Source organism: Nymphaea colorata, chromosome 5, assembly GCF_008831285.2.
Source record: "Nymphaea colorata isolate Beijing-Zhang1983 chromosome 5, ASM883128v2, whole genome shotgun sequence".
NCBI classification, from domain to species: Eukaryota; Viridiplantae; Streptophyta; class Magnoliopsida; order Nymphaeales; family Nymphaeaceae; genus Nymphaea; species Nymphaea colorata.
Window position 1 is genome coordinate 16,339,235 of NC_045142.1, and position 72,089 is coordinate 16,411,323.

At 36.8% G+C, this 72,089-nt stretch overlaps 3 protein-coding genes across 4 annotated transcripts; 2 read left to right on the plus strand and 1 right to left on the minus strand.

The window, feature by feature from the left end:
* The first annotated feature begins 4,593 nt into the window (after positions 1 to 4,593).
* On the plus strand, positions 4,594 to 19,089 carry LOC116254277 (omega-3 fatty acid desaturase, chloroplastic). 2 transcript variants are annotated; one of them, XM_031629549.2, is made up of 9 exons: positions 4,594 to 4,747; positions 16,131 to 16,395; positions 16,535 to 16,624; positions 16,929 to 16,995; positions 17,102 to 17,194; positions 17,293 to 17,478; positions 17,578 to 17,658; positions 18,380 to 18,517; positions 18,639 to 19,089. In XM_031629549.2, the coding sequence occupies exons 1-9, from the start codon at positions 4,705 to 4,707 to the stop codon at positions 18,825 to 18,827; spliced, it is 1,152 nt and encodes a 383-aa protein (XP_031485409.1). In that variant the 5' UTR covers positions 4,594 to 4,704; the 3' UTR covers positions 18,828 to 19,089. The 2 variants fall into 2 exon arrangements, with proteins under 2 accessions (XP_031485409.1, XP_031485408.1); XM_031629548.2 differs by lacking the exon at positions 4,594 to 4,747 and having other exon boundaries at positions 15,379 to 16,395.
* A 12,175-nt stretch (positions 19,090 to 31,264) lies between these two features.
* Positions 31,265 to 38,237, minus strand: LOC116254569 (uncharacterized). Its single transcript, XM_031630039.2, has 6 exons — positions 37,837 to 38,237; positions 33,249 to 33,377; positions 32,407 to 32,527; positions 32,258 to 32,339; positions 31,820 to 31,973; positions 31,265 to 31,733 (listed from the first exon to the last, which is right to left on the minus strand). Exons 1-6 carry the CDS (start codon positions 38,104 to 38,106, stop codon positions 31,602 to 31,604), a joined length of 888 nt encoding a protein of 295 aa, XP_031485899.1. The 5' UTR covers positions 38,107 to 38,237; the 3' UTR covers positions 31,265 to 31,601.
* A 26,617-nt stretch (positions 38,238 to 64,854) lies between these two features.
* LOC116253917 (PRA1 family protein B4-like) lies at positions 64,855 to 65,879 on the plus strand. Its single transcript, XM_031628910.2, has one exon. The coding sequence runs from the start codon at positions 65,014 to 65,016 to the stop codon at positions 65,623 to 65,625; it is 612 nt and encodes a 203-aa protein (XP_031484770.1). The 5' UTR covers positions 64,855 to 65,013; the 3' UTR covers positions 65,626 to 65,879.
* Positions 65,880 to 72,089: the final 6,210 nt, after the last annotated feature.

A 72,089-nucleotide genomic window follows, 5' to 3' on the forward strand; every position in this document is an offset into this window, starting at 1 on the left:
TCCCACCTGAACCGTTGCACCAACCCCTTCAAGAATTGATTAGCTCACATTACGTAAGGTTTTTAGTAGATAAAAGATCGTTAATATCAATGTCTAATTGGAGGAATTAACAGAGAACGCCTTAAGAAAACACATGACCCATGAATGGAGAAGTAAATGATCTAAGCTGTGGGAAGCTATTTCTTAATCTCCTTCAATTCTTGAAATGATTATTGAAATCATGAGTCCCTCACATGTATGCAATGAGAGAGAGTAATGCATGTCACCCTATGTACACAACGATCATGCACCGAGGTGAATCTTACTACCAATATATGAAATTTCAGTCTTAACATTTGTTAAGGAGAAAATACAATGTACATATTTACTTCAATGATCTAACATTACCGGGGCATAAATAATGCATCTTATAGCATCTAAGATAACAAAAACAGAGGGATTAAATAACACGTCCTACAGCATTTGAGATAAGGAACTGGCAGGACGCCTTATAGCGTATGAGATAATAAAAGGGGTATGAGATAATGAAAGGAGCAAGACGAAATAATTCATTTTGTAGCATCTGAGATGACAGCAGGGGTATGAGATAATGAACTGAGTCTTATAACTTCTGAGATAACGGTGGGATTTGAGATAACAAAACAGGTCTTATAACACTTGAGACAACGACAGGGGTACGACAATGAAACAGGTCTTATATCAATTGAGATACTGAAATGGGTATGAGATAACGAAACAAATTCTATAGCATTTAAAATAACAAAATGGATATGAGATAACAAAAAGGGTATGAGATGACAATAGAAGTATGCAATAACAAAAGAGGTGAAACCATAAAATGAAGATGCTTCTCTGCCGGCCGCTCAAAGAGGTTATGGAGATACAAACTACACAATCGTTCCCGCCTTCACTATTGGGGTATTATTGGTTAAGTAAATTCATTGGCTGTCGATCTTGATTCTATTGTCGAATCCCAAAACCTTTAGTCACAATGTGGCAGCATCAAAGGCCTGTGCATGAAATTTTTGTGCAGCATAGGGATGTACGTTACCTGCCTCGATACACAACCTCCATCTGTGATGCTTGACAAAGGATGAGAGAATAACAATATTTCTTCAAGTAATGTCAATCTTTACATAGTTTGGAGATATATACTTCTCTATAGTCAAACCCCAACAATTATGATAACTGATTTTTAGGAAGTATATAGTGATTAGTTTGGCATATATACGCTCTTTTGAGCATTATCTTTGTCATCCAAAAGCTATCACTGATAGCTTCTCCGGTTGTATACTTGTCCTTTACATAATGTGGTTTAGATATTAAAGGTATTGATTAAGCTATCAAACCCTAATCTGAGGTTCCTTATGCGTCCCCCTTGCCACGCTTCAAGAAAAAAAAGGGAGGGTGCCATTTTCATTCCAAAAAAAAAAAAAGAAGAATATATATATATATATATATATATATTTCTAGTTGTTTGATCCTTCATCCAACCATAGCTGCCCGATGCAATGTAATTGCATTGGGTGATATGTTGTGAGAAGCCGAAGGATGTCTCCGTTCCGATGTCTCAGACATACAACCCGATGCACTGCAGTTGTATACACTGTGAGTAGTATGAGACATTGAATGCTTATCTATATATATATTTATATATATTTATATATATATATATATAACCTATGATCCAATTACATCTTTTTTAAGATCAACCTAAACATCCATGTTTCATTGTTGTGGGTAAGAAGCTAGCAAATATGCCATCTAATCGTACGGATGTTCAGATTGGCATTATAGTTCATCTAATCATACGAATATATATATATATATATATATATATATATATATTGGTGCCAATTTGAAAATCCCTGTGGTTAGATGAACTATAATGACAATCTGAACATCCGTACGGTTAGATGGTATATTTGATGGACTAGCTAGTTATGCACAACAATGAAACATGGCTGTTTAAGGTTGATTGTAAAAAATATGTAACTGGATCATAGGTTATATATATATATATATATATATATAACATAATGCCAATTTGAACAACCCTTCGGTTAGATGGAATATTTGCTGGACTGGTTTGTTATGCACATCAATGAAACGTGGCTGTTTAGGCTTCTTGTAAAAAATGTGTAACTGGATCCTAGGTTATATATACGGATGTTCAAATTGGCATTATTCTTCGTTTGAGTAAGTTTTCCAAGTTCGAATCCAAAATGTTCACAAACACACTGTTCATAAAAAGGAAAACGGCTAAAAGGGTCATGCTCGACAGATGAAATGTATAATATATTCGTGAATAAATCAGAGAAAATTAGTGAACCAATGGTAATTTCCTGGTTTTGGAGAGTCTAGCCATGAAAACAAAGGGTGTTGCACCACCTGGAGAATCATCGTTCCTTCATTTTTTTCTCTCTCTCTCTATTTTTCCAAATCGTTCTCCGATCCTTGGACCGTAACATCCGTTCTTCCTTCTATTCATAATTTTCAAAGTAACTCCGTTCGCTGGATAGGTATGCTCCGTCACCCTTTGGGTTAAAGCAGGTTTCGCATATGACTATACATATATACGCAGTTCAGCAAACGCCCGGATATTCTGTTACCTTGTTGAGTGCTTCAAAGGATGAGATTCACTACAAATCTCTTTTCATTTTTCATTTTACGGCATATCATAGCTGCCCTGAAATGGAATCTAGCTCTAGAGTCTTAGTCTTGCCTTCAAAAGCTTATATGTGATTTCAAACAACTATACTTGGGTTCAAGTGCGGAGGCGGAGCTAACAATTTTTCGTCACAAGGATGGAATTATAGGGATTTGAAATTTTCGTAGTTACAAATAATGTCTTGAAGTTTTAAACAGTGGGGTGCAATATGGTGAGCTTAAATTTTTAAAAATATAAAAACACAAAGAAAATAAAATAAGTGAAAAATTAATAAAACAAACATATAAAAAATAAGTAGATTTGCAACAACTAAAAAAAAAACTATTTGACATTAAAAAAAGTGAAAAAAAAATGAAGATCATTTTGATATTGACAACAAGCTTTGTCTCATCTTTATGAGCAACATCATGGGCCTTTTGAACATCCATGTTCCCATCTCGCCCATACCAACGATGAATGGGAAAAGCTGGCCAGAATCTCAGGCCTTGTGGAAGGATGTGGTAATAGTTGCCGGTGGCGTCTTAGAGTGAAAAAAAGTGAAAAACACTAAAATCGTGTTAAAAACACGTTAAAAATGTGTTTTTTCGTTTTTAATGTTTTTTAAAAAATATGTTTTTTTAGTTTTAAATAACCATTTAATTTATCACGTTTTCTTCAAATGTGTTTTTGTGATTATGGATTAAACTAAATTTTTTAAAATTTATATGTAAACTTTTTTATTTTTTTAAATCTGAGAAAGGGGGGCATGGCCCCTTGTGGCGATTTAGTGGTGGAAACATCACACACCTTAGCTTTCAGGCGATCAAAAGTCTGCAGACATGTTCAAAGTTGAGTCATAAAAGTTATTAAAAGAAAATGTGCCATTTTGAACTTTTCAATGCCACTACCATTTACGCCTGATTGGGGATCCGTCCTTTATTGGTTGGATCCCGTCTCCATCACTTTGGCAAAAGACCTAAAATGATGCTTTTGGTTTTGTCCTTTTTTTTTTTTTTTAATCTTATTATGTTTGAAACATAAACCCCGCAGTTTTGCATTGGAAGTAACGTTCTTCGTCATTATTATTGAAGTAATGAAAACTCTCTCTCTCTCTCTCTCTCTCCCTTTAAACTCTCTCTCTCTCCCCATTTCTCTCGCTCTTTCGCTTCCTCTCCCCGTCTTTCGCTGTCTTGCTTTTCATTGAAACGGTCCTCCCAGCAGGGAAAAGTTGGTTATCTAAATGCAGGTCCTTTTTTTTGTGCAAGCCTCATTCTATTAACCAATTGGGGGATTCATGCTTCCTAGTTTGCAATTTTCAATTTCGTGATTTATTTTTTGGGTAGCAACTTAATTATTTGCGATGGTTTAACAGCAAAAAGCATGAGAGGTGCCTCCTTCTCGTAACACACCTCCGGTGGAGGGGTTCCATTGTCGGGCACGTGTCATAGGCAGAGAGACTCCTTCTACCAGTCTTAAACACGCAAATAAACAGAGGCCGATGCTTGTTGTGTTAGGACTCGTCCTAAACCTGACGTCCTTTTTTGAAATTGTTTTCTTTCTTTTTTAGATTTCTTTCATGTTTATCTTTTTTTAATGTAACTTTATATATATATATATATAGTTCTTAACATATATATATATCAATCTTGAACTATAAAATCAAGTTTAAAATGAAATATGATTGAGTAGCTAAGGGAATCGTATACTTAAGAAACTTCAAAAGGAAACGTTTGAATGAGGGCAATGGGCAACAAAGTAGGGATATATGGACTTTCAGACAAATATGAATCCGTCTTCTTTCCATCAAACTCCAAGGCTCTTCCGGTCTTCTTTTCCACACGCAAAACAAGTTGGGACATATGGACTTGTTTTGAAATCTTGGGAAAAGAGGACAAGGTCACAAGGTAGTTTTAGGAAAACACGACAAAGATAAGCCTTTTTTGGAGTTTTAACTATTGAAAGAAGGACCTTGAGGAAAAAACTTTCCCTATAAATGCATAACGGGAGTCTCTCGCTGGGCAGAAGAAGCAGAGGAAGCACAGGAAGCGTGGACAATGGCACCACCGAGAGAACCACTGGGCGGATTACCGATGCAAGGTAACAACACCAGCGCTCCTTGCTTTGTTCTTCTCATCTTCTTCCTTCTCTCTCTGTAGATCTCTCTGTTTCTCCATTGTCGCTTCTTGTTTTCTTCCCACTTAGTTGATCTGCTTTTGCTTCTGCTTCCTTTCTCCATCTGCACACTCGCATTGATCTTTACTGCTGCGGTAGAAACCAGAAACGCTTCTTCTCTTTTCTGGGAGACCAATTGATCTGTTGTGTTGAACCTCTGAGGTACAGATAGAGCGCGTAGTCATTCATCTGCATGTAATAATTTTCAACCTAAGTAAGATCTGAATCTGTGTAAACGTCTTGATAGGTAATTAAATGTAAGTTTACAGAACCGAAAGCTTTCGAAACCTGCGTGAATAAATGAAATCGGACAGGTAGGAAAAAAAAAAAGAAATCATGCATCCTTCTTTTGTCGCTATGCGCGTCGCATGTGCAACGTAAAAGGTGTGAGCAGCGGATTGTACACGTACGTTGTGTCTCGTCATTTAACAAATCGTGGAGCTCAAACTCTGAACGAATGTCAGGAGGCCATTTCGTAAACGGAACAGTGTTTCTGTTTTTAAACGGTGGTTTTTGAATCTAAACCACGGCAGATTCATAAAATAATTATGAACTATCTCATTGGCCGAACAGAGAACCTACGTCTTCGAATATTTTTGGCATAAGATGCGCTCAAACGACACCCTCATGGCAACTGATGCTCAAGCTTTCAAAGAAATACATAAATATACATTATTTTAGTTTATAAGTTATTAGAGAGAGTGTGCCTGTGCGTGTGTGTCTGTGTGGAAGGAAAGGAAAAGAAAACGAGAGCAAGTGGGAGAGAAAAATATGGATGGAGGAGTTAATTGTGGAGAGAAAGTGGGCCAAATTTGTAGTGTTTGATTGATTAAAAGTGATCAACGAATTACACGTTGATTCCCAGCGCCATGTTCGAGAGCGTAATTGGTGGACAGAATATTGTGAAAGCAGGCTTATCGAATCATTTGATCATGGCTGATATAGAAAATTGGCGCCAGTCGCATGGTGTTTAATTTTATTAGTTTTTAAATCATTCTTCTTCTTCTTTCGATTTGAATCAGATATTTGATTTTTATAATATGGTTCTATTTCATAAAGGAGCTCCGCCGATCCGGGATCAGCGTAGCCAATTCCACTTGTTTAGGATCAATAGTGACCAATGCGAGGCTCTCCTTTAGCCTAGGCAGTTAGGTTTCCTCACCTACATGATCATCAGATCTCCCGTCATCCTTCGCCACATGGACCCATAGAAATTTGGACCCATCCATCTTATTATAAATTCAAAGGATTCATTCTACATATGTACAAGTTGAAATCCTCCAATCATATGGATCTCCATTTAATCACTCATTTTCAATGTAATAGTATGATTAAACACACCACCCAATGCAATATACTTAATTACATGGAGAAATCGTAGGATTAAACCTGTCATATATATATATATATATATATCATAGAGAGAGAAAGAGACTAGTTATTTGTGAAAAAACCTTGAAGGGGTCCTGTTCCAGGTGAGCCTAGTTATTCACAAACACAGTTTCCAACATCACCCAAGACATCATTTTCGGGTGTCATCCAAACGTGCCCATATGCTTTTTTTTCTCTATAAAACTTCCCAACCATTTACTTATTGCATTGATGAGAAACCATATAGTTTCAATTGTATATATTAATCTTAAATGTAGGGAAATGGCCACAGCAATTCATGTTAGCTGATTTAGTTAAAGCAGTACAGACCAATGCTAGTCTGGGAATCTGAGGGCAAATAAGTGCATCCCCCTGGTCACGATCAGAGAGGTACAGATGTAATAAGGCCAAAGTTGGTGCAGCTCCAGCTTTCTTACTGAAATATTAACTACGTCAAATTCAAATTTGGTTGAGGTAGAATCAGGGATGAAGCTAGAAATTTTTCATGAAGGAGCCGAATTAGAGTTTCTAGAGCTAAAAATTTTTCATGAAGGGGCCGAATTAGAGTTTCTGAATTTTGACTAGGGTCAAAATATCATTTTTAAAATCTTTATATAGAACAAGTGAAATTTTCTAAAATTTAGATATAATTTTTTAAAAAGAAAAATTTGAGGTAGGGCCAAGGCCCATGTGGCCCTACCTTGGCTCTGCTCCAGGGTAGAATCAATGGTGTAGCTAAAAAAATTTGGTTGAAGAACACTCTAAGTTTAAATTTCAAACTTTGAGGGGCAGTAAAATAAAAATAAATGAGGTTTTTATATATAAAATAAAGTAAAATTTGTACTGGGTAGGATTTAATTTGAGTCCAGCAATAAAAAAAAAAGAAAACTTAAAAATTATTTTTAAGAAAATGTAAAATATACCCACCTTAAAAGAAGTTGTTGGGATTTTTTTTTTTTTTGGTTCCATCTAGTACTCCTATTTGTGCATCTATCTTTTGCATTAGAATATTATTAGTTTTTTTACTGAATCTAAATGAGTTCACATGTACCCAATTTGAACTCGTCGTGTTAACTTAGCCGAGTTTTATTTTTTAACTCATAAACAAGTCAGAGTTTCGAGCAAACAAATAAGTGTCGAGCTCGATTTTCTTTAGATACGCTCGTTAACTGCAAATATCTAGTCCCATGTTCACTAATCTAAAAATCAACAAAAAAATATAATCTTTTCTCATAAGGTGTGTGTGGATGACACCCAAAATCAATTTTTGGAGAAACAAATATTTTGCCTTCCAAAACATCATTTCAAGGGGCATAGCGTAGCTGGTTGAGCTAGGGGCCTGTACTAAGGCAGGTCTCTAGTTCAATTTCCGTGGGCGTTATATTCATGTGTCTTAAGACGGTAGGGCGCGGCATCTAAACTGAAGGGTGCACCGTTGCTATCGCTGACACCGACGCAGCTCAGGACCCCGGAGGCAGGGGGAATGGGGGGCCTTCGGGCCTTTTTCGGGCGGTGGGATTAATACCCCTTGAAGCATGTTTGATAACAAAAAAAAAAAAGTTTTGTCAAAATTCATTTTTGGCAAAACTAATTTTTCAGAAAGGGAGTGAATAACTTGTTGCCCCCAGTTACTAAAGAAAATGGGTTTTTGTCTTATTGCCCAAACACATGAACCAGTTTTTCAAAACTAGTTAAAAAAAAAAACAGTTTTCACAAAGTTTTTTTTTTTTTTTTACTGTGTCATCGAAAGGCTACCATAGTTTTTACCTTTTTAGCTATTTCCACATTGAACAGTTTCCTGCTGAACTTTTCAAATTCATCCTTTCGCTTTCCTTGATCAGAACTCTCTAGTCTTTTCTCATTCACATCGACCTTAACATAGGTAAGGACGTTTTCCGCGCTAGGTGGCTATTGTGGGAATCTGTGTTCTACCGTTTCATTGGAGCAAGAAGTACATTTTTGGATTGCACTTCTGTGTAGTTATTGAGAGGGTCGTTTTTGTTTTACCATCTACAGTATTTTTGTCATTTTCAATCTTGGTTAGAGGGTAATGTATGAGCTGTTGCTACTAAGATTTTTTTTCAAAAAAGTGCCCATAAGATGCAATAATTTTCATGTCTAACTTTTACTTTTTCTGTAAATAAAATTTGTGAGTCCAAGAAGTTAAGCTGCTTAATTTTTAAACATTGTAAAATCATATTAATATAACAAAAAAAAGTCTTTTGAGTTGATTAAGAGGTTTTCCAATAAAAAGATAAATAACAAGAAAGTAAGGAGATAAGTGGTTGGGTGAAGGCTTTGGCTTTATGCCGAACACAGACAGTGAGAAGCGCTGCTCACCCAAACAAAGAGACAAATGCTGCTTAGTTGGTTTTGGAAAACACATTCATATATAACTTTTTAGGTTCTATTTTCAGCTTCATCCTCATGTTTTTTATTTTGAGCCAACAGTTGTCGATAACTTAAGTTTTTTTAGTTAGAACTTTTGGTTATGGTTGCTTACCCGTTCTCATCTCAAAGATAGGATTGATTGATCCAGCTAAAGAAAGCAGAAGGATCGATTTGGAAAACTCAAAAAAAAAATGAGAAGCTTTCCATAATCTAACTAAGAAGGTGAAGATGATCGGATAGACAAAATTAAGAGGGTGTTTGGATGACACTTTCCTTTAACTCAATTTTGTAAAAATGTAAAAGCTAAGTTTTATGAAAACTAAGTTTTTTAATGGGTTTTAGAATTTTGTTTTGTTATTTGGGTGACACATCCAAAACCTAGTTTTTGAATAACTTAAAGGTAATCAGGTTGTTTCACTTCTTTTTGCAAAATTAGGTTTTATCAAAGCTGGGTTTTTCTCAAACCAAGTTTTACCTTCTAAACTTGGTTTTGAAGTGTCATCAAAACACCCCTAAAATTTTCAAAAGGTGCGTCTGAATATAAAAGAACTCTAAGTTTGAAGGTGTAGTTAGTGGCAACATTTTCTTTTACAGAAAACATATTTTAGAAAAAATATTTGGTCCGTTTAAAACTTGGTTTGTATGTTTGGGTGGCGCATCAGAAACAACACCTTTGTGAAAAATCTGGAAAAAAAGATCTTGAAGGATGGCAGGCATTGACTTTCTTTTGAAAGCGGCGTTATTTAAAAGTTGAGTTTTTTCAAAAATTCAATTTCACTCAAGTACACTTTAAAAAAAAAAATCAATTGAAATTCAAGAAACAGGGCTCTCAACTGGATAGATAGTGAGGTAAAATATTCTTTTTGCTCACTAGGAAAATGTTTTTTAAAAGTTAAGCCAAGAGATGGAGGACAGATAAAATGTTGTCCGCAAATATTGGGGGAGGCTACCATGAATTTCACAATTTTCAAAATAAAACCATGAATTTGGAATTTGAAAAATCAATAACAAGACAGTGACTGGTATGCAGAAACCTCGTTATTTCACTGTCGATCTGATTATTTCATTTCTGCCCCTTCCCTTTACTTTCCAAGTCAAAGACTGCCAATCCCAGGCAAACACGCAACCACATCATGCTATGTCACATCGTGAGGCCCTTAAAGAACCCACGTTGGAGAAATATATCATGTTCCGTGTAACCGCAATAAATTGACTACAAGAAAACCATTTTTTATTATTTTTCTTTTATCAAAACATAGTATTTTCCTTTTTCTTTTTCCATTTCTTTTTTTTTTTTGCACCATTCATATAAAGATAAGAATTTGTGAAAAACAGCCTTAAAATGGAAAACAGAAGCTAATCAAGATCACAGATGGGCGCCTCTTTTGGGTCGGGTGACTTTTATGGTGTTACTTTTTATTATGGGGTGGAGATTGGAATTAAGTGGTTCTAATTTCTCTCTTTCTTTCTTACTGTTTGCACCTCCGCCTTCTTTTTAATTCGGAACTATCACAAAGCAACCTAGAATTTGACTATTTTGTGGTTGTTATATTTTGTTGTTGTTAAAATTTTGCTTTTGAATTTTCGGGGGTAATTGATATTCAAGTTAAAACATGATAGAGACAGTATCTTGAGGTACCGACAAACCCTATATTTTAAGGAGATCAAGTGTTAAATGAAAGTTTCCGTCTTCTACCAAGTAATGACAAACCCCATTCACTCAAAATATAAAAAAATACCAAAAAACTACCTCTACTTTTTAGAAATAGCAATGGTAAAACTCTTTCGCTTTAGCTTTAAGCTGCAAGGAGCCTACCAGCCAAGGCCCACTTTTGCAGTTTTTTTGGCTCGGTCTCGGGCACATAAACTACTGAACAAAAAAAAAAAAGAATAGTGCGCTCTTGCTGGAGGAAAGGAAAGGGCCCCTCCCCTCTATTATTAGCTGAAAAATGCTACAAAGATCTGGCAATGTATGAAGGGAAAGCAGTGCAGCTTTTGTTGGTTCATTAGCAAAATCCGACTTATCATTTGCAATCAGAAGGAAAAGAAAGTGGTTCAGCTTTAAGCCTCCCAATGCAAGTTAAAAAATAGTGGAGGTGTCATCCTAAGACACCGAAATCAATCCTACATCTTAGAAGGATGAGTGGAGGTTTTGGTCTTCAATTGAACAGTACGATTAGCCTCCCACTCACCCGAATCTTCTTCCCCAATAGGGAATCACTTGACTTGTACAACCTTTATTACTCTGCAAACACTTCTCCAACAAAATCATTGAGCCCTTACCATCTTTTTCAATCCATTGGCTTCCATCATTAACTTTAGACCAGGAAAGAACTAGCTGCAACTTAGTTTAAAACCTATTTTAACATCATGCGACCACTTTTAAAGTCTTTTTATTTTTTTCAAAACCAGGCTTTAGCTACAAAAATCTAGCAAAGATATATGTATACCACAATATATATAGGAACAATATATGTTTATCACAGCATAGAGAGAGAGTGCAATTTTATAAGTTACTTTTACCACTTGTACCTTTTAAGCACAATAAAACTATGAAGGTTGAACTGAAAAGGCTTGAAGTTAGGGAGATTTAGGTTGGAGCATGGACTACCTTCTATTGAACAATAACGTTGTTGTTCTTTGTTGTTTTAATAGATTTATGTTATTATTACAATCATAATTTAATGTGCCGCTTTGTTTTTGTTCTTCTTCTCATGTGTTTTATGCACAAACATGTATATATATATACATATAGATGTAAGTGCATATGTTTGTACGTGTGTGTCTACTTTCTTTGTTTGATGGGAGTGCTGTCCCTATGTGTTTGTGTTGCGTGTGTGTACATACGTCTGTGCATGTGCGTGTTTGAATCATATACTTTTATGTTCTGCCATATGATCTCAATTTATATATTTTGACAAAAGGTTAACATGTACCCCAGATGGTATGTCGAGTTAGTGATGTCACAAACAAACGTGCATTTTTCTCCAGCAGGTCATTTAATATAACAAAGATTTCTGTGCAACATAAGAAGTTTCATTTATCTTAACTATATTTCCTTTCATAGGGTTCTATACTCGGCCTATCACGGCAATTGTATGAAAGACTTTAGGGATCTAAAATTTACTTAAATCGGCAACCATATTGCCAGCAGAAACAACATCTGCCCTCATGTGGTCAAATGAAAGAAGTTTTTATTTTTTTAATTAAATAATTACCTGTTAAATTTTTTCACAAGCGAACCTATGCTGCGATCATTCTTATAATCAAATCAACTGGCCTTTTCCAGTCCTCTTATTTTCTCATGATTCACAAATGTGATCTTCTATGGAGGTGTAGAAGGATGAGCTTTCATATTAACTCTCTTAAAAGCTTTTCTTTTTCGCCAATTCATTCAAAATTACTACCTCAAGCTACATCTGTTCTTGGTAAATCAAGAACGAACAAGTTTTCGGGTATATATTTTAGAGACCATCTTCCCCTTACTGTTTCAAGGGGGCTCAGGGCTGTTTCGAGCATAACACCGATTGTTTGAGCCCGATGCCTGAATTAGTGTATGGTTTATTCAAACCAATGACCAGCAGTCTACCAGACCCGGCATAAGCTAGTGCAGCCAAGCCACTCGTGGACATAGTCTATGGGCACCCTCTCATTTGAACCAACGACCAGCAGTCTACCAGACCCGACGTAAGCCAGTATGCCACCATCACTCAACCCAGTCTGATCTAGCAATTTATTTATTAAGACAGCGGGACGTTCATGCATGCCTGTGGGGATGGCATCGTGTAGCAGATGGCGCTATGTCCTAGTGATAAACTGGTGCCTTGGGTTGACCAAATCGTTCACACCTCCAATGGTAGAAGGCGGGTGAAAGAGGACGGCCTCTAGAGACACGCAGATTTGGGTCAACGGCCGCCACCCAAACCCAACCCATAGGTAACCAAAAACTTATTTTTCATCTAGTGTGGACGCCCAAATAAATATTAGCCGTGGTCATCCAGAGTCTCACTGATGAGGTTTGTTTTATTATAGGGCCCACCTCAAAACTTTAAATTGTCAAGTCGCTCTTCATTGTTCTTTGGGGTAGGCAAGAATTCAAATTATAGTTTTAAAATTTGAATAGACTGAAATAAAGATTTTTAAATTTGTTATATATGTTAAATAAAACTTTTAAAATTTATATATAAAATTTTGAAAATTTTAAAATCTGACATGAGATAAAGGCCTCTGCCGACCCCTCTCTGCCTTCGACCTTGATTGTTCTCAAATTTAAGAAATATAAAGTCAGAAAGGGATGACCTCGGTTGGGATTCATCAATTAAATATGCATTGAAGAAAACATAGCCTCGCATGAAAATCATAAAATTTATTATTTAAGATTCAAGCACCTCAAGTTCAGGATCTCACATACACTTCGGAGGTGTTTGATTCCTTTAGATTTATAATTCATACTGTTTGATTCCTTTGGATTTATGATTCATACATTTGATGTGGATATGATGCAACATGTTTTTGTTGATGAACCATAAACTTTATGGTTCATCAAGCTAAGGATAGGATAGATGTACACTTGAATTCTTTCTTTTTTTTTTTTACTTGACAAAAAATTGGTTTTAAGATTAAAAAAAGTAAAGGTGTGATGTTAAATCCACGGTTGTGTATTAATTAGTCGCAACGATAGAGACATCCCATCGCGTCCCATGAAAAAAAGAGAAAAGAGAGTTTAGCTTTGGGAAGGAAACTGCAAGGATTGGTGACGGACGGGACCGACCCGTACGGACACACACCTTAGGTAGTAGTCGTTACTCGTTAGTGGGTCTTCCACATGGTGGGGGGCCAGTCCTTCACTTTCTTCTTTTTTTTCTTACTGCCATTCCACGCTACTACAAGGACAGCCACATGGAACACGAGCGAAAGAAAGGCTAGAAACCAAATCAAACATGACTCCTACACGAGGGCAAATATAAAAGAATTCCTAATATATATATATATATATATATAGAGAGAGAGAGAGAGAGAGAGAGAAAGAGAGAGGAAAAAAAAAAAAGAAAAAGAAAGAGAAAGAGTACAATTTTGACGCGTTGTAGCCTACCTATTTGAGCTATGCCCCATAGTCTACCGATTCAATTATAGTATATTGATTCACGCCAAATTCGTAAGGTTGACTAGTTTTTATAGATGTGAATAGATCACGCGGACTTGTTCAACAATTAAAGCATGACACATGGCTGTAGTTGTTAATGGGGTTTTTTTACACGATATCCATGTTGAATTAGAATTCTACGAAGATTGGATTGTATGTCAATATTGAATCATGATTAGTAAAATTTGAATTTTGGTTCTTTTTTAGTAATGCAGCTTGCTTTTGCTTAGGCAGTCAGAGTGGACCGGTCAGCAGAATTTTCACGACTTCTTTATGCGGAAACATTGGGACATATTAATGGTTGATTTGGCAAATAGAATAATATGTAATTGTTTGATGATTTTTTATTCATAAAACATCGAGAAAAGTGCCTTATAAATTTACCTCAAACTTTAAAACATATTTAAAAACCTTAACCACCAACAACAACTTTGTGCACTAACTTTTGTGGAATAAAGGCAATGATAACGTAAAAGCTATTAATGATGAGAGGGCGCTTAAAAAAGAAATGCGACGTATTCTTTTCTCTTATTATGGCATCACATAATATATTTCTTTTCAGAAGGGAGTCCCCTAAAAGTAGTTTGGCATTTGGCCTTTTAAAAGGGATTTTCGGTAACAAAATGAACCCCAAAATGATTTTTTTCTAGAAGTACAATTTTTTTTTGTGTCGATGCTTGGTACCACCCTTTTTTTGCTAACCATGTTACTAAAACAAATTTATGGCCATTAATCATCACAACTCCTTTTCAAGGATATTCAAAAGCACGTGCGGAGCAAAGGAGGGGTTCACGGAGGATCTCTTTCTTTCTCAATTTTTTTTTAAAAATTTACATGTAATTTTTAGAAAATTTTATTTGCTCAATATAAAATTTTTGAAAAATGATATTTTGGTTCCTATCAAATTTATAAAACTTTAATTGACGCTTTATAATAAAAAATTTCTAATTCCAATTTCCACTCGGGTCCAAAAGTATTGCTTTCTCTTAAAAAAGTAATGTCATGTGGCTGTACTGGCTGATACAGCACATAGCCGCCCCTTGATGATACTGCACTTTAAAATGTTATTCTTGTTTGTAAGGATGAGTGTTTTTTTTTTTTTTAATTTTAAATGTCTCCAAAGAGAGGCCTTTATAGCCCCATGTGCCTTTCTCCTCCAAAATTAACAAAGCATGTATGGAAACCTCAATAGTTGAGATAATGAGTGTCGTGAAATGTAAAAGTGATCACATGTATTGTTATTTAGACTTTTTGTAAGTTGCCACTTAATATGCTGTCCGGACTTAATAATTTAAAAGATTCTTTATTTTTATAGTTGAAGAAATAAAACAATGCAGGTCGGTGTCGATGAGCAATGGAAATACCAATACTCACAATGCTGCTGATTAAGAAATAAAAAAAAGGAATCCTGTTAGGTCAAGAATCATGCAGAATCCGATAGAAAAGATGAGCGTTTCCTTTCGAAAGCCAACAGAGATTAGGCTCGGAGAGAGGCCGCGTGGACCGCTCTTTTTATGACTTGACTCTTGCAAGCGGTATCACTGTGAATCGCGTGTAAAAATTCTAGGAAGGGGTGAACTTGGAAGATGGGAACCCTGCTTCTTCTCCCTCTTGTGGACGGTGAGAGATGTTTCCATGGCCCTTCCATCCCCCTCCATCTTTTAAGCCCTCGCCCACCGCTTCCTCCCGTCACCCACGTCAGACTTCTGACTTGCCTCCTCCTCATTCACTCGTTCCCCAGCAGAGAGAGGGAGAATCTCTTCTCTCGCCGCTGCAGAACTGTTTGGTGATAAAAACTGAGGCCAGAATCCAACGCCAGCTAAAACGAGAGGCAGGGATTGCCCTCTCCCTCCCTCCTCTGGTGTTCATATATCCGAAGCCACAGCCACACAGAGAGAGAGAGAGAGAGAGAGCAGCAGCAGGAGCAGCGCACCACCTCGGCCTTCTCTCTCTCCCCTTCTCCTTGGTTGTCTCTATCACCAAAGAGAGAGGAGCCATTCTTTTTTCTCGCTCTCCTCTCCCCATTTGCCTCCTCCCCACTGTGTTCCACATTTGCTGCATTACGTGCTTACTTTTAAAAGAGGCAGAAAGGCATTAATCGACATCGAAGGGGAGTGTGCGTGTGTGGTGTCTCTGTGTTTTCCTCCTCTCTCCCCCAAGAGGCAGCAATGGCTTCCTTGTTGCTGTCCGAATGTGGATTGCGCCCCCTCCCCAAAATTTCGTTGTACAGGGGCATGGGTGCGCCGCTGGGGAAGCCATTGGGCTCCCAAGTTACGCTGCCCAAAATGGATCTTTGTCTCAGGAGGAGAGAGGCATTCTTTTTGGGCGGCGGCGTCTCTGCAAGGGACAGAGAGTGGGGGTTGGGGGTGAGTGCTCCTCTGAAGGTTGCTTCTGTTTCTGAAGGTGGGGAGGCGGAAGGTCAGAATTTCCCCTCATTCAATCCTGGGGCTCCTCCCCCGTTCAACTTGGGCGAGATCCGGGCGGCCATTCCCAAGCACTGCTGGGTGAAGGATCCATGGAAGTCGATGAGCTACGTCCTTCGCGACATCGTCGTCGTCTTCGGATTGGCGGCCGCTGCTGCTTACTTCAACAATTGGTGGGTCTGGCCTCTCTACTGGGTTGCTCAGGGCACCATGTTCTGGGCCCTCTTCGTTCTTGGCCATGATTGGTAAGTCTCACATTTCTTCTATTGGCTTTCCTTCTTCCTGAGCAATTTCTCTCTTCCTTTCGTCTCACCTGTGCGCGGGAGTGTGTTATTTAATGCCTAATAAGACGTCCGCCAATTAACTTTGACTAAATTGTTGCAGTGGGCATGGAAGCTTCTCTAACAACCGGACGCTGAATAACGTGGTCGGGCATGTGCTTCATTCATCTATTCTTGTACCTTACCATGGATGGTAAGTGTTCCTTTCTCTGCTTGATGGGTACAAGCTGATTTATGGTTTGCTTTATCCTTATGCTTGTCAATTCCTTCTACTGTCGTGTATTTGCAATCCTCTTCTTTCGCCAACTTTTCTAGTTTGTTTGGATTTCTCTGGCTGCTGGATTTAATTTGTGCTTTGTTAGAGCTGAAATTGGTGAATCAATGTCTCCGAAAATAAAAGATCTTTTTTTTTTTGTGAAATTCAGAGTTCTTGCTTCTTTCTATCAGTGTCCTAATCATTTTTTTCTTTTCCTTTTGACTTCTTTGGAAAACTTTAGGAGAATCAGTCACAGAACTCATCATCAGAATCATGGCCACGTAGAAAATGATGAATCATGGCACCCTGTACGTATATAATTTTCTCCCCGTCACACCTTGCTCTACTTCTTTGACTGAATTGAATGTGCAAATGTTGATTTTTTCCTACTTACTGCAATGTATTTTCCTCCAGCTTCCTGAGAAGATATACAGGAATTTGGATGATACTACGAAGAAGCTACGTTTTAATCCTCCTTTTCCGATGTTTGCATACCCTTTCTATCTGGTTAGTTATGTCATGCTTTCTAGTGTATAACTGACCGATGTGCCTTTCTTCTCCATATGAGCAATGTTCTGATGTTGTTTTCTCTGTGAATTTTATAGTGGGGAAGAAGCCCAGGGAAGACAGGCTCCCACTTTCATCCAGATAGTGCTCTTTTTGTGCCCAATGAGAAGAAAGATGTGATTGTCTCAACTGTCAGCTGGAGTGCGATGGTAGCCTTGCTTGTTGGACTGTCGTGTTGGATGGGTCCAGTTCTGATGCTTAAACTCTATGGTGTTCCCTATTGGGTAATTTCAAATGCTTTCTCCTTGTAATCAGTGAAAATTTCACTTACCAATAATTCCTGATTTCGTGTAGCAAATCTTACATTTAAACATGTACTGCAGGTATTTGTCATGTGGTTGGATTTTGTGACTTACTTGCATCATCATGGTCATGAACAGAAACTCCCATGGTACCGAGGGAAGGTATGCATGAGTAAAGATGTTAATTTGGTTCTGTTTTTTTTTCCGTTAAATTAGGTGTTCAAAGGGACTAATAATAAGATTTTTTCTTCTGAGGGAACTAGTTGTGCAATGCTACTTATTTACAGCCAGTGTTACACATCTTGTTTCCAATTGAATATGAATGGAGGAAGATCAGTGTGGATGTTAGTAGTGTCATTCTTCGCATTCTCATTTTTCCCTCTTACGTCCAGCTTAATGAGGCATCTCTTTCCTTGATGATTAATTTGGGCATTTGGGAAGCTTCAAAGCATGAAATTGTGCAAGTGTTAGCGGCTGATAACTGTTATTGCAAATAAACAGATCAGTTGGTAAGCAGTGGCTTGTTTAACAATTTTGGTAAATCAGAAGAAAGTTCAAAGCCTCTGGACAGAATTACTTGATTACAGTGCCTAGCTCCACCACATGATTCTGTTTGGTGAAGTTTTGAATTAACTAGTATGACAGATTCGTTGACTATGAGCAACTCAATCTTCAGACAGCTGGATTCACTAAAATCAGACCGATCATTTCACACATTAGGCAGAATGTTTTTTTAAAATAGATTCTAGGCAATACGTGTTCTAGTTATTTCACAGGGTCATATCTAAATTTTGTAATATAAGTGGATGAAGTTGACTATCTGTATGAAATCTACTTTCCATGTGATACTGGAGAAAGATCGCTGATAATGATATGCCAACAGGAATGGAGTTACCTTAGAGGAGGCCTTACAACACTAGATCGTGATTATGGAGTATTTAATAACATCCACCATGACATTGGAACTCATGTTATCCACCATCTCTTTCCACAGATACCACATTATCACTTGGTGGAAGCGGTAAGCTCCTTCTCTCTCTCTCTCTCTCTCTCTATATATATATATATATATATATATATATATATATATATATATATAAGGTTGCCAAAATGTTTTCTAAAATCGTTCATTTGATTCTCAGACTGAGGCAGTGAAGCCTGTGATGGGGAAGTATTACAGGGAGCCACAAAAATCAGGCCCTGTACCGTTCCATTTGGTTCGAGATCTATTGACAAGTTTGAAGTATGATCACTTTGTAAGTGACCAAGGAGATGTAGTCTACTATCAAACTGATCCTCATTTTTCAAGTTCCAAGGGCAAATCAGAATAAAGCTACCGCATACGGATGGACCACTGCTTAAGTTGCTAATTGACGAAGTTTCATATTTGATGATGACAAAATGTGAACTACGTATCTCCACTATATATCTCAGGTCAAGCATTGCTTGGGCTATATTCCGCCCTTGTATTCCTTGTCAAAATTTACATAGAGATAATGCCTCATGTATGACGTGATGGCAGTGTACTTCTTGTTTTGTGTCAGTTGACAGTGTAAGAGTCGTTCATACGGAATAATACTTGTTCTTTTGATCTGTACTGGGAAGCGGGGGTTCGCATTTCTTTTCACTGGTTGGGCTGGGAGGGGAAAACAGGGATACTTGAATAGGCAAAAAGACCATAACTTGGAAGGAAGGAAAGTAAAGACCAGCTTGGCTCTTATGAGGAGACCATCCTCGGCGATTGTGACAGATTATCTCCAAGGCAACACACTCTTCTTCTTATAAAAACATGATCATCCTTGTGCACAGCTGATTACAAGAAAATCACTGCAGTCTTAAGTGCAAACTCCAATTTCAGCATTTTCAACGAGTTCGTTTCCTGTTTAGTTCAAGACCAGTCCATAACTTGGCCTGGTTCATTCCATGTTCCCTTGATTGGTACTTCAGACCAGGTCTGCAAGTGGGTTGAATCTGGTGTTCCCTTCTCAGTTTTAGCTGAGCAAAACAAATTCTATCCCTGTTGCGGACACCTGTTCGCCAAATGACCACGGTAAGAAAGACTAGGTTTAGATGAGCGTCATGTGACCTGTGCAGCTCCATCTCTCATGCGTCACACTGAATGACTAACACCCTTGCTGATAGGTTCTTTTCAGTATTTCATTTGCATGGACACTATTTCTGTATGCAAAGTAGCTGACGGCTTCTGTTTGTCGCATGTGGTTGGCTACATTAACTGTGGCCAACATCTTTGGAAGCATTCATCTCAGAGGTCACGGTCACGGGTCCACTTTTTTGTATGCGAACCAGGGCAGCAAATGTGGTGTGTCTACTGTACTAAGACAGGAGACTTCTCTTTAACACTGATGACTTGTCCTTGGTCATTGTTATCCCGAATTTAGGATGAAACCGTGTTTTGTGTTGTGGTGTAAACACTAACAGTGAAAATTAGCTTCATGAAGACGGCTCATAAAGATGCAAATGGAGATGTACACACCATAGTTACCTGCTCTTTTAGGAATTCACTTTTCCTGATCTCATGATTCATTTCCCACTTTCTTTACCTTCCTCAAATTCTATAATTCAGAACATTTCCCCCCCACTTTCACTCCCCTAGCGCTTCCTGCATCCTTGCCGTTGATTGGTGACTACTGCTTAAAGAATACTGATTCTCTAAAGAAAATAATTAAAAAACTTGCTAATGAAAAAGATGCCTTTCTGTACAGGTACATTTCATGAACCAATTCTTTAGTCGCCTTCTTCAAGAATTTTTACCCTACACTCAACAGATCGGAAGCAATATGCAATTGCAGTACTTTAAAAATATCAACCTTTTATGTCATTTGAAAATCTTGACAGCTAAAAATTTCGAAACCTGGTAATCGTGTGTTTTAAAAAGTATTATTTGAAAGGATTTTCATAGATGAATAACATGGCAATCTAAGAATTTATGAAATTCTTTGTGTACAACCAAATAAAGCAATTTAAGCCCGCTTTGCATGTCCAACCATATAAGTTATGCATATACTGTTAAAATTTTTGAAGAAGTGGTTAAATGATTGGTGTCAAATATTATCCCATCAGTTGACTGTCATTCACCGAGTCGGTTTAAGGAGCTTCTCTACCAATGCATTAAGAAATAGGGATGTAAACAGTTGGCACTCGTATTAGTTCAGATTGAGCCTTCACCACTACCCTGTAAATTCATGCACGTCCGTAAAACTGGACCAATCTAGGGTTGTGCTCGGTAATGTTGTATATATCGACGTTGATACTGTATCGGTTTGGTCACCCACATGGCGTCTTGCACACCACATGCCCCTATTAGCCCGATTCTTCCTTTTTTTTTCTTTTTTTTTAAATTAAAAACATTTATATGGATTGGAAAATGAAAAAGAGAAAAAAAAAATGAAAACCAGTATCAGCACTGCATCGTATCAGTAGGGAGCTGATAACGGATGACTTCAAAAAAACCACTGCTTGTGCTTCCTAACCATGCACTGGTATTTCTTTTTTCAATGTACGAAATAAAAAACAGTTAGAGATAATCCAAATTAGGTAGCTACCAGACCAGGGGCGGAGCGAGCCAAACGGTTCAACGAACTTATCCGGGTAGGAACAAACTAAACCCGAATCCAAAAAATAGGTTAAGCAACTAAAACTTTTCAATTTTTTAATGTAATCTTTTTTTTCAATTAGTTGGGGTGGAGCCATGGCCTAGGCAGGCCCCCCTCCCTCCGCACCTGTATCAGACCATCATATATCAGATTTGATGAGAATCATTTGAGCTATCGATTGCAAGGAAATGAGACAATAGAGATTAACTTATCTTAAACAAAATCATTTGTCTCCCCCCTCCAACACACACACACACACGTATATGCACATATAAAGTTGGTAAAAATCAGACCACTTGAGTATGACACAAAAACTAAACCTTAATATTAATTATTAAAGTATTTTATAAATGTGTGTGTGTTCTTAAGGGTGATTTGGTAAAAAACATACTAAGTTAGCCATTCTTTTATTTTAATAATGTTATGGTCATATAACATCAAAATTTTGAAAGTAGAAAAAAATCAATTTGCTTACAAACATAACTTGAACCAAAACATGATTTATATGAATTAGTTTTTATAAATGCATTAGATGGATCACATTTTGTTTGTAACACTTTTTAACACAAATTTAAGAGGTCTGGTTTTTATCCCTTGCATAAATGTGCTAGTATTTACCAATTTTATCCCTTACCTAAGTGGGATATTATTTACCATATATATATATATATATGTGTGTGTGTGTGTGTGTGTGTGTGTGTGTGTGTGTGTGTGTGTAACAAATGCTACAATAGTTAGTTTTTCATGTATGAATATTGTCCTTGATATATATTCAAACATTTTGCTTCTATTGAAATTAATTTGAACAAGGATTATCAATGATCGCAATGCATGCCCATTTCAGTACAAAAAATCAAGTATTTACTGATGTGAATCTCAAACACATCAACAAAGAAGCCTTTCATTCACGTTGAAACAAAACGTCAATGAAGGTCCATTTTCACCGATGGCCGACATGGAAACGTTAGTGAATTCAAGTTACATTCATCTTTCACTGGTGTTTGCTGGTGAAATGTCTGACTAAAAATTTACTATCGTTTATGTGGACGTTAGAGAATGTTTTCACTGACAGCCAGTAGGCAACCGTCAGTGGAAGCATATCAAATCCTGTTTTTACCAACATCTACTTTGCTAATGTTAGAGAAAACTTTTACAGACGTTTTGCGAACGTTCGACGATGTTGTGATCTCACTTTCACGGATGTTTACTAGTTAAACATCAAAGTATATTTTCACTTGAGGAATATGAGAAAACACTCATAAAAATTGAATTCCAGATTACACCTTGAAGTATAAGAAATGACTATCTTGCCCTTCATGTGTATTTCCGAAATTGGCTATGTTTGGGCAAGCCGATTGGGCTAGGATGTGGACCTTTGTCCTAACCTACGGTTAGTGCAAGCAAAACTAAAAGCGCCTTCTCGTTTTACCCAGAAATCGTGATTTTCTAACAAATGAGATTGAAAAGGAGAAGACAAATGAAAAATGAGGGATAAACTAGGAAATACATGTTCTATCGTTTCTAGGTTGAGTTTTGACAAATTGAGCTAGGGAGACCAAAACAAGTAGCTCATAGATAATATCAATAAAAAGCTTGGAGAATTTTAGTGAAAATGGATTTCAAACAAGCTCCAAACATAAATAGGAGAAAAGTGACCAAGTTATCGGTGCAGATAAAGTTAGTGAATTTGCAAAACTAAAAAAGCATTGTATCATGGATGTTTTGACTAAAACTGAACTAGGATGAGCTAGATCTACTCAGAAGAAGTTGTTTCCAGCTATACAGAATTATTTTGGAATTGAGCTTAGGCATAAAAAATAATGTGGTAGACATGGGGGAAGTGACAAACAAACACTTGGGAAACTAGACCTAGGGCAATTCTACTAGATTAGAGCTAAGTTTAGGTTATTCCTAGTGCAAAGATCATGGCCTAAGCTTGGTTTATAGTAACTCAATTCAGTCAATCTCAGTTTGAACTATACTTGCAAAAAAGGGGAGTGAGATTGATCTATTGACTAAGTTTGAACTCTATAGAACTAAAAATTGAATGTTGTACTCCATGAATCACTAAAGCTAAGCTGAATAGACTATGAAGAATTTGTCCTAAGTTGAGTTGTAGACAAGAGGTCCACTGGGCTCAATCAAGAAAAATGAGCTAGTATGAGCTAAGTTAGGCACTAGTAACCCAACAATGAGGGTTCTAGGACTTAGATGGGGTGCAATGACACATAAACCGAGTTTCAACTGATCATAGTATCATTTTTCTAGGTTTTATGGGCAAATGGTAAAATGTACTAGAGTCACCCTAATAAATTAGGAATTTTCCTAGATTTTGAGTGCTGATGATCCTAATGAATGTACAATGCAATATTCTGGCACTAGTCTTGGCCAAGGACCACACTGTTTGAAAATGAGTAGGGCAGAGGAAAATAGTCATTTTGATAGGTAGATAATTTGGAGTGTTTGCAATAGTTTCATTTGATTTTCTAGCTAGTTATGATTTATTTTGGTCATATTACTTGCTATTCTATTTTGATTTTTATTACTCTTTAGTAATTGGAATCAATAAATCAGCTATATACTTGTTTAGTCACTGGCTAGGTGTTTCGGTATTTTGTTGGCCATAATTTTCATCTGCCTTTATTTATTTATCGAATATTGTAGAGTCACATTTGTTGCCCATCAGCTGTTTTTATTCTTGTGTTACGATTAGGTAGATTTTTTAGTGTTTTGGCTATGTTATCTCATTTGTGCAACTTTCTTGCATCATAGCTTGTTAACTTTGACTTGAAACTTTTTCTGTTTCATGCTAATAGATGAGCTATTATTGAAGTAAGCTCTCTTGAGTTCCTTATAACATTTAATTTATTTATTTTTAGTTGAATAGGTGAAACTTGTTGTGTTAAGGCAGTCATGGGGAGTACCTTCTTTGGAGTTAGTTGATCTCTTGCATTGATTGTTTTGATTTTTGTCATGTACTTAAGTAGTTTTTTTCCTAGTGTGCTATATGTTAAGCTATTAATAATCAGTTAGGAAGTTAGGTCTAATTTCAATTTGTTGAATTGGGAATTGAGCTATTAGTTTTAAATAGGAAGTGTGTTAAGAAAATAGAACTTGCAATGGTTTCATTGCCATTGGTTGGATAGGCAGAATAAATTTTTAAGGTGCATTTTTCTAGTAGTTGTAAGTTAGGGTATGCATGTTCAGTTAGAATGAGTTAACTGTTAGGGCCTGTTCAAGTCATTGTATTAGTAGGAATTTTTTTTCCTTAGCCTTAATTCCAGTTATTATTAGACTAGTCATTAGTTCTCCATTGCCATTGGCCTCCTCTTAATGCTTTCTAGTGTATGATTATTGTAAGTTCTATAATTTTCTATATTTAATATGAGATTTTTTCCTATCTTGAGTTAGACCATGTCAAGTATTAAATAAAAGAAAATCTTGTTGACTAGTGGGGTTCTCTTACAACAGGCACGTCCTAGTACCAAACAGCAATAGTTTTGCAATTCATATAATTTTTTACTTCGTTTCCAATGAAATTCTTCTTTTTTCTCAACTAAAAAAATCCAAATTTTCTTGGTAGACAATTGTCAACTTCTTATCCAAAAGCAGACCACCTTGCCTTATTTTTGTTTTGGTCATTCCTTGTGTTGTCATGAGATATTCTTAGTTGAGACATTGTGTCACATTTTTGCACAAATCTTCATTCTCAATCTACAGGCATGGATGAGATAACATGATCATAGCTGGTTCTATCATTCATTTACTAAGTACATAGTGTGTTCAAATTTCGAGTGCAATTTTGTCTATTTTCTTGTCCATCTTTCATGATGCCTAATCTGGAGGCATCATCTTTGTTACAGGTGTTCAATGGCATATCATAATGATATTTGAATATTAATTTACATCTAAGGCTTGCTTATTATCTAGGGATTCATTAAGGTTAGATAGGGCACTCCTCGGGTCTTACACAGGTCCTTAGCTACACTAATTGATATTTTGATTAGTTTGTTGAATTTAGCTTAGTCCCATATTATAGGTTAGTTCCTTAGAATTAGAGTAGAAACTTCCTACATTTCTCCTAGGTTAAAACAAATTTTATATTTAAATTTAGAAAAATTGTAAACAATCTATGTGATGCTAAACATACATATATCTATAGTACATAGTGTGCAATGGAAGTATAATCTCAATATTGATCGCGATTGCATATGTGATTGATATATGGCTCAACCAGTCATAGCATGAACAATAAAAAGGACAACTATGTAATTACCATATAGCATAATTTGTCCTAAATGGTTGAAGTTTCTAGTGAAGCAAGAATGTGTAATTGTGTTCAAACCAAACAACAAATTTGTATTAAACATGTTATCACATTAACATTATCTATTTGGCCACAAAAAATGTTTTGTATAAAATAAACACACCCCAAGCAAAAAAAATATGAGGCATATGATAAACAAATGCTCCCAAGCTAAAATCATGAGGCCTGCATAACGGCATCAACCTCCTAGAAGCATGCATACTCTTAGATTAGCTTTGATGATCTCTATGCCCTACCATCTACCTAACGAGGAAATGACAATAAAGTTAGATTTCTTTGAGTATGATCTCTATGCCAGTTTAATGAATGGTATGACATAATTTACATCTAAGAAATGTAATAAAGCAACTAATGAAAATTAGTTAAAAGCAACATTCAATCACAAACCATATTCACAGCCTTAACTCAATAAATACAAATCTAACACCACATAATTAATTTTATAACACATACACATATTCTAAGCATCGAGTAACAATATATTCATTGAGAATGAGTGGTCTCCATAACAAACGTTCTGTAGATTATGGTCGGTAGAAATAAGCCATCAAGAAGCTATATGGTACAATGTTATGAAGCAATGAGATAATCCTACTATGACCTTATATGCCGGGGCTAAATGAGATATAAGTACTAGCATGGAGAAGTCAATCATAGAGACAACTAGGATAGTGTGAAATAAGGTGGGTAAAAGTAAGGAGAAATGAGCCAAAGATAGTGAGACTATCTTTACGAAGATTGAGACATCAAGATAAATCAAAGGAGCTGCATGGAAGCAAGGAAAAGCTAGGTGAGTGGGAAAAGTATGGACTGAGAAGAAAGAATGGCAAGCGAAGAAATGGAAGTGCAAACTTGGATAGGTGGTTGATGATAGATATGGTTACAGTTGGAGATCTTAGACTATGGATGTGGTTAGCCAAGACTTTTAATGCAAGAATTGGAGTCAAGAAATCCCGAGGTTCGATGAGGTGCTTACATGGTAAAGCTCAATAATCATAGTTGTTGGCTTCTGAAGTGCCAGAATAAAGATTGTTGGCTTCCACGAGCACAAACTCAATACACAAAAAAAAAAAGATAAATTGCAAAAACTATCACTAAGCAATATGAGATATGGCTTTAAGTGCCTCTTTAAATAGGTGAGTTCCTTACAAACAAGATAAAGTGATAATGACGAAAAATGTGCTTAAGCAAATCCTAATCATGCTAAAAAAGGTAATACAAAAGTTCATAGCTAGCCCTGTTTGTCAAAGAAAAGTTAATGGTTAGTTGCAGGACCATCTAAAGCATGTTTCTGGGGATAAGTATTTCACACCATTTCTGTGCAGTGTCCCATGGTAAGAGGAGATTTGCATCAAATCCTTACAACTTAAAATGTGTGTTGTAGTGGGGTAATGCTTATAATAAGCAAAGAGAGGAATTAGAACCATAGTTTGAGCATTGACTATACGATAACTTGCTCAATGACTGATTTAAATATTGGACGCTGAGGATTATAGAGAAGTTATGGCTGGATAAACTATAAGTTACCACTTGGTCCACAATAGCTTATAACAAGCTTGGCCATGTTGGATTTTGAGGATCATCAGTCTAGTTGAAAGGAGCTATCATTGGATAGGCATCTTTGTTCATCGTCTTGAAGAAGCTATCCCACATGTTTCATCCCTTAGTTAGTTGGAGCCAGCAACTCGCACAGAGGCACAGGCCATAGCTAAACTCTATGAGTGTTCAGCCTTAGGAGCTAGGCCGTTAAGCTAGCCTTGACGATGCTTGTCAATAGGAGTATTACTTGGAGTTGACAACCTTTTTAGCCAGGGTGACAACCTTGTTATTGGCCCAAGTTGCCTTAATTTTAGCCTCCTAACCTAATCCTCTCTTAATGGATCTCACACAATACGGAGATATGTCCTTTGTATAGATATCATAGGCATTGGTTTCTTAGTGCCATGGCAAGCACTAAAAGCACTTTTTTTACCATAAAATCTTTAGACTATGAAATCTCTTATATAGGTGTTGAGAGTGTTGTCCTCTTATTAGTATGAAAAACATTAGAAAGCTCATGGTTTGCCATAAGGCGTGAAACCCTTTTTAGGATAATGTCTTTAGACACTTAGTGGTTCGACCTAACCTTATGATCCATAATTGCATTTGTATCCATAAGCAACACCCTGTCCAAACAATCCCTAAATCAATGTAGGTCTGAAAATGACCACTCGACCCCTTATATCTAAATCTCACAAGTGTATTTTTTATGGTATGCAATACAATGGCAATGTGTATTCATGGTTGGGCAAACCACATGAAATTTGTGAGATAGAGAAATATGCAAGGAATGAGCTGCAACTTAGAGCCAATCATGCTACAGCCAAACGAGGAGCTTAAGACTTGGTGGAGTTCACCTAAAGAAATTCATCTTGATGAGGTGGTGTGGTGTCAACTGATGAGGGAGCTCCTGGTGGAATGATGAGCTTGATGGGGGAAAAAATGAGCTTGACATGCTGAGCTAGAACTAAACTGCAAAAATAGACCACTCACGACAAGGCTTGGGCAGTGAATGGATCTCACCCTACCATGCCGCACCTACATTGCATGCTTTCACTAGCGGGCCTGGGCGTCACCACCCAAAGCATCCAGGTGGGCCACTAGCTAACTTCCACATGGGCCAATGTGGTTTTTCGGCCCATGGCAAGCTACCTTGATGGTGTGCTAGGCTGGAGCTTGGTGCTCCATCAGGCTTATCAAGATCCTTGCTAGCATGCTCTAGGGTTGCTAGTGGTTCTAGTGCTGAGCTTTACTGGAACGTCGGCTTGGCTTCAGCTGGCATCTTGCTCATCTTGTTATGCAATCTGTGTGTGTTGTGGCCAACAACTATGCATCTAGGTGGATAAAGGGCCTGACAATGTTGATTTTTCGCAAGCAGGTCTGGAGTTGTTAGTGGGCCTTGGATGTTGTTGGTTTTGATCTTGATGGCTGCTAGCATAGGCGTGGGCCCATGCTATTGTTATCTTCCTCTAGTGGTTAGTAGTGGATCCTAGCAAGGCTAATCCTTCGGCTAGGGCCTGTATCAACTAGAGGCTTTAGTACTGCCCTTATTCCATTGCCTTTTAGGATAGGGCTTTCTCTATATGGGTAGTACAGGCACTTATCATTGACAAGAAAGAGCAACACTAAAACTAATTGGTCTACCATAAATTTTTGTTTTGAGAAACTGTTGGCTTGTTTGATGGCTACTAACCTTTGTGCATGGGCTCCATATGTCTGCTAACATCTTGGGTGGCCTTCTCCTTGGCTTGGTTAGCCCCTCAATTTGTTATCTTAACCCAAATCCTTCTATCTCATAATTCTCATTGCATGGGGATTAGGGAGGTCCATATGATGTAGTGGTCGATTAAATACCTCTATCTCAATTAGAAGTTTTTTTGTTATATTCACAATACAATATTTGTGTAGCTACATCCCCCAAGCATTTAGTAAAATAAACGAATAATGTAGAAATGATGCATACATTTTAGTTAATCTTGCAAAATTAGTTTAACTTGTATGCTATGGGAGATACAATGACTTCTTTATGTTCTAAGTACATAATGCCCTATTGTCAGTTGAGAGAACAAATTTCTTAACATAAATATTAAAAGCGCAAGAATATGTTATGACAATTTGAAATTTATTTGGAGAAAATAAAATATAATGCAATAACAAGCAACTTGATTGGCACAAAATTTTATATGCCATCTAGAGAATCACAGATGAGAGGTGGACTGATTTAATCATGTATTTCATGCAATAACAAATCACTTACATATTCTGTTAAGTTATTCTATGACATCCAAAGTTAATAGAGAAGTTAATAAGTGATATTAGATTTATATTGAAACATTAGTTACCAAGCTTTCCTTATAAATAAGTTATCGACATAAGATAAAAAATGTATAATCATTGTCAAGGGAATATAGAAAGAAATGCTGTCAATCAAAACAAGACAGCAATTTATCCAAATACAAACAAAAAAAATTTCAATTTATTTTTTATAATTACAATTTAGTGATTTTATTTGTCATTTCCCGTAGTCTTCTATTTTTATTTAGATATGTGGTGAAATAAGTTTGAAAGATAGCCTAAAGCTTAATGGTTGTGCAATTGAAATTCTCAATTGAACATGCAATGCAAGTGAATAGGAAAGAAGCTAGAGTATCTTCTATCAAATCAACACTAAGAAGAGAAATATATTAGAATGTAAGGGGTTGAATGGCCTTGTTTATATTACACATAAAGTATCAATAAAACACAGTATAGTTATTTTACAAATTGACCCAGAAACTTCCATTTATCTTGTACTATATGTTACAAAAGCAAAACTTCAACGAATAAAAGGTTATTAGCTCATAACACTTTGATGAATTGAAATTAGAGGTTGAAGAAGAGCCGTCTGCCATATTTCAAAAGGAAAATCTTGAACAATTTAATAGAAAAGTAGAAAAGGAAATTGATGGTAAAAAGTTGATATGCTAGAGAATGATGTGGAATTTGAATGAGAACACGAAAATGAATGTAAACATGATAAATTTGTCACGTTTTCATTTGTCACTTGTATTGTATAAGTTTAGTTTCTGATGTACAAGACTTTAAAGGATCATTTCCTAATCATTGCCGTATTGGACTACATGTTTTTGTTAAAAAACATACTTTCTTTAGTTTCCTGATTTTCTTCTTCTTCTTTATTTCAACTTCTCTGTTTCTATATTTTAAAAAGTATGTTTTCCAACTTTACATTTCAATTGCTGTAACAAAATGGGCTACATAATGCACTTTACGATATTGGTCATGCGTAATTTGTCCAAACTAACTTTTATTACAAATTTTTTATCTTTTTGACCTTATATTTCATATCTAACTATTGCCATGAAAATACAAGCTACATTATGTACTTTACAACATTGGTTGTACCCACTTTGACCAAATCCAATTACTCATGTTTCACATACACTAGAAAAGAAATAACCCTCACCAGTGGACCACTGGCGAAAGGAAGAAAGAGTCTCGATGGTGGATAGGCACCGCGTACTTCCTCCTTACCCCCTTCTGTCATTCCACAAAAAAGGGAGGCAGTCCACGACAGCAGGAGAGAGAGAGAGAGAGAGAGAGAGAGAGAGAGAGAGAGAGAAAAGACGTGGGATTAATAGGGGACAAATAATGGACAGGGAAAAAAGGAACATTTTGACAGCTGCAGCAGGATTCAAGTTTCCTATATACATATAAAAAATGCTTAGATGGGTATTCAACTTACTGCAGCACCAACCCTGTTTTCGTTTATTTTTTCAATCAGGGGAACAATCGTGTCTGCGTCACATACGTTAGTTTATGGAAAATGAATAATTTTAGCATATTCTCTAGAGAAAGACTAGTTTCTTTTCTTTTTCCACATTTACTAAGTTAATGATTTCTTTGACGAGCTTATTTCTCTTTCTTTTCCATTTTTTGTATTTTAGTAGATTACAACTACTTAAATTTATTTAGGACATGAAATCATTTAGGAGAGGTTCCTGTCTGTCTCTCTCTCTCTCTCTCTCTCTCTCTCTCTTGAAAGTCAGAATCATGCATGTCACTTTCTAAGCGGGGAAGAATGGAAAGATCATAGTATTAGGTTGCAGTTGACAAACAGATCAAATCATCATTTTCTGTGGAATTTGCAGCCACGTGGAAGCTTGGTCATGAATTGCTTGCTGTAAGTATAGTCAGGCTAAGTTAGTCTTTTGACAGCAGCCGTGTATTTCACAATCAGGCTGGTCTACTAGATAGCCTCATATAGGTTGGTCTGGTTGAAGCCCTCAGCTCCAAGAAGTCGTACACAATGATAGATATTCACTACAGCAGGAACAATACATACCATATACATAGCTGATACAATAAATCATAGTCTCTTCTATCTACATACCACTGCCCCACATTTATTTCCCTAACCTGTACTTGGAGCAAACAATGGCCAGGGTAATAATGTTGTTTTCTCCACGAGGTGCCACCCTTGCAGCTAGCCATCTATGCAGGTTGTCCTTCAATCCTACATTTGTTTCAACTATAAACTGCCAAAACTGAGTGGCATTTTACAGGAAGTGTTATGGTCATGAGGTCTCTCCTCGATCTAAAGTAGCAGCAGCAACGTCAATGAAAGACTATACTGGCGCAGAAGTTGGAATGCCATGCTTTTGAAACCATTCTGGCATGTGGTATTGTTCATAAAGCAGAGGCCGCACATCCTTTTGCATAGCAAGTTGTTCGAGTAGTGGAAGAATAACCTGTATTAGCTGGTGTAGAAACAAATGTTTATAATATGAATAACCTAATCCAGTTGTGTTACTTATGAATCATTAACAAATTAATTTCAATTCACCTGCATGTCTTCAGGCTGTCCTGCTGAAAATGGAACACAAGGTATTCCATTTAGAGGTTGCAATAGAAAGCTAAAAGGATTGTTGTCAACGATGACTGTACGACCAAGGTCTTTGGATAAACATGTAAGATCCTTCACATGTTCTCGGTATTTCCTGATTCAATAACCATGAAGACTTCTATCAGTTCAACAATTAACATTCAAGCAACAATCAAAAGGCATGAGATGTAGAAGGACAAGGAAGATTTAGTCCATACTGCAGTCTATATGGTGCAATTTAAGTAAAAGAGTTCTAGCATTAACAACATCATAAGCTGATCAACTTAACAGCTAAATCAAAACCTTTGAATTAAACTGGTGAAGCAATCACCACTTAAAACACATTGTGAAGAAACAGAAATGGTGCTCATAAAGACAGCTGAATTTGCAGGAACTTACGTGCTAATTGTTGCAGGACGGTAAAGCCGAAGGGAGATTCTATTGTTAACATCTATTCTGTCAATAAGTGGCCTGGCATAGCCTGAGCACTTACAAGTGTCAATAAGATGATTAAGGAACCAAAAAAGCACATAGCAAATGTTGTGTACCTTCAAGTCCAGCTGTGAAAAGCACAAGCTCCGCAAATTCACTTGTTCGTGCCAAAAACTCATGCAGACCAGGACGTTCAAATACAGTGATATGATTTACTCTGGGCTTTCCTTCACCATCCTTCATCAAATAAATTGCATATGACACCTCCATCAGATAATCAAGACATCTGAATGTGTGCATCAGAGCACTTACTGGAACTGCTAGTGACAGAAAGAAATGATGCCAGAAATAAATTGAGTACATCACTCAGGCAGCCCACTGCACCTTATTCTTAACAGTGTTTATTCTAATAATGGGGCCATGGACTGACTTTATGGGGGGGTTGGACAATGAACATTTTGTGAGTGTCCAATGAATCTGCCTCCAACATTGGAGAAGATTCATGGAACACTGGATTCTAGAGCTCCATGAATTTAAGCCAATTTTTAGGGCAGATTCATTGGACATTCACAAACTGTTCCATTGTCCAAATGCCCCCTATGTGTTCAACTTGTCAACCCCAGACAGATGGTTTCGTTTTTGTCCCTAATATCTTTCAAAATGCTGCAGTAGAATTATGCATCAACTTGCCATTACAATAGGATAAGTAGTTCAGGAAAGACTTGTCCAAATTACACATTCAATAATGCATGTTCAATATCCAATGTGAATAATGCTAAATCTGATTTGCCCTTCAAAAGAGCAAAATGAAAAACCAAGATGACATTTCAACATCTCTTAAGGAAAAAATATTGTTGGACAGCTTATTCAAACCCATGAAAGTGAGAATGAAATGTGAATACTGCACATGGTTTATGTTTGTGCAAGTAAACATTTTGCACCTTCAACACACACCAACCTTGTCAACAGACACACACTCCAACTCAAACCATTTTAATCCAGCTTCAGTTGCTTGATCACGAACAGAACCTGGCAAGCTAGATGTCTCGTAAGCACACACCAGAGTCTCATCCAAGTCTAGCACCACCTGCCAATTTTCCAAAATCACATACTGGGAAAAGTAAAAGAACAAAAACAAAAACAAAAAGAACAAAACTATAGCAAAGCAGCAGTTGCATGTATCAGAAAATATAGAAGCACATAAAAAGGACAACATAAACCTTATTTTTTTTAAATGAAGGTTCTTTAGATATTCAAGATTCTGATTTGGATCAATGCAGAAAAAAAATAGCTAATCAACTAAAGCACCAAAATTATATAAAACATATTTTGGACAGACTCAGGCACATGTAAAAGGTTAGGCCAATTCACAGGGAAGAAAATTTTCAAGCAACTTCCTTCTGAAACAATCTTCCTATTCTCAAGCTTTGCAAGGGTAAAGATGGCACCCATACAGCACAAGTGAACAAACAGACATCCTATGGTCATGACTTTATTCAGTAAAAGAGGAATGAGAAAAGAAAAAGATCAGTGACATGCAAGAAACAAATTTTCCCATATGAACAAGGTCCAGGTTGGCTTGGAAGTCCGAGTTTGCAATGGATACTCCAGCCCGTTCAAATTGAAGAGCTAATAAAGGGGTGGAACCACAACTGGAATTTGAAAGTTTACACTTGAGTTATGAATGATCGATCCTCCTTGTTGGCCAGCTTGAAGAGTTCCTAAACAAGTCCGACAATTATGAAAAAGGAAGCATGGTTTATTTATTTTGGTTGGTAACCTTAGCAGCTTTAAGAAGGTCCTAAGGAACTGGTTGCCAGTCGAAGGCTATCAAATGTTATGTAAAGAAATCCACCATTACAATTTTGCCTAATGGCTCAGTGTATTTGACTGCATGGATAACTTATGGAGGGTCTCTGTAAAACAACAAGGATTAAGACGAGCACAATTTGGATATTCAACTGGCTCTCTACACTCCATACCCTTTCACTGATGAAACCATTCCCATTTTACAATCCCATAGTCTCCACCTTATCCTTCCACAAAATAAACTATTGTAACTAGTCCAATCCCAAGAAAAGACTTAGCTATAGTCTTGTACAGGTTATGCATCTGATGCCAATATATAGATTGTTAATTACATGATGGTTGTGTAAGTTCACAGAAACAATATGAGTTGCATCAGCAAGGGTTTCCATGTGTTTGCATTTGTTTCAGGAAAAATTAAAAGAGTCATGCTAGCCTAGGAACAAAGCATTGTTATCACAGAAACTAGATTAAATAAAAACAAAGAACAATCATGTAGCATTCAAAGCCAGTCATCTTACAGTCTACAATTTTAAGGCATCACTAATAATGCTGTCCATGCTAAGGTCCTCCCAGTCCGTTTGTATCACTCATTCAAGCTTAACTCTTACTAAGAATATTCATGGACTTTCCACACAAAATAGAATGCAAAGATGTAATATCTCACTGTTTAATAGGCACCAGCCTTAAAAGGACAGAAGAGAATCATGATCATTTCAAGTTTCAATGTCAACCTAAATTTAATAACATGGGGACACTGACGCCAAAAATCTCCAGACATACTCACAAAAATTGTTCTCCAGTTCCATTTTCGTGATATCCTTTTCAGGTACTTTTGGAAAAGCTGTTTTCTTGTCTCAGAAACCCAAAAAATTAAAGAATAGGACATGAAAGTGCTGAATAGAAATTAGTTACACTTACACACTAAGGAGTTTCAAACCGAGCAAAACAAGCTTTCACCAAGTCAAGCCGGGTCATGCCTAGTTACAAGCATAAAAAAGTCCTCTTATTGGTTTGACCCAGTAAGGGCTGAGTCAACCGTGTCAATGAGTAAACTCTGAGAATTCCAAAACACTGCTGGGAAGCAGCAGGGCAATAGATCATCTTTAAGATAGACAATGGTCAACAGATCTGCTCTCTGAACCTAAGAATCTAACTGATTGCCACTTAAGTTAAGATGATAATATCCAACTAGGACATTCTTTAATTTTTCTTTAATACAGTGACACAAGGAAATTACTGAACAGCCTGCTGAGATATTTCCATTCTGTGTTGCACAGCAGATCCTAAAGCATATTGGCTTTAACAGATGATTATGGTCCACAAAAAATCCAATACATAAGCTATCTTCTGGTGGAGACAAGTCAGTAAGTTAACGTTCTCCCCCTCTCTCACTCAGTTCTTTAGATATTTTATTGGCTTGGCAGTTGAAAAGTCCTGGAAAATATTAGGAGTTCCAATTGCAATCCTTCTGAAACATGACATTCTCCATTGTCATTTGAACTCGCTATATTCTGAAGAGAACTAAAATGGCCACCCATCTCCTACACAAGTTTATTGTCTGCACAGGCATAGTCTAGGCTCTTGATGGTAGTGACTGAGAGACCCCATTTACAAAAAACGAACAAGCTCTAGCTGGCTAGATGGCTGTTTTGGAACATACTGCACATCATTTCTACCACCCATGATAAAGAACAACCAAAACTGCATATCTCTCCAGTCTCCACTACTCCACCACAAATTCTTTGGGATCTTCTCATTAAAGAGAGGATGCAACAAACATTGAGGCCTAATATCTCTATCTTAGAGATGAGGCAAAATAAAGATAATATATCATCAACTAACAGTTATGAGATCTATGAAGCTGATCCATAAGAAGATCTTGTAGGCCCATCTTACCTGGTTGATCAATTGAACCTCAAAGGAGACATGTGGAGTATAACTAAATCCATAAAAATTTTTATTACTCATCATCTGTTAAGATATATTATCAATTAGCTAGGTTTCGACTGACAGTTACAACCAATAAGTCCAATAATTTGCAATGCCTATGACTAAGCCATTCCAGAATACACACTCAAGAAAGGAATTTTGTTGCAGCAAATTGGGCTTGATAATAAACCAATGATTATGTTCACCGAATCAGCTTCGGCAGTTGAATAAACCTGTGTGAAGATGTTGGTGCAGCATGGGTGCGGCTGCCAGTTCTGGTGTATAACTCAATTACATATATATGTTTTGTCTACATATATGTAAGAAATTACACATTGCATACACACATATACAAATGCACAGATACCCATTGTGGCACCTGTACCTGTGCTCATGTGGCATAGCCATTGATTCAGCAAATACGAGTATCCTGGTCAAGCCTGACATGAGCAGTGAACCGCACATCACTAACATGACTGACATATTACGAAATCTTTTGCATGCTTGTCTCAACTTGGGAAACGATGACCTCAGACCAATTTATCCAAAAGACCCATCTATCCTGCGGAGATAAAGCATGAACCATCTCATAGTAGGACTGAAACAATGCCAGGGACATGAATACGTCTCAGAGATCATACATTAAAAGTTTGGAAATCAATAAATGAATATTCCATGAGCATGATGTATACGTCACCAGATGGCGGGAGCCCTCTACATCTCAGTATTGTCAGTCTTGGTTTTCATACAGTTCCATTCTGCTGGCTGATGAGGCACATCCCTCAACTAACATCCTCGTGTATCAGCACTTATTGGGTGATTTTCCATTTTCTTATTTTTAAAAACAATTAATAAATATTTATAACATTTTATAAATAAAAATGCTTAATATTTTAAGAATCCTGTCATCCAAAACCAGTTCGGTTTGCAGCCAATATGATGTGTATCGGCCCATAAGGGACTGATGTTGCCAACACTGCTAAAACTAAACTTCGACCATCAGATGTTACTTTCTTCTCAAGGAATGAGTTGAATGATTGGGTAATTTCAACAAATCTAAATATATCACCCATCTAAGTAGCAAATAGGTTTGCTGTCATTTGTCAACTACTTTTTTAGAGATGGATCCTAAAATCATTCCAAAACAAAAGTTTCTCTCCCTGATTTATATGAGCAAAAACGAGACCGCAATAACCCGATCTCAACATAGATTTTGAAAATAAGAGATCAAAGCTGGGCCTTGAACGGCATCAACTACATCCGATCAAAGCTTCATCAGTGACGGAAATTTTCTGAAAGGAAAATCAAATAAGGAAACAAAAAACTGATAAAGAATAAGGTAGATGGTATTAATACCAGTTTTCTGTTGAATATCGCAAGACAAAATCCACACTCAACCACCAAATTGTGGAGAAAGTCCATCAACCTACTCCTAAAGCACCACATCCTTCTCACGGATCGCCTTTAAGAAATAGAAAGAACCCAGCATGACTCACCACCAGAGCGACCAAAAATGAAAGCAGGAACCGTAACGAGAGCTCAATTTCTGAACTCACAAAATACGGAATTGCTTACAGAAATGAACAAAATGGACGAACCAAAATCGGGTCTAATATTTGGCACAATTCCCAGCCATAACAAAGTAAAGCACTGGCAGGAATCATAATAGAACTTCAATCACGAAAAAACAAAAAAGGAGCTTAATTCCTCAAGTTACGAGAGATCTGAATCACGAACAGCCACAAAATTATTTGCTAAAATGGTTGAAGAAACAAGAGAAAGGGAGAAGGGGGTGTTGAAGCGCACACCGTTAGCCTGTCGATGGGTTTGTCCTGCGGGAGGTCAGAAGGAACATCATCGGACTGTATGTCGACGGGGAGGGGCTTAAACGGAGGGAAGGACGGGGAGCAGAGCAGCGACTGCCGAAGACCAAAAAAGGCGAGGACTCGGCCAAAGGAAGGCGGCCCCCGGAACAACTGGAGGAAGATTTGGAACAGAAAAGAGAACCAATTCAGAAGCGTCCTCCACACATGGAAGGTGCCGGTCGTGCAAACCTGCGCCTCCGCCAGCTTCCCCATAAACGAATCAATGAGAAAGAGAGAGAGAGAGAAAGAGAGGGTGAGGACTTTCAAGGCATCAGAGGGAGAGAAGGGAAGAGAGAAAGGTGGACGGAAAAGTATGTTGATGATGATTATGCTTGTTTGTATGGGCCAATCAAACGACTGTCTTCTTTTAGCTGTCCCTAGACCCCGGCGTGGGTCCAACGCCTCCTCCTCCATTTTTCCTTGTCACCCACATCACAGCTCTATCTTTTTCTCAACCAAGACAGACAGAGGGGTCGCCTCCCTACAATTATGTGGACACTATGCTGTATAATGAAACGCTGGATATGGTGGCACTGACTTCAAGGTTCCAGCAGGATTGTACAGTCACACAGTAACATCATTTTGCACCATCATTTTCTCAGCTGTATTCAATTTGATTTGAATCATCTTATGTATTTAGCTGTCTTTGAATCACCAAATACAGTTAAAACTATTGTTTGCAAAGACATCCAATAAAATTCGAAGGATATCGAAAATATTAGCATGGGCCTGAGGATATAATTCGGCCCCTCCTAGATAGGATTCAAATTAGATATATTTCTAACCATATCGTTTTCTTTGGCATATTTGAATAGAAATAAAAAGAAGTTATATCCAAATTCAAAATCTACATCTTATCCAAATTTGATTTTTATATTTATATCTGGCATCTAAATTTCAAACTAAAACTTATCAATTTTAAAAATGTAAGGGTATTAAATATAAGATAGTTATTTCAAATTAAATCTGATATGAATATGAATCTGAATCTGAACTTGATCAGATATTTACATGCCCAATCCGAATACAAATACGATCGAATTTCATTTCTTGAATCTGAACCTAATCTAATTTCTTAATTGAATACTTTTTTCTCTTCATTTTCAATTTTTTTTTTTTGAACGGTTCAAATGAAATATCTCCCTGAATGCCTGCAGCCCATCTTGATTAACCTTCTTAACTAAATGTTGGAGAAAAATAAAGCTTGTTTGAAGCCTTTCTTATGCAAATTTTACTTTTTGACTGAAGGTCCAGGCTGTGGCCGTGTGAGGACTGACTTCTCGTTGCATTTATGAGGCCATTAAACTCGGCACGAGCGAAGAGAGAGAGGGGCAGTAGCTGATTGGTCAATAGTTGGATATTAGAACCAAAGAACGTGGGCCCACGTGGGTCACCACCAGTTTTGTAGGCTTACGAGAGTCGTGTTCATTAGTCGTCGACTCGTCGTCATGCTTCCCATATATCATACTCCTCAGTTAATTATTCACCCACGCACCACTAGTTGTGGTAAAAACTAAAAAGTATTTCGTTCGGATGGAGTCACAAAAATTTTGAGTTAAACTATGATTTCAAAATTTTAACAAAAGCTAAAATCAAAATTTTCAAATTCTTTATATATATTAAGTTAAAAATTTTTAAACTTATATATAAAATTTTAAAGTTTTTAAATTTGAAGGGGGGCCAAGGCCCCCGCAGGCCCCCCCTTTTTCAGCCCCTGCTTAGTGGTAACTAACAATCAGTATGGAGGTCAATTTTTTCACCTTATTCATAGAGAGGTTATCTACCCGTTCAAGTGTTTGGACGAGGCTTCAAAGCATTTCTTTCTACCTTCGAGGTTTTGGATTGCATGAGGGTTTAAGTAGGTAGTGGGTCGCTTTTTACTCGATAGAACATACCTTACTTTCAACGGCTCAAGAGACTAGCGCCTACAAGAATCAAAATAAGAGTGCACTGTTTATATGATTCCTGTGCTAACTAGTTATGCTACACCCCGACGATAAGACTTCTCCATTGAATTACTCTCAGTCAAATTCCAAATGAGCAAATATTGATTTGGAGTTCTTGCTTTTCGTCGCCTTGTGGGTCGAAATTTTCTTGTTGAAAGCTAGTCTTCAGATTTATGGTTGGGACAGAGTCCAGTTTGTTTTTACTCGGGTCGGCTTCGATCGTACGATAGGGAGCTCGAGCTAATCCCTCCCATGGTGATATAGCTGGACCCCGCTGGCTCATGGAGGTGAATTGCTTACCCGACGAACATTTAGGTACTTATATTTTCATGAAATTCTAAAACAAGTCTCATATTCTTTTATTTGTTTATTTATTTTTTATATGGGGTTTGTGCTTTCTGTTTTCCGCAAGCCTCATATATATGAGTACCTTACTTTTCCTTTCTCTGTTTTTTATAAATTAGAAGAGTTAGGTACTTTTGATCTTTCAACAACACACGCACGCACACACACCAAAGAAAAAAAAATGAACGTTATATAAATTTTTCGTCTTCGTTTTAGCTAGTAAGAATGCTGTGGTTAGAGATGTCAATAAATCTGTTTTGGAATGGCTATCCTATTGGACTGCTTAAAAAAATTAGATATGGAAGAAAATAATTAATATTTGATTAAGAAATCAGATTACATTTGAATTTAGATTTTAATAAATATTTAATCAAATTTGGATTTAGATCAGACTTAGTTTTAAATGAATCCATGTATTTTGAAAATTGGTTCTTAGCACATTGTAATGCGTTTTGGATTCGGTTTAGAAATTGGATTCAGAGTTGGGCCAGATTCATTTTGTGATTTCAGATTCGGACAGATATGGTTCATGGTACATCCCATTTGAATCCGACCCAATGACATCCTAGGTTCGGGTCTCCTACGGGTTTAGAAATGTGTGCCCCATTTTGAGAATTGAGTAGAATGGTTCTACCTAAATACAAATTCACTAGCTTGACAACCAGATGCAATTAATTATATGTATAATTTTGTCCATGAACTGCATGTTGCAGATGAAACAAAGCGCTTCATTAAATATATATATGGTTATATCCATGAAATGCATGTCGCAGATCAAACAAATTATTTCGACTATTGCTTTGGCACAAAGACATTTGGCTCGTCAAAGGCTTGGTACATAATTCATCTTTTCTCTCTTAGTGATGTTAACAGATCGAATTTGAATTGGATATACTCTTAACTATATCCATTTTTTTGCATATTCATATAATTCGGATTCAAATAGGAACAAAGAAAAGTCATATGCGAATCTGGATCCAAAATCCGCTTTCACAATCCGAATCCGATTTTCACATTCATACCGAATTTTAATCCGAGTTTTGAACCATTTCTGACTAACTTTTAAAAGGTAAGATCATTAGGTATACGATGTCTAATTAAAAACTAAATTCGATCCAATCTGAACCCATATCCGAATCCTTATCTGATCAGATATATATCCAGTCAAATGTCATTTTTTAAATCCAAATTTGATCCAACTTCTTAATTGATTTTTTCACAAAGATTCAGTCGGATATCCAATCTAAATTGAATATATTGACATTCTTGCTCTCTCCAAATTTCCTATGAAAGAGAGGTAAGAGAAAATATAGCGCGATGAATGGTCATCTGGATTTGATGGCAGGACTAGTACTAGAAGGCTGAGAATGAGCTCCACATCCATATTTTTGCCTCAAGTTTATGACAAGGGACAGCAGATTGCAAGGGCTGCGAGAAGCAGAGATGCGTTGGTGGCTGATAACCATTGGTGAATATGAGTTATTAACTTCTGAAAATTGGGTGCTAAGGAAGCTTATGGCCAGGGGTGGCGGCGGGGCGGCGGCAAGGGCCATGGCCCCTCAGCGGATTTAAAAAAAAAAAAAAATCAAAATTTTACTTGTAAATTTAAAAAAATATAATTTAATGTATATAAAAATTTAAAAAAATTATATTTGGGCTCCTATTAAAATTTCAAAATTATAGTTCATGCATGCGACAAAAAATTCCTAACTTCTCCCCTGCTCATGGCAGCAGATGGGAAAACCGATGGTAAAGAACAGAACAGATGGTGAAGGCGGCAGAAGAATCGTGGTGGGAGTCAATAACAGGCGTTGGAAGATGACAGCCAGTCTAGATTGATAGGAGTGGAAGTCCTTTGGCTATCAAAAGTTTCAAAGCATTTGGGAGGTTATATTTGATCGAAAGAAGGCCGTTCCCACTTCCGAAGCATGTGCAATATGTTTGAAAGGAAGGAAGCCTACCCCATCACATCAGCCTTTTTTGTTGACTATTTGGGCAGATCCAACCTGTAGGGTCTATTGCCAGGAACTGATACTTGAATTGTCTTCTAGAAAATATTAGAAAAACAATAGAGAATTCAAAGTTGAACTATGTTTTCTAAAACAAAGACACCAATATTTCTGACTTGGTTGTTTGCAAAAAAAAAAAAAGGCTCTCAAGCCTTAAAGTATTGATTTATCTAATTTAACTGTTGATTCTTACAAAATGAATTATATGTTAGCTTTCATAATGAAAAAAAAAAAGGGCAGAAGGTATATGAAAGTTCTGATAAAGCTGAATGTAACAGCAGTCTGCAGCAATAATTCTGCCAACAATATTATTTCAGTTAATCACTGGATAACAACAAAGAGAAACTGCCGGCCTCCATTCAAAAGGAAACAATTCAAATTATAAATGTTGATAACGATCTAAGTGTTACGATTATGATATGGGATACGTCAAAGAGAAAGAAATCTGGTGCTCTCAAAACCAATAGCAACAAAGGAAACCCATATCTGGATCCAAATCCAAAATCTGATTTAACAATTAGAATCCGATTTTTACATTCATATCCAAATCCAAATTCAAATTTTGAACCGAATCTGGCTGATTTTCAAAATGTAACAACATCATATATAGGATTATTTAAAAATGAATCCGATCTGAATCCATATCTGAATTCGACTGGATATTTATGTATATCTAAATCCAAATCTTAGTCCGAACAAATGTCATTTATTAAATCCAAATCCAGTCTGATTTCTTAATGGGATTTTAAAATTTTTTCCATATCCAATTTTTTTTATCAGACATCCGATTCAAATCGAATATATCGACATCCCTTGCACCGTGGATGTAAGACTAAAAAAATCCAAACCGCATTAAAATTTTTATTCTCATTCTTTTTCCTGGGATTAGAGGCCCCTCAGATAATTTGAAGGCTATTGGGGCCCAAGACTATCCTCATGTCCACCTACTCACTGGTCATGGTCTTGGTGTTGGCTAATCCTTGGCCACTACTCAATAGCAGGCTATCAAACTACACACAAGAAGGATTTTCTTTGCTTTTTGTTGATGGGTGAGTGACAAACTACTTTCTAGTAAATAAGGGTCTTCTGCAAACCAGTGGAAAGTGAAAGGGCAAACCATAAGAGATCCAATTTAAAATGTTGGGAGTTGTTTCTGTTTGCTGAAGATGAACAAAGAACACACACACACACACACACACACACATATATAATATGGATAAAAAGAAATCACAAACAAACAAGAATGCTTATACAGGCTAACACAACTGCTTTTGACCAACAAAGAATAGATCAAGTTCCATGAAGGAACTTTCCGCTGTTAGAGTAGAAACAGATAAAAAAATTCTCTAATTAACCGTTATCATAGATCATATTCTGCTCCCTACAAGACATTAACTTTCTATCCACTTCAAAGGGCAGTTGGATATCAACTAGCCTTATTTCTCATTCTACCCTTCACCTCCCATTTTTAGACTATATTCATCTACCTTTGAGAAGCCCTTTATAGAAACCCTAAATTTATTACAAGTCAAAATGACCATTTCTGCCATTCTCAATGTGAGTTTACACTAGTTTTCAAAATGGAACTCTAACAGTATAGGCCATTTATCAAAACAGAACTCTAAAAAGTTCATTCAAGGACTATGAATCTAGACCTGGATCACCTAGGCTGTTGTCAGTTTGCAAGTGATCTTTTTAAACCTGCTACCTGCCATTTTTCGCCCTAAAATTGATAGCTTGATTCTGAATTCTAAGAGTTGCCTAATACCTAAGCGATTAGTATAATTTTCACCTTTTCAAGTCCTCAGGAGTTGTTGGAGTCATTTTGTTAGGGATTCCCTCTTAGAACCAGCCCACTCTAACCTAAACAACTCACTGAGATTAGTCACTTGCCATTTATGGATCACTAACACCCTATCAGACCTGACCAATCTCAACATAGGGTCTCTTCAGTGTCTATAGAGTACTCTTGTGGGTTACTTTTAGTTTCAAGATCTAGATTTGAGTTATAGAGTGATTGTCTTGAAACTAGGGTGTCACCCGCTCACTCATTTTAGCAGGCTATAGCTAAAATTCTCTCAATCTTGAACATGACAGGTCACTCTGAGCTAAGATTTGACTCTTTAGTGCTCAACCTAAGTATTCCTGACTTTAATTTTTAGTTCATTAATTCATATTTTAGTTCATTTGCGTTTCTACAAATTCACTAAAGGTTATCCAGTTTCAGACATTGTACGTCAGTGAAGATCGATCTTCTGAATTGAATCCCTCCAAAAGCATGTGCTTGATGATTTTTTAAACTATAAAAAGTATGCTACACATTCTACGTGATCACCTTTCTAGTATGGATAACAAAATTGTATGCAAGAGGGTAAATAATTAGATTCTTTTGACCCTAGAGTAGGAATGAAAGGTCATCTTGAGTTCTTTTCCAGGTAATTGGTTTACTTCAGAAAAAATTGTTTGTTAAGGCATGCATGAAAAGAAATTACTCTCCGTAGGGATTGATCGACATTGAATGTGAGGTTGAACACTAAATAAAGAAAATATTTTGGTGAACTCGATTTCAAGACAAACATATAGACTATTTTGTACTTCGAAACGTAAAGTGTGACACATGGCTTCAGGGAATGACAGGGACACAGTTGATTCTAGAAAAACAAGAATTCCAATATATTATGGCATCTGAGAGAGTATTTGATACTGCTTTTTTGTGCACATAGCTATCTGATCGTGTCATGCATACGGTTATAGTTGACTAGTTTTTTGACATGTCTGATTTGATTTCATTATGACTTTGCTTTTGTCAACAATGATGAACTTATTTTGTTTGTTGACTTGATGATATATATATATATATATATATATATATATATATATATATATATATATATATATATATATATGCATGTATATGTGATGTTTGACATTTATTCCTTTGGATTTTCATGATTGCATGTGCATGTTATGATTCTTTTATTTTAAAGTCATATGCATGACATTATGAGTAAGAATATTAAGTTTTGAGTTCACTCTGACTGTGTCTTAAAGTTAGGGTTCACTAATTGGTTACATGGTTTGGCTCATTACTATAATGGTACATGATTTCAAATATAGTGACATTTCAATTTCACATCTTATAAAAAAAAGTTCATGTTTTAGTCATATGACTCTGGCTGAATATAGATATGTCATCCAATTGTGAACATGCTTAAACAACACATTAAGAACAGTGTTTTTCTTATTAACACAGGAGATCGATACACTAAGAAAAACCATACTAAACTTAACCCACATTTAGCATCGTAAGAGACAATTTGCCTTAGAGGAGGCTGAAGCCATGAACCATGCTATGACTAGACCTGAGAGAAATGGTCTACGAGCACACAAAAACATACAAGCTTATAATACATGGAAGTGCATGAACACTGTTGCCCGTGTCACAATGCTATGCTGTCTATGTGAGATGATAAATTTTGTTTGGGAGAGGCCCAGTTACATATTTAAAATTTTTATAGCCGTCAAATTACATTTTTTTTAATTTACAAGGGCCAAATACAAATTTTTCAAAATTTTAGTTATTAAATTTTGTTTTTCAAATTTTGAGAGGCCGTCCCCACTTCGCTTTGAGAGTGCTTTGTTGATTCTCTGATTTGTGGGAATACGGGTCTTTTCTAAACGTTAGATCGAAAGCCCATCGTCTCACTGGCCGACCTTGACCCCTATTTATTTACGCAACCCTCTATATAGAATATGCTTTATATGGTTAACCATTCAATTACCTCCTTATAAACCGTTCAACATGATGAGGCACATGTATCAAGCCGTACAGACTTCGTCACAATAGGGTTCTCTGATGTTTTCTCCAACCGTTAGTGTGTGTGGGCAGCAGTGACAGTATATCATATATGGTCACAAAAGCCAGCCGTCAGTGACAATTGTGTATGATGACATTATCGCACACTGTCAGTAATTTCACTGGCAAAAAAATTCCATCAGAGACAACCTTTGTTGTTGATGTATATCGCTACATTTCTTCATTGCTGAAAATGTTATTGAAGGAAAAATCGTCAGTGATAAGATGATACACCTATGATAATCTTGTCTAGATGTTGTAAAAAATTGCATCTTTGACACTCCACCACATCGCCAGTAAATTTGTAATTTTATAAAAATTTTCTTTAGTTTATGGCATGTATCACTATGATGAACACAACATGTGTTGAAGCCGTGCAACAAAATGACATTGCACACAAATGAGATAATAAATTATTGTATTAATCTTTATGAAACGTGTACATTCATACAAAACTGTACTTGAATGTCAGAATTCTATTTATATTACATTGACACAACATTTCATAATAGGAAAAAAAGAAAAGAAGAATTAATGTGATTGTAGAAATGCTTGGCTAGCATATACTTCAACATCATTTAAACTTCCTATTACAGCTGACTACGTCCATGTTGGACCAAAACAGAAAACCAGTAATAAATTATAGGAAAACAACAATGTGTGCATTCAGATGTGTGTATACTGCACTACAAGAAGGGACGCATTTAGTAACACACCTAAAACGTTGCTACATAACAGCAACAAAGAATATGCGAGACCGGTCCTATTACTAAAAGCCTTGACTCTGAATCCATTAGTAATGAAAAAGCCATTAATTAATAAACTTGAGGCATCAGCAATGAAAATATTTCATTATGAATTGCATATAAGAGTGAAATCTTACGTTGGAAATACTCTGCTGCCTACCTGGGAGTTGGGCAAAATTATGTTGTAATAACGAAAATATGCATTACAGATAGTTGAACATTTGATTATTAACAACAGAAGCCTTTGTTACTAAATCAACCATAATTAGTAATGAAAAAGTGTGATACTAATTTTTTTTCCTTAAAAATTATTTATTGTTACATTAATGCAATGTCTCTTTTGAGCTGTGAGAAGATTACAAAAATGATCAAACACACCTAAATAATCTAAGGATTAACATGTAGACGCTCACAATGAAAATGAGTGCTGAAGTGGGTGCTGCAATGACACTCTGCTTGAGAATTTCGGACACCAGAAGGCACATTGTTAACCCGAAATCATCTTCTGCAGTATGATAAAGAATGCAATATCAGCTACTCACCACTCCTTGCCTGGTTGGCCTGATTCAGACTGGATTCTTTGCCATACCTATGTACCAGCATATCAACAGAAATAGCTGAAAGCAGCCCAACCAACTATTTCAGTCATCTAAAAAGCACAAAGAACCATCAAATGATGGTGTGTGTAACAAATAAAGATATATCATATTTACCAAACCTAAGTACTTGACTGCATTTAAAATTATTATTTCTTTGGCTCATCATACCCTTCTATAGTTCTAGAGGAAATTATAGTAGAATGGAGAAAAGAGGTAGCATGTGCCTAAGCTAGTGTTCTGTAATGTCAAGGATATCCACTGCCCAGTTGCAACGTGAACACATTCACAAGCACAAACATAATTAATACAAACATTAAAATCACAATTTTAAAAGTCTATTTTAAGGTGGAAGCTAGATTTCTTTCTTTTCTTTTAAGATGGCTCACAAATCAAAGCAAGACCCAATAGAAATCAAAGGAGCTTGAGTCCTTTGCTTGGGCTTTAAGGCCAATAAATGTCCAAAATTATTCTACCTTTTTTAGTTTCTTCCAGGTCTGATATGAACCACATATCCTACGTATATAAGTAGATCCAATCGATACTCTACTTGAAAACCTACATGATTAATGGTTCACACTGATCAATATTAATATTGAAGTGAAGGGCGGCACTGCTGATGTAAGCCCCTCTCGATTTCACTCTGTCTCTTCCGCCTTCTCCTTCTTTCTCGCTCTCTATCACAGCTCTGCTCTTCTCACTCTCTGTCTTGAATCCTCTCGCCCTTACTCTCCCTCTCACCTGTCTTTTTACCTTGCCCGAACTCTCACCCTTTGTTTCTCCATTCGTCTTTCCATTGCTGTCTCTTCCTCCTGTGCATGTGTCTTCCTTAGCCGAACCATCTCCCTCTCAATTGGATGTCGTCCTCTATCGTCATACCTCTCTCTTGATCTCTCTCTTGTTCATGAGGGCTATTTTGGAGTTGGTAATTGGAGGAGTGTGTCTTTCCCCTTATACCAATGAATGGAAGGTGTTGGAGGAGACAACAACATATAACCTTAGCTATTTGGGGATCAATCAAGCATTTGGAGTCGCTGTCGGGGACATTATAACAGCTAAGAAGCTATAAGAGTAGTGAGTATGACTAAGCAAACCTAATTTTATTGGATTTTTGCCCTAAGAATGTATAAAATTTTCTCTTTAGCATGATAAGTTAGTGCTTAGGGAGCATGGAAGAGATTTTGATGGTGTGGCGAAGGTTTAGGACTGTTTTGACGAATGTTTCATGCATGCTATCGTTGATATGAATATTCAGTTGCTTATGGGAATGTTGACTCACATGTGAAATTATGATTTGAATAAATGACATAACGTGTAAATTATTAGGGTTCGGACATACATTAGGGTGCTATAATGATGCTTATTTTGTAGGGATTTAATTAATTTTATGTCTTCACTAGTGAGCTAGAGTTGTCTCATCAAATTGACAAATGGAGAAACATGACAATTGAGATGGCACTTCAAATAAAAAAGACGTTAAAAAACATACTACTAGTAGGTTGAATTGAGGTGTTGGAGTTTAAATCAATTGGTCATAACCTCAAAAAAATGAAAAAAACTTATTGGAGGGCTTTATAGGCCGATACTACCCATTGACACCCACTTGAATTTTTGTAGGTGCACTAGGCACGCTGAGTAGACCTTGAGTGACAGAATTTGAAGTTTGAGGTGATTTTGGGTGTTTGTGGCGATGCATGACAAGTATGGTGGTATTCTAAGCAAATCTCTGCCTGGGGCCAAATTTAGAATTTGTGCTTTTCAGGGTCGTTGGATGCTATGATTGTATGTTGTTGATTGATGTGTGTTAGAACGTACTTATTGCCTCATAAATGTACGCATGTAATTGAATGTTATGAGACTTGTTGACTATTTTTAAATTATTACGCAATGACATATGCATGTTAGCAATTATAACTGCTTAGGATATATTAGGCAAGATATTGAGTCGAGTATCTCATTGACCCCGATTGTATAGTAGTGAGCATCCTAACATGATATTTGCATAAGACAGCTACGAGGCAATCACATATTGAGACTACTCTCCATAGTTCGACTAAGTTTTTGTATAATGTGATTGTAATGTTTGATTGATGTGAATGTTATAAGCTTTTCGTTTGCATTGCCATTGGGTGGTGATTCAATTGGATGAACTTGAAAAGTAGAAGTACCCATAAAGTATGACAGCTAGTTAAGAGTATTGACTGAATGTGTAACACTCGTATGAAGGTGTTTTGAGGTATAGGTGCACTCGTGAAGTGAACCAACCTCATGTGCTAGCTAGTCTTGTTGTGAATATGTCCTCACAATAATAAATTAAGAAAGAATAATTGATGGGAGGCCAGTGGGTTATGGCAATATGTTTGGGACATGTCCCACCCTCACCACTGGTCTTGCCTACCCAAAGTTCAGGTTTGCTACAAATTTTGAGTTATATTTTTTTTTATTTGACCATCAACATTATGTCTAACGTTATAAACTTATCTTACCCCAATTGTCACTTTATCATGAGGTAAGTCCACTAGTTCCCAAGTCTTATTCTTCTCTATCAATGAAACTTCTTCTTTCATTGAACTTACCCATTCTGTGCATTTGCATGTTTCATCATAACTTAATGGTTTAAATGCAAGAAGGGAAAATGAACATTTTTCATATACATCTTTGAGAAACTTTATCTTCCTTGGAGGTTGTTTGCATCTCAAAATTTTCATTGGTTTTGAAATGCTTTAGAAAAATGAGGTTTGTTTTGAAATAAGAAAGAAAGGGACTCGCCCGTCAGTACGAAGATTGACCGTTCCCGGCGCCTTTACCGGGAGTACTCAATCCAAGGACTATGTTTATCATTGATGCATTTCATTTTAACTTAAACATTATTTTGATTCTATATGCGGTGTAGAAAATATTGAAAGTTTGATGTTTCAAACTTTTGAAAAGACTCTTGAAGAGTTGCTTGAAAATGTGAAATATTTTGAGGAAAAAGTGAAATTAGTAAATATCATTTGAAAAGCTTGTGAAATCATTTTGAAATCACTTTAGTGTTCTCTTAAGACTTTAAGTAGGTTTGAGATTTTGCTCTAATTCGACTACCACCTAATTAGAGCTTCATCCCTTCTTGCTTAAGTTTTTTTGGAGATGTACTTGTGATCATCTGTGAAATAATGTGGGTGAGAATGCATGGATGCATTTATCTTATATGATTGAAAGAATGTAAATCATTCCTACCGCAACATTCATCTAAAGTCATTCCTACCACAACATACATCTAAGATTTTTGTTTTTGTAAATATCATATATATGAAAGAAAAGTTTTTGAAAATGGATTGGGATTGTAGACCTATCAAGCATGAATCCAATATTGGGTCATTACTTGGTTTGTGGTTTTAATGAAGTCGGCAAATAAAAAATTAAAATCTTAAATGGTAAGAAATTGAAAGAACGGAAAATATGAAGGACTACATCTCAAGAGAGATATAGAGAAAGAGATCTTGAAAACCATAAAATCAAAGATTTAAAAGAAAGAGAGATATGTATTCATATACGTATATATATGTATATATATATGTATACATATATATGTATAGATACGTATATGAAAGCTTGTAAAAAAATGATGTTTAAATCAAATAGAGAAGAAAAGATCATTTTCGAAAGAGAGAGAGATTTAAAAATGGAATACACGTATATATATTTTTATATACGTATATGAGAGTTTGTAAAAGAATATGTTTAAATCATAAAAAGAGAATGACAAAAAGAAATAGTCATGTACACATATACATATATAACATGTATATACGTACTTGTCTTCATGGTAACTAAAATCAAGAAATGAATTAAAAATAACCAACTTCAATTTTTGATATAAGCTGGAGGGAAACTTAGGCTCATGCAAGAACCTAAGTTAAGTCTCCAAGGCCGCATTAGAGAAGTTTCTTTTAAAAGTGTTTTGGAAAATATGATTCATATCTAAACATGGAATGTTATGATTTGGTTTGCCACAAGGGATATTTCTTCCACCATTGGGTATGGAAGAAAATCAAGCAATATAACGAGTAACTCGTTAGGGTTCCTAATGGGGTGATTAGGAAAGAAACTAGCGCAAAATGACATGTAAATGCATATTAACATGTATATACTTCATGAAGGTTTTCGACGGGTTGGACAAGTCCCAACCTCAAAAATCACAAGAAGAAATCTCAACCCCAAACACTCACTCTCATCGTGCATTGGGTCATATAAATGGAAGATTAGAATATCATGCATGAGCATCATTTCAAGCATGATTGATGAATGAAGACAATATATCAAGTATATTTTTGGAGATAAATGAATATATAGATTTTGTTCCATCTTGCTCATACTCCCGGTGCACTCAAGAGTAGCTCTTGGTTTGAGATCATTTGAGTTATCTTGCACGGCCATGAGGAGATGGCAAGAGGAAAATGATGATATGAAAAGGAAAGATTGCATGATATAAGCATGAACATAAAATATCATCTCATCTTCTCATGCTTCCGGTGCACTTGAACATAGCCTCTTGAGTCTAAAAATATAGATTGAGGGCTATCTCATATGGCCATGGGGAGAGGAAGAAGAGAAAAAATGATGAAATGAAAATTGAGGTTTACATATCTCGGATATGAATGATATTGAAAATGTCATGGAGAGAAGAAAAAATGAAAATAAAAATAGAGGAAGATTAAATACCTCAAATGTGATTGATATTTGAAATGATCCCTCTTTTTTTGAATGATCTTGGACTTACCTTGAATGAAGCTCCCAAGATGTTGAAGATGAAGAAAAATGGAAAGAGGAAGAGGGAGAGAGAAAGAGCTCAGGAGAAACCTTAAGTCTTCAAGTGAGAATACTCTAGGGTTTCTCGCAAGGCTAACTCTTTTTTAAGAGTGGAGAAGTGGAGGGTATTTATAGAAAATTTTGGAGCCAAAATTTGAAATTCGAATTCAATATTTGAATTCAAGAGGGAAGAATTTTAGAGCCAAAATTCAAAATTCGAATTTAAGATTTGAATTCAAGAGGGAAGAGTTTTAGAGCTGAATTTTGAAATTTGAATTCAAGATTTGAATCCAAGAGGAAGAAGTTTTGGAGCCAAAATTCAAAATTTGAATTCGGCTTTGGAATTTGAGTTTCAAATTCTCGATTTGGATCTAAACTTGGATTTTGGATCTAAACTTGGATTTAAAATTTATTTTAAAAATAATAGACCTAAAATTTTAATAACCCTCTTTTTTTGAAAAATTTGGGGTGATTACAAATTACCCTATTTTTTAATAAGTCGGTGTTAGCCGTGCTTAGTGACAAAGATAAGCGCCACAAATTTTTCGAACAAAACATGTTGGAAGAGATGTTTCAGGCTTAACCCATTGCCTGAATGGGTTGTTTGAGCTTACATTGCAGGTTTAACCCCTTGCCTGCGTGGGTTTGCCGATATGAAATTCAGGTTTACCCCCTGAATAGGTTGCCTTGACTTGCATCGCAAGTTTATATCCTTATTTGTGTGGGTGGCGTTGGCTTGTAGTGCATGTTTAACCCATTTACCTGCGCGGGCTGCTTTGGCATGCAGTGCAAGTTTAAGCCCTTACCTGCATGAGTTGTTTTGGTTTGCAATGCAGGTTTAACCTCTTACCTGTGTGGGTTGCTTTGGCTTGCATTGCAGGTTTAACCCCTTGCCTGCGTGGGTTGCTCTTTTGTCCATAATTTCAGGTTTTACCCATTTCCTGAATGAGTTGCTCTATAACAAGTGGCAATGCTGGGAAAGAACCCTCATCACCTCGAATGCCTTTGTTGAAACGGAGGATGAGACCCTATTGCTCCAACATTGGTTGTGACAAGAAGTCTTCTTATCACTTCGAGTCCCTTTTGGTGAAATTTTTGTTTTCACCCAAGGCTTGATTTTGAACTTGTTAAAATTTCCCAAACTAACGTTTGGGTTGACCTTGCTTCGAAAAATCCCCTAGCCAAACGGCCAAGTTGTGCTTGCTCCATAAAATTCCCTTGTCTAGCGACATGGTTGAGTTAGCTTTAGAAAGCCTCAAGCCTAACGGTCAGATTACGCTTGATCAAATCTTTAGCTTAACAACTGATTTGATTTGATTGGGATATGATCCATTTTCTATGGACAATGATGATTGTGTATGAAAATATTTGTTGCAAAAGCAATTTGGAACTATCTCGAAATAATAAAAATGCCCCAGTATTAGGAATTTGCCATGATTGATAAAGTAGAGAATGCTAGGTAGAAGATTGAGACTGAGGCGAAGAAAGTAATGGAAATTGCCTCAATCAAATAAGGTATGAGCAAAATTATATAAAGGAAATTGATATAGCTTCCACTAATAGGAAAATGATGGTGCAAGTTAATGACATATATATGAACTTTGGTATGCAAGAATTTATGTTTTGTCTCTGAGGTAAAGAAATTGAGACAAAGCTTGTAGGAAAAAAATTTGTTATAAGAATATGATAGGTAGATGGTAATTCTCATAGCGAGATATCTAGTTGATAATGCAGCAAAACAGAGAATCTTAGTTTTGCAATGATTAAATCTCGAGTAGAGTATGAATATATGAGGTTTGACTCAGAAAGATATAGATTGAACTAGGGTGAATGAATGAGTCAAAAATTAGATGTCCAACGATTGAAAATATAATATATCGGAGCATTAGCAAAAATCTTGAAATAAATGATGATCCAATAAAATCATGGAAGTAGTAAAATGGAAAGAAATACATTCCATATGTATTGAAGTTGAAAAAATATTGGTCTAAATGTAAGTGAGAAAACAAGGAATGTATGGCCCGAGTCAAGCACGTGCTGATCTCAGACTGAGCTTGAGGCAGAGAAAATAATGGAAATTGGCTCAAATGTATAAAAAATTGATATGTAAGGGTGAAAGGTAATATCACGTGTCTGCACTTGGATATGAAAGAATTTTGACATGTAATTGGGACAAAGCTAGTATGAAAGGAATTTGTTGTAGAAATATGATTGGTAAATAGTGATTTTCATAGCAAGATAGGAAGTTGATAATATAGGAAAATAGGGAGAATTATGAGCAATTTATCACTTGTGAAGAGAATCTTAACTTTGAAAGGATTAAACTTCCAATAGAGTATAATGAATACATGATGTTTGATTCATATGGATCCAATAAATGGAAACCTCATGTCTGACGATTGAAGATGGAGTATAATTAAGTAAAGCAAATATTGATATTCAATTTGGAATAAATGATAGCTCAATGAAATAAGGAGAAAGATATGGGTGTTGAGACCAAAATAATTATGTATGACTCGAGTCAAATAGAGTCAGTAATTGAACTAATAGATGAGTCACATACTTGATAATAGGAGATTAAACAAATAAGGGATTGACAAGATATAGATTTTGAAGCAATTCTAAAAAAAGATTTGCCAAGGAATAATTGATGATCCAACGAAATTGTAGAAGAAGTAAAATATGAGGAAAGATGTCTCATAAGTATTGAAGCTTGGAAAAATGTTTGGCTAAAATGATGGCAAAAGACTGCCTGACCTAAGTCCAACAAAGATTGGTAATTGAGCCAATAACTGGCCATCATGTTTAAGAATATGAGGTTGGACCAATGAATAAATGAGTGATTGAAAATGTAGATCTTGAAATGATTCTTGAAAAATGGATGATAATATTTGAAAAATCAATGTCATGTAGATAGTAGGGTCCAAACATGATTTCATAGCGTGATCTTGTTGAAGATTATATAGAAATGATTGAAAAAGACATTGATTTAAATGAGAAAATGAGATGCAAGATTATTAAATTGATCAAAGATTGCATGAAGGCACACATGTATTCATCATATAATGATAAACATCCAGTATTTTTGAAAGTCACCTTTATCATGCATATATTTGAAAATGAGCCTAGGACCTAATTGAATTGGTTTGATCAAATTGTTCCATATAAGATATGCCAATATACCTTAGCCAAAAGGCTTAGTACGAGCATAGAATTCTCCATTAGGCAACTAAGGGTAAGGTTTATCCACTTCTTCTTGATCACTCGTCGATATACCATAAATTACCACTCATGGTACTAACGAGGGGGCTTTTCCACCCAATGTGTGGTCTAGTTGTAAGACTTAGTCTTGTGCAACCGCCTAAGACCAAGTCCGGCAACATGATGACCGGGACAAATAGGTATTGAGATTTTGAAATATGAGAAATCATGAAAAATGAGTTGTCTCTAATGCAATGTTGCCTAAGATGATGATTGAAATAAATAGAAGAGCAAACATTGTTTTCAAACAACTCTTAAATTGAGAGGAAACATAATCATCAAGCAATGTAATGAAATACCGATGGGGTCAAGGCCAAAGTTAGGGACATGCTTTACCATCGGTAATATGTGAGATGTTCAAGTTAGTAAAAATGCATCAATTATAACCATAGCCAAACGATGACAGGTTCCATCACGGTCGCCATCTGTTTGCATCTCAAAATTTTCATTGGTTTTGGAATGCTTCAGAAAAATGAGGTTTGTTTTGAAATAGGAAGGAAAAGGGGCTCGCCCGTCGGTACGAGGATTGACCGTTCCCGACACCTTTACCGGAGGTAATCAATCCAAGGTCTATGTTCATCATTGATGCATTTGATTTTAACTTAAACATCATTTTGATTCTATATGCGGTGTAGAAAATATTGAAAGTTTGATGTTTCAAACTTTTGAAAAGACTCTTGAAGAGTTGCTTGAAAATGTGAAATATTTTGAGGAAAAAGTGGAATTAGTAAATATCATTAGAAAAACTTGTGAAATCATTTTGAAATCACATTAGTGTTCTCTTAAGACTTTAAGTAGGTTTGAGATTTTGCTCTAATTCGGTTACCACCTAATTAGAGCTTCATCCCCTCTTGCTCAAGTTCTTTTGGAGATGTGCTTGTGATCATAAATGAAATAAAGTGGGTGAGAATGCATGGATGCATTTATCTTATATGATTGAAAGAATGTAAATCATTCCTACCGCAACATTCATCTAAAGTCATTCCTACCACAACATACATCTAAGATTTTTGTTTTTGTAAATATCATATATATGAAAGAAAAGTTTTTGAAAATGGATTGAGATTGTAGACCTATCAAGCATGAATCCAATATTGGGTCATTACTTGGTTTGTGGTTTTGATGAAGTCGGCAAATAAAAAATTAAAATCTTAAATGGTAAGAAATTGAAAGAACAAAAAAAAATGAAAGACTACATCTCAAGAGAGATATAGAGAAAGAGATCTTGAAAACCATAAAATCAAAGATTTAAAAGAAAGAGAGATATGTATTCTTAAGCGTATATATATGTACATATATATGTATACATATATACATATATATGTATAGATACGTATATGAAAGCTTGTAAAAAATGATGTTTAAATCAAATAGAGAAGAAAAGATCATTTTCGAAAGAGAGAGAGATTTAAAAATGGAATACACGTATATATATTTATATATATGTATATGAGAGTTTGTAAAAGAATATGTTTAATCATAAAAAGAGAATGATAGAAAGAAATAATCATGTACACATATACATATATAACATGTATATACGTACTTGTCTTCATGATAACTAAAATCAAGAAATAAATTAAAAATAGCCAACTTCAATTTTTGATATAAGCCGGAGGAGAACTTAGGCTCATGCAAGAACCTAAGTTAATTCTCCAAGGCCGCATTAGAGAAGTTTCTTTTGAAAGTGTTTTGGAAAATATGATTCATATCTAAACATGGAATGTTATGATTTGGTTTGCCACAAGGGATATATTTCTTCCACCATTGGGTATGGAAGAAAATCAAACAATATAACGAGTAACTCGTTAGGGTTCCTGATGGAGTGATTAGAAAAGAAACTAGCGCAAAATGACATGTAAATGCATATTAACATGTACATATTTCGTGAAGGTTTTCAATGGGTTGGACAAGTCCCAACTTCAAAAATCACAAGAAAAAATCCCAACCCCAAACACTCACTCTCATCGTGCATTGGGTCATATAAATGGAAGATTAGAATATCAAGCATGAGCATCATTTCAAGCATGAATGATGAATGAAGACAATATATCAAATATATTTTTGGAGATTAATGAATATATGAATTTTCTTCCATCTTGCTCATACTCCCGATGCACTCAAGAGTAGCTCTTGGTTTGGGATCATTTGAGCTATCTTGCACGGCCATGGGGAGATGGCAAGAGGAAAATGATGATATGAAAAGGAAAGATTGCATGATATAAGCATTAACATAAAATATCATCTCATCTTCTCATGCTCCCGGTGCACTTGAACATAGCCTCTTGACTCTAAAAGTATAGATTGAGGGCTATCTCATATGGCCATAGGGAGAGGAAGAATAGAGAAAAGGATGAAATGAAAATTGAGGTTTACATACCTCGGATATGAATGATATTGAAAATGTCATGGAGAGAAGAAAAAATGAAAATAGAAATAGAGAAAGATTAAATACCTCGAATGTGATTGATATTGGAAATGATCCCTCTTTTTTTGAATGATCTTGGACTTACCTTAAATGAAGCTCCCAAAATGTTGAAGATGAAGAAAAATGGAAAGAGGAAGAGGGTGAGGGAAAGAGCTCAAGAGAAACCCTAAGTCTTCAAGTGAGAATACTCTAGGGTTTCTCCCAAGGCTAACTCTTTTTTAAGAGGGGAGAAGTGGAGGGTATTTATAGAGAATTTTGGAGCCAAAATTCGAAATTCGAATTCAATATTTGAATTCAAGAGGGAAGAATTTTAGAGCCAAAATTCAAAATTCGAATTTAGGATTTGATTTCAAGAGGGAAGAGTTTTAGAGCTAAAATTTGAAATTTGAATTCAAGATTTGAATCCAAGAGGAAGGAGTTTTGGAGCCAAAATTCAAAATTTGAAATCGGCTTTGGAATTTGAGTTTCAAATTCTCGATTTGGATCTAAACTTGGATTTTGGATCTAAACTTGGATTTAAAATTTATTTTAAAAATAATAGACCTAAAATTTTAATAGCCCTCTTTTTTTTGAAAAAATTGGGGTGATTACAGAGGTGAGCCTGAATCAAGTATATTTTCAAACATTTTCCTTGATGGATTGCTTGTAGATGACACATCCTTTGATGATGCTCCGTCCAATTCATCAAACGGTGCATGCTTGGTTTCATTATTCTCTCATTTCCAGTAATTTTCTTCCTAAAAAATCACATCTCTCTTAATAAATAGTTTCTTGGTCATTGGATTATAAGTCTATATCCTTTAGGATCAAAACTATTGTAATGTTTGGCGAGTGGGGCAGGTCAGGCTGGATCAGGGCCCAAACTCGGACCTGAACCCCACCCGCGTGGTGAAGTGAAGCCCGACGTCGGGGCTCTCCCTCTCTATCTTCTTGCCGGTTCGATCATGAGAGAAGTAGGAGGCGGAAGAGGGGCAACAACGACTTGCCTTAGTTGCATTAAGATTGGTTCATGACAAACACAACCCCAAGCTCAAATGACTTGACTCGGCTCATGTTTCTCAGTCTACCATTCAGCAAAATCCCTACATGCTGTCCCCAACAATCTATATTATTTTATAGAAGTTGGTACAAAGTCTAGACATCCACATCCTTTCTCTGTTATCTCCTCTCCTCTCGACAGATGTGTCTGATGCTTAGAGCAGCGTCGTTTCACTGGAAAGTACCTGTTTGACACGACTTGTCAGAGGTGTCCACCCATGGCTCTACCCTAGGCTGGCTTGGGTTACGAATTCACTTGGAGGACAAACTTGTTGTTTAACTCTCCCTCATGATGTTATTGACATTTGACGATCACCAGCCCGGAGTCGTCTTGGTCTTTGTACAACTTAAAAAGCGATAAGGTTCTTGGATCGATACTTTTGACTCAAATTAAGATGTGTGTTTGTGCTCTTAGAATTGCTTAATGAATATAAACGAAAAATAAAAAACGTTCAAGTGAAGATTAGAAGAAAAAAAAATGTAATTTGATGTACAATCTTCCCAACTGGCAAACTAGATGGATACCTAATCTTGTGGGACATGAAAAGAATGTGAATGAAGTGAATGTAAACGATGTGAATATGCATGAAGTGAAAGTGACAATCGAGTATGTTAATTGTGGTCATTGAGTGGTCCTCATGTGTCATGGAATATGTAAGGGGCTGCCATAACAAGTATGTGACTTCAAGTTACTATCATGATGTAGTAGCGTTTATGTTTTCATATATCTCAGATTTGAGCCGTTACCTTAGAGGGTTAGGGATTTATCTGGTTTGTTGCCATACTGTGAAGGTTAAGCCTTCTGTTGTTTTCCTTTTTCAGGTTTTGGTGGACCCGGGACATCAAGTTGATCAGATGACCCAACTCACATCCTACTGGAAAGATTTTGGGTCTATTATAGCGTTGGCGCGTCATGTTTTTGTCTCATTGATGTCTTATTTTTGTTAGCCATCAATGTTATGGTTTTGGGGCATTTTTATTATGTGTTATTGAGAAATATGAAGTGAATTTTGTATGAACTGAATTTACTATATAATGAAAAGTTACCCCCATTGTCTTTTGTTTTGCATAGCTCCTTTCAAATTGTTGTGTTGTCACACCTCAACGTTTTACGTTTTAACAAAAAAATTTATTTGGGGGTAAAAAGTTGGGGTGTGACAAATATAGCCAACAAATATACACGTCTCACTCTTCTTTTCTAACTTGGATCATTTAGAAATATCAATCAAGGCATAATCAATACATCCAAATACACATAAATGACTTACACTAGGCATGTGGTTCCACCATGCTTGATATAATACCTTATTTTGAACTACTTTTGTAGGAGATATATTCAACAAATACATACATGTTGCTACTGCTTCTACCCAAAAATCATATAGTGAGTCTTTCTCAAGAAACATGCTCCATGCCATTTGCACTACTGTTCTATTTTTTCTTTTTGCCACCCTATTTTGTTGTAATGTTTTTCTTACAAAGAATTGTCTACATATTCCATGTTCTTTGCAAAACAGTTCAAATTCATCAGAAAGAAATTCACCTCCTCTATCAGTACGAAGTGTTTTGATTAGTAGACCACTTTCTTTCTCAACTAGCACTTTAAGTTCTTTGATTTTATCAAAACGTCAAATTTTTGTGCTAAAAAAAAACCCAACTCATACGTGTGTAATCATCAGTGAATAATATGAAGTATTTGCTCTTATTTAATGACAATGTATTTATTGACCTACAAACATCATGAACAAGTTCAAATGGTCTCCTAGCTCTCACTATTTTTCCTACTGAAAATAGAATTTCATGTTGTTTTCCAAAACCAAAACCTTCACAAACTTTATCAGTCATTGAAATCAATGGTAAACCATGCACCATATTCTTTTGTTTCAATAACTTCAACCCACTGTAGTGCAATTGCCCATATCATATGTGCCACAATTTCTACTTGTTATCAGTATTAGCCACTAATATACATGTATCAAGTGGAAACAACTTATTTGTAGCATGGGGGTTTCTGCTATTATCATGCAAGTTTTCTTATGCTTTATTTCACAAATTTCGTCATGAAAATAGACCAAATAATGTTTTTGGATAAGCTGGCCTACACTAAGTAGGTTATGAGACAAATAAGGTACAAAATGCACATCTCAAATAAATTTTTCTTTACTTGATTTGTTTTTCACAATAATAGTACCTTTTCCTTTCACTTTTATTTTGTTATCATCACTTAACTTGACCTCTAGCTTTACTGATTCATCAAGCTCTTTAAAAAGCTCTCTCTTTCTTGTTATATGGAAGCTTTTTTTTTTTTTTTTTTTACAATTGTCAACACTTGTAAGAAATAAATTAGTATCATCCTCTACAATATTTGCTTGTCGCTTATTTTTCTCAAAGCAATTTGCTTCAATATGCCCAAATTTCTTGGAGTAGAAGAATTTGTTTGCTTTATAGTTTGGTCTATAGGTAATACATTCCTTAGAGAACTTTGCACCATGTCTTCCACGACCTCTTTTTCTACCACAAAAGCTGCTTCTATAACCTCCTTTATTGTGACCTCTTTGATCATTGGTCCCTTCCAACAATTTCTCTTTTGAGTTTTCTATTTTAACCTAGAAAGCATGCTCTCAGTTTTTTCTTCAACTCTATTCGTACATATGACTCTCATGTGCTAACAAGGAACCAATCAACTCATTAAGATTGTATGATGACAAATCCTTAGATTCTTTAGTTGCAGTTAGTACATGATCAAACTTATGAGGAAGACTTCTTAAGACTTTTTCTACAATTTTTTTATTAGAAATATTCCCTCAAAAAGACCCCATTTGGTTTATAATACTATAAGTCTGGAAAAGAAGTCTTGCATGGATATACCATTTTTCATAAAAAATGTTTTCAAAGTCTCTACACAGGGTTTCCAACTTAACCGTTGTTACCTTCTTGTCTTCATGAAAATCTTGTTTAAAATATTTCATGCCTGGTTGGTTGTGATTGCAAAACCAATAATGTTTTTGCATCCTTTTTACGATTTTCTGATTTGTTACATGATTTTCTAGGTGACTTTTCATTCTCCCAAGCAACACCATTGTCAACCAAAATCCCATAAACTTTGAGAAAGAATTTTTTTTTTCATCTTGATGCTCCAAAATTCATATTTCACCATTGGAAATATGAGCCAAAGTGTGCGACAAGTTTTGGGAAGCCATACCAGATGTCATATTTACCAATATCTTTCTCCATGTGCTCAACTCAGCATTCACTTTCCAATACTTATGCTTCAACAATAATATTTGCAATTCCAAGGCACGCCTTGAACGAACCACTTTGTTGGAATGCTGAGTTGAAAAATTCTCAAAAGGAAGTGAGAACTGGGTATACAATGCTAAAAATACATGCACTCAAACATAAGAGGCTTCTCTCATTTGTCCGTTTTTCTCAATGACAAATACATAGCCTATTTATAGGTCACAAAGAGACTCAAGTTATACAATTCATTTATACCTATTTAAACATGAAACTCCTTATTTTAATAACTATTCATAATTTCATAAGTGTTTTTTCTTTAATTTACCATAAAATAAAGGTAACCACCTCAGTAACTCACACCATAACTCATTAAAAATATAATAACTCTTTAATTCACACTCAAACTCAGCTCGACTCACATATTGCTTTGCTCTAGCTCAAGCCAAGCTTTATGAGGCAAGCTCAAGCTCAACTCGATTAACTGAGTGCAAGCTTGAGCTCAACTGGTTGAAGCTCATCATCAGCTAATAACGATCCTCATCTTCTTCAAGCTATGTAGGAAAAAAACAGTAGCAATATTACTTCACTGTTCTCCTATAAAACATAAATTGTTCACTAGAAAACAGTGTGTGAAGAGTACCAACTTAAATTTCATTACCCACATAATCAATTATACACTGATTCATATAACTTAACATTGAAATCAAAATACTAATACCTGGTTAGCGACTTGTGGTTGCAGCCCGATAGAAAGAGGAGGTGGGAGGAAGAAGAAAAAAAATAGAATGAGAGAGAGAGAGAGAGAGAAGCAGAGAAATAGAGGGAAGAAGAAATGAAAAATAAAAAGAGGGAGAAAGTCAAAAGGCATAGCAGGAGAAATGAAAAACAAGCGAGCCAAGCGAGTTTAAACTAGTCAAGCTCGTGTAACTCAAACTTGACTCATATATAACTCGAGCTCGAATTCAACTCGTTTAATAAATGAGTCGAGCTCTAACCGAGCTTATATAAGCGAGTTCGAGTCGAGCCCGGGGCTCAAGCTGGCTCGACTTGTTATACATTCCTAGGCCATTGTACCTAAAAGCATAATTAGGCACCCATTTGGGGAGCAGATGGCTTTAAAACTATACATACACTATTTTTAACGCAACAATTGTGTTACCAACAAGTGAATCAGTAACGCAGACCCAGCGTGAGGAATAATAAAAAAAGTTCGTTACTAATTATGAATAATAACACATAGCATAAAGCTTTTTGTAACAAGATTTTTATCAACACAGTTTGTGGCAAGCATTTAGTAACTCAAGCAGTGCGTTAAATTTGAGGAAGAGAAAGCGCGATGAATTGAAGTTTCCATTGCAAATTTCAGTAAGTTATATGTACTTATGGTGTCCCAAATTACGAAGCATTGACGACCGTTAATAATTCTTCATCTCATTTCGAAGCGCCGCTTCAACGGTAAGGCAAAAGCGTCCCTCGCAAGATCCCTATCTTCTCCCCTGTCCGCCGATATCCTTCTCCGATGGCCTTCAAGTTTCAATCCATCGTCCCCAAAAATCGCTTCAGCTCTGATGGTGTGTGAGAGTCCAGAAACGATGAACAACTGATTGGTTCTGATGGTGTTAGTTCAATGAAAGAACAACCCCTCGCCATCGCTTACTTTTCACCGACCGTGGAGAAGACAAAGCTTTGTGACCTAGAAACGGCTGATGATGGGGAAAAACCCACCATCGCACCATAACCCTCACCATTATCGCTTCTCTGATGGTGTCGCAGGTTGGCGTCTAATTGGTGGAATGCAAAGATGAAGCCGGTGATGTTACCCTCATTTGCGGACTTGGTCAGCCATCGTCGCTTTTATGAATTAGTGGTCAAAGATTCATACTTATTGTTTGACATTGGCTTCTCGTTGCTTATCTGCTCCTTAATTTTAAGCTGCAATGAACGCTATTGTTTTGTCACTGGTAAATCGATTCATATAAAAATGATTTTACTTAATACATTTCTTTCTCACTTATTCTAGATCGAGTCTTCTTCATCAATTTCATGACCATGTTCAATACTCAACATATTTGAATTTTTTAGGATACTATCGTGTATTCAGACTGGGCATCAGATTTCTTCCTTGGGAGATTTTCTTCAATTGACATTTTCTCCTCCAATCTGTAACATAACTCTTGTTGAGATCAGTGACGGAGAACTACCAGTTGCCCGATGTGATGATTATGGACCAGGTGTCAAAATGTTGAAACCACTTGATGAGAGCACTCGACGTGGAGAGAAACTCTCGATAACTATTTTTGTAGCAGTTATCTATCCCGTGTTGTTTCTCTTTAATATATATATATTATTTTTATAGTTTTGCAAACTCAAATCAGGGCTGGCTCAAAATTCATGAATTTGAGGCAAATAATCTCAAATTACTTTAAATATCAAATCTCACTTCCGTAGTTTTCGATCGGATTTGTCGGTCGAAATAGTCGGTTTTGTAACGTTGAAGCGCTGCGTCCAATGGATTTTGCCGTCAATCTAGAGATTTGAAACGTGCCACCTGTTTAAAATCGGACCCCTTAAATCTATGAACTTAGCCTAAATAAGATCATGACAAATATATACGTGGAAAAGTTTTTTCAAATTTTAAAATATTTTTTTGTCAATTTTTTTCATCTTCTATTATTCAAAAGTTGTTTAAATACAAAATGAAACTAGCCATTTACATACATGCCAGCAGTCAATTCGTCTCACCGTCCACTCCGCTCTAGGTCTTCTCTTTCTTCGACGTCTCTGCGGCATCATAGCGCGAGAAGAACCCGCAAGAACAGAAGAGGAAGGGAAGGGAAGGGAAGGTTTGCAGCCAACCGACATCAATGGCGGGGAACGTAGCTCCTCTCCCAACGACGGTCCCTCCACCGCAGAGCGCCACTGCCGTCGCTGCTTCGCCGGCGGCCCGCGCCTTCTTCGCCCGCCTCTACGACGGGGCCAGGGATGGCCTCTCGCAGCGCCGGCCATGGGCAGAGCTTGCCGATCGCAACCAGCTCGCGAAGCCTGAGTCCTTTGCGGAGGCAACTGGCCGGATCCGAAAGAATTGGACCTACTTCCGCGTCAACTACGTCATCCTCCTCGCCGCGGTGCTTGCCATCTCCCTCGTGGCCCATCCGGGTTCCCTTATCATCCTTGCCATGCTCCTCTCCGGCTGGATCTTCCTCTATCTTTTCCGCTCTGAGCCGCTTGTCCTCTTTGGCCGCACATATACCGATCGCGAGGTCCTCGGTGGCATGACTCTCTTCACCGTCATCGTCCTTTTCCTCACCTCCGTCGGATCCCTCCTCATCTCCGCCCTCATGTTTGGGGTCGCCATCATCTGCGCCCACGCTAGCTTCAGGGTCCCGGAGGATCTGTTCCTTGACGAACAGGAACCGACCGTGGGGTTCCTTTCCTTCCTTGGGGCTCCGGCATCCGTTGTCGCCACACAAGCCTGATACACCCGAAGGTTCATTCGGGCACAACATAAGAAAAGGGCTATAAGATATAGAATTAGAATCATAAATGTGGTTCGCATATCAAATTTTTTTGCTGTAGTTTGTCATATTATTATAATCGTTGCTGCTTGTTTCATCTGTTTCTGTGTGCCTTTAGGTGGATATTTCCGTTCTGTTGACGGATCAGATTAATTCATATTTTGAGAATTCTCCCTTGTGAATCTAATAAAATTCAGATCTGTGTTTGCTGTGAATTTTTTTCTTTCTCCATTTAGAGGTTCTTGGCTGGATTTGTTTTGTGTGGCGTTTGTTGCAATTGGAATTAATGGGGCTTTCTTTCTTTCTTCTTCTCTTCTTTTCCGCCTCATCTTTTCATCTACAAGACTCTGTTATTGAACTTTCGATTACGGTTTTTCTGATCCTAAAAAGAGTACGGTTTTTTCTGATCCTAAAAAGAGATAGTTTATCTGTACTGATCCATTTCTTTCTCAATTAAGCAAATTAGAACGTTTCTGCGGATGGAGACTCTGTTAGGTGGGATCTCCTCTACGGCTAATCCTATTTACTTTCTTTTGATTTGTCGCAACTGGAATGTTCATTGGTCGTTTGCTTGATTGAATTTTGCTTTTGTTTCTTGGTGAATGTCTCCTGTTACTTTTTGCTTTCATTTTTCCTCTTATTTTCTCGGAGTTGTTCCTTCAATCCCTTACGATGATTAAAATGTAGAGACTGGAGTTGGAGTGTCTTTCTTGAAATTTCTTCATATCTTCTAAATGTAAATGCTTTCGATTCGGCCTTGCGGTAAGTGGCATCTAAGAAGTCGGTGATGGTGGCGAGAGAAACTTCGGGAGAAAGGGACCCGCTGTGAATGGTTCGTCGGTGGCCGGTGGGGGCCGATCAGCCGTAGGCTTCTCTGGCAAGCAGCTGCCTGGATCGGCTGACATCAATACAGGTCATCGGGAAGGTCAGTTATAGTGAGGGAAATCTCAGTTGTGGAAAGGGGAATTTTCCACCCTTGGGTGGTAGAGCAGCAGGCAATGAGCAGAAGTCAGGATTGACTGGAGAGTTTGTCAGCGGGACTGATGGATTCAATCGTCGGCTGGATTTTTAATTGTCGGTGGAACCCTACTACTTGGCGGGCTACTAACTTGGACAACAGCGTTCAGCATCTCCTGGGGAATGGAGCAAGTTAGGATCTTCCAGATTTGATGGTGCCAGAGATTCAGACTTTCGATTGCGACCATCATATGTGGGAATTCAAGGCAGAAATTGGTGGATTCTATGTTATAGTGGCGGATCTAAGGAAGCATTGGGAGATGTTCTCAGGCGTCAAATCCGTGGCCTTTCTTAGAAGCTTATGTCTAATAAGAGCATCGGAAGTCAATTTTGAAAGTTATTGCTCGTTCTTGTTTGGTAGGAGGGAAAGGAAGAGAAAACAGAGGAAAGGGCAGATTATGAGGTGTTTGGATAAAAGGAGGTGAAATGATCTAGCGGTTCTGTTTGGATGGGAGGAAAGGGAACGGGCGGAATCTGGAGGAAAGGGAACGGGCGGAATCTGGAGGAAAGGGAACGAAATATAAGTTGATTTGCAATCCTCCACAATTGGCGAGATTGAGAGGGAAAATTTGGCGGCCTCTTTGGATGTTTGGAGGGAGAGAAAGGAAAGGGAGGAGAGCGAGGGAAAAGAAATGAAATGAGAAAAAAAAAAGGAGGGGAAGGGAAGGAAACAAAGAGGGAAAGAAAGCCAAAGAAAAGAAAAAAAAATAAATGATTATAAAACTTGTTTGGATAAAAAGGAATTGAAAGAAAATGAACTAACTTTTTTTTTCTATTCCAATCCTTCCCATTTTTGAGGGATTGGATGTACACTAAGTTATCATTTATTTTTTTCTTTTGTTTCGCTTGCAACTAAACATGTTTTTTTATTTTTTTGTTTTCTTTTCCTTCTTTCTTAATTAACCAACCAAACCAAACATAATATTGACTATCTTCTCCTTTTCTTTCCCCTCCTTTTCTTCCATTCAAACAAGCCTTTTCTTTCTTTCTTTTCATTTCCTTCCATCCAAACAAGCCTAAGACTTTTTTTATCAAAACGACACATTTGCCATTTATTATTTTCTTTGGGCTGCGAGACATCTCCCTGCATGCAACTCTCTACAGGGCCTGTTCATTTGTTTTGAACACCATTGACGTTGTTCGGCTCGTTGAATTCTTCCTCAGCATCCGTCGTTCCTCTACATGTAAGCTGTTTCTCCGGTTCTCATCTCTGTCTCATTTTTGGCCCAGTTGGATTCTGCCGTAGATATCGATTTTAGTGAAGCTTGTAATATGGAGACGGCCCACCACTTTGTGTTTGGGTATTTTGGTGGCCCCACATCCTTGATTTTGTTGTGTTGCCCCCTTTCCTCCACCGCGTGTGATGAAGTTTCCATATGGAGGAACCCCTTTCGAAACTTAACCTACACTACTGCTTCTTTCATGCTTTTGTCAACTCTTTCTTGTCATCTTCTTTGCATGATTGAATTTCTTTCTTGTTAATAAATTTTGTTATGTTTGTACATGTTTCGAGCATGTTTATATGTTTGAAATAAGTTAGAATCTGCCTCTAAATGTATCATGGATCTGTTAAGGACATTATAATCATTGCTAATGTTTATGTAACTTTTTTTTTGTGGTGCTGTCGTTAACAACTATATTCATTAACAATTCATATTGCAGCGGATGTGAATCATCCTTAGTGAACAAATTTACTTTTGTAGTTGGCAAAGAGCACTTGTTCAATGATATAATATAATAACTCACTGTGTAATTGGTGCATAGCTTGGCCTGTCCTAAGCATATATGTAGTCTAATTTATCACAGGTATTTGTTAGTGAGTACATGTTATAACTACATTACAACTGACATGTGAGATATACATATACAAATATTGTTTTATAAGAAAGCGTCTCTTACATGACTGAATATATAGAACTTGAACCCACAACAAAAATATGAGTACAAAATGTTGTAAATTATGATCCTACCAATCACTCTCTATCCTATCAACATCATGATCGAGAGGCACTGCCTTTCACCGAGTGACTACTTGAAAATAAACATCAACGTTCAAGTATGATCTATCCGAAGGCCTGTAATGTATAATGCATAGTCCAAGCAAACAATAAGAGACAGGTAACATGTGTAAACTCAAACATTATAATCCATTTGTATTGTGCATAAGATATTGCTAGAACAGCATGCATACCCATTTACATTGTTCTTAATACTGTGAGTCGACACATTCCCTAGTGTGTTGTACAAAGGTATACACAAGATTGTCATGCAGTTTACGGTTATCATACATAAACCTAGTCACCGAGGACAAAAGAATATAGGACAGCTCCAGCGTGACTCCAAACTAGGTACTTAACTATAGCAGCAACAGCAGCACATCCAATATTCTATATTGGGACGGGCTCCTAGTAGTAGCCCGAGTGAGGGGCACTTTACAAAGTAGTTCGTTCTGGCTAAGTGAGGGGCACTTTACAAAGTAGTTCGCTCTGGCTAAGTGAGGAGCACTTTACAAAGTAGTTCGTTCTCAGTATCTATTTTTGGAATCTCGTCTTCTGCGCAGTCTATCTTACCCTTTTTATAGTGGGCTTGACTAGTTTACAGTAGGTGTAGTCTGTTCATGGTAAATGCTGCCCTAGGCCGTTATTCTCTGTTTATCTCGTGCTCAGACTCTTAACACAACACCAATATGCCACACAGATTCGCATCGCATTATACATTAAAATATACTAAAATGTACAGAATACATTTGTCATACAATGTCATGTTAAAGATTTGTAAGTGTGAAATTACGTCCATGCAAATATTGGTCCAACACCAGGTTGTCGGCACTTCAATCATAATACAACACTTCTCGAAGCGGTCCACTCACAAGCATAACACAGTTATATTGTATGTGATCTCTATGTGAGATTATTATACATCAATCTGTGTAATCTTAAAATACGCAATGTTGCTAGTGCTCATTGAAAACTATATCACGCAATTCAGACACATAGTAAGATCATTTAACAGCTCGTAGGTCGGGAAATTAGAAAAAATTGATTTTTCCTTAACATTAGAGGAGGGAATTAGCAATGTGCCCCCTGACGAAACACCCTGGAACAACAAAGTCGATTTCGTTTTCGTGTAGCTAATGCAAACGTTGGACGCAAGACAAGCAGAACAGACTGGACGTGAAACGGGAGGCATAAAATCCCAACCCGTTTTGCGATGCTCCGTCCTAAACCACGGAACAACATTGAACGAACGCAAGTGCTGGCCATCTCTCTCATGCAATCGTACATGTGACTCTCCCTCTCACTCACTCTCACGCGCACCTAACAAGTCACATTATTCAACTTTCCGATGAAGAATTCTGGCAAGCAGCAACCACATCGGTGGCAACTGATGGACAAGGGGTCATTTTCTGGCGACCAATGCCTGATTCACTATATCAATATTCAAGTAGGCCTTGTTTTCTCGTTTCCCTCTCTATCAATACCTTTCACTTCTGATTTCCGGTGGACTATAAAACCATGCTCCGATCGATCTCCAAAAGCCATCTCAAGACACACCCTGCAACTATGAGGAAAGGTCTATCGAGCTAATTTAGGTACATTGTTCTTAGCTATGTGTCACCCACCAAACGAGCTCAGATCTTGATTCTCTACAGTTCATTGGAAATCTCATTCCATTGCCTTTTCGACGAGCTATAGTTCGTTGCAATCGGAGCTTTTTCAATTAGAAATCGCCACTGAAAGTTGGCCGTTTGAGCGGTCTGTGCAGTCATGAGTCATGACTGGTAGTAATGCCTGTTAGGAACCCAGTTTGAAGGAGTAAACAGGCTCCAAATGAGGAGTTCTTAAACTCGTTGGATAGATCCTTTGATTGTCTTTCCAACTAGCCCAAGCTCGTCCCCATTGGAGTTTTCAGTCAGAAGTTATGAGCCGGAAAATGTGGCTAGCTAATCACAAGTGTAAATAAAAATCAAATGTTGAATAGAATGATCGTGTTGGACAACACGAGCAACAAAGGAAACGGTCACTATACCAAAAAAAAAGAGAAAAGGCTGGTGTCCTATTTTTAAAACTATCAAAACAGTCATGGTAAGATGAACATAAACAGTGATGGTAGGATGAACATGACAGATGGACATGACAAAAGTTTGGTCTATTCTCTTAAAAAAAACTTATCAAACGACCTGTTAGAATTAAATTACACCCATCGGGATGGTTGCTTATTCGCCGTATTTGCTGACATACTGATAAGGGTACAAATGTCAAGATGACAGCAGCACGTGCGTGTTTATGTGCATACCAGTAGGCAAAACGTTCATGCCTAGGCTTACAAGACATGGGCCAACCTAATCGGGCTATGGCCATGTCATGGCCTTCTAATGCCAGCCGGTCAAGCAGGCCATTGGCCATGGTCAATTTCGATTGGCAAAATGAAATCCATCTGAGCTCGTTAGCCGACTTAGTTGCATAAGTATGATGCAATCCATTACACACCAAATTGGCACTAAAGAGCCCTTAAGGAAATTAGGAGTTCGGGACTTCGTAAAAGTGTTCAAAATGAGTTGTTTTTTTTTTTAAATAAAAATGCCAATATGTAGAAGTAAAAAAATAGATGTCAATAATAGAATTTGGAACAAAAATTACATGCCAAACTGTTTGTTGAGGATCTATGGGAAAAATGAGGGTTTGGGGCTTCATAAAAACACCTAAATTGAGCCATTTTTCCTTGAATAAAATATGATAACACATAGAGCATGAAAATAGGCACTAATCTTAAAATTTGGTGTGCAATAATGCATGTTGCCATTTAAATTTAATCAAAATACAAATTTTAATCATAAAACCTTCGGGAAAGGCCACTTGATCAGGCCTCACTTCAGCCGGCCAATTTAACGTGCCAAAGTAGAGCCCGCACCAAAAACAACTTGGTGAGATGGCTCGTGCTACCTCGCCTCCTAGCAACTATACAAGAGTTGTCAGGCCGGACAGCAACCTCGACTAAAATTTTCCCTAAGACGAAGTACAAGACGGGGTTTACCCACCCACAATGTTCAACTCAATACACAATACAAACTCAAGTGGACTTACAAATGTGTTCGATACAACTTAGCACTCAGCCTCACTCACAAACCATTGTGCCATCATTCATTCATCCACATGGCCGAACCACACATGCAATCCCTAGTCATGCAAACCACACCCCTCCCTAGGATGGCTGGACAAAAGGTATGAGATGAGACTAAGCCTCCAACTCCAAGAGTCCTCGACTAGTCTCATAAACTCATTGGTCATAGCCACAAACCAACCAAAACCCAGTTTCTATAGGGTGATTGGATGATCTCACCTACCAGGGCCTCGCTCAGCGTCTCCTCAATGCAGGATTCATCCATGTAGAGGTGAAACCGGCCCACG

Coding starts and splice junctions, on each gene's coding strand:
- LOC116254277 (XM_031629548.2), top strand. CDS start 15,896: ATGGCTTCCTTGTTGCTGTCCGAATGTGGATTGCGCCCCCTCCCCAAA. Junction 16,625..16,928: donor CTTGTACCTTACCATGGATG/GTAAGTGTTCCT, acceptor GGAAAACTTTAG/GAGAATCAGTCACAGAACTC. Junction 17,195..17,292: donor TTGCATACCCTTTCTATCTG/GTTAGTTATGTC, acceptor TGAATTTTATAG/TGGGGAAGAAGCCCAGGGAA.
- LOC116254569 (XM_031630039.2), bottom strand. CDS start 38,106: ATGGGGAAGCTGGCGGAGGCGCAGGTTTGCACGACCGGCACCTTCCAT. Junction 33,378..37,836: donor AACCCATCGACAGGCTAACG/GTGTGCGCTTCA, acceptor GAAAATTGGCAG/GTGGTGCTAGACTTGGATGA. Junction 32,340..32,406: donor TTTCACAGCTGGACTTGAAG/GTACACAACATT, acceptor GTAAGTGCTCAG/GCTATGCCAGGCCACTTATT.
- LOC116253917 (XM_031628910.2), top strand. CDS start 65,014: ATGGCGGGGAACGTAGCTCCTCTCCCAACGACGGTCCCTCCACCGCAG.